We start from the raw sequence: 72,089 nt of genomic DNA on the forward strand, positions 1-72,089 counted from the left end.
TAGAAAAAGCGATAGCAAAGATTCCAGCCTGCGAAAACAGCAAGTTTATTCTTGTTGAGAGTAGCAAAGAAATGCTGGTACGAGCGAGTGTCTGGATTCCGGGTCCTTCCTGTAATTCAGCAGAACTCCTCACACGCATCCGTGTTCAGAATAAGGATCTTGACACGACTCTCTGGAGAGTATACTCGTGCATCAGGCAGAAATCCGCTACCACTTCGGAGGCGGGTTCCCACCTGGTACTGGGTATCGATCTTGAGTCCTTCAAGGTTCTTAAGTCGAAGTACGGGTGCCGTCCTCACCTAATATACATCTGGGGCGGATCCACTTCCGTGTCCAGGATAAGGTGGAGGACAAAGCGTAAATATACTCAGTTTCATGACTGAAGTAATATTTACACAGATAAATCTGCAGCATAGCAAAGCGTCTACGGCTCTCTTGTGCCGTACGGGTGCCGTCCTCACCTACATCTGGGGCGAATCCACTTCCGTGTTCAGGATAAGGTGGAGGACAAAGTGTAAATATACTCAGTCCCATGACTGAAGTAATATTTACACAGATAAATCTGCAGCATAGCAAAGCGTCTACGGCTCTCTTGTGTCGTAGGCATGCAAAACTGCAAACAAACCCACACATAATACTTATACAAGAACCATGGGTATGTCACAAGCGTATCTGTGGTCTAGGTGCTATGTCGTGGGGACAAATACTTCATTGTAAAGGGAATGTGAGACCGCGAGCATGTATTATCATGCCGAGGTTGATCGAACACACGATGTTAAAAGAGCTATGCTCCGGCGATATCATTGCTGCAAAAATAAAGTACTTGAAAAGTGGGAACAGTGTCGAAGCTATCATAGTTTCGGCCTACCTACCCTACGACTCTTTACATCCACCTCCTTCGAGGGAGCAAGTATGCAGAATCCAATAATCTGGGGCTTATAGCGGGCTGTGATGCAAATTCACAGAACATTGTGTGGGGAAGCAGCAAATGCAACCCCAGAGGACTCAAGTTACTGGATTTTATCCTGTCATCCGATTTGGTCATTCAAAACACTGGTAACAAACCAACTTTTGTGACCAGAAGGAGACAAGAGGTGATTGATTTAACACTTACCAATAGGTCAGTTGGAAATCAAATCAACCGATCGCGAGTTTTGGAAGAGGACTCTCTTTCTGATCATCGTCTTATCGAATTCCGACTGGGAATTGACACAATATCAATACCTTCCGGTAGGAATCCTCGAAATGTGGACTGGGACAGGTATGGTGAGCTTGTAACAGAGCGATTACCAAACCTGAAAAAACTCAAATCAGCAGAAATGATTGAAGATGCTACTAAGAAATTAGAAGGTACTTTAATCAATTGCTTTGAGGAACTGTGCCCACTCAGGCAAAGCAGACAGGAGTAAGCGGTTCCTTGGTGCAACCCTGAACTGTCGAAGCTTCGTGTACGGTCCAGGAAACTTCTTAATAAGGCCTTGAAGACCAAAACAGAAGAGGACTGGGCTAATCATCGACTTACACAGAGAGAATATAAGAAAAAAGTACGGCAAGCCAAACTTGAATCCTATAGAAGTTTCTGCAGTAACGTCGAAGAAATGAGGGAAACAGCGAGACTTTATAAGGTCCTTTATTTAGACCGCTCAGTAAGGCTGGATTCTATTCGAAAACCTGATGGTTCATACACCATTTCTAAATCGGAAACCTTTAATGCTCTACTCAAAACCCATTTTCCGGGTAGTAGAACTCTCTCTGAAGTTAAGAGTGGCATGAACAATAACGGTAGCAACGGTGGAACCTCTAGGTACAGCTGGTATATTGCTAGTCGGATAGTGACAAGGGAATCGATAAGGTTTTCCTTATCTTCCTTCGAGAACTTTAAGCCCCCTGGACCTGACGGAATATATCCAGCAATGCTTAAAAAAGGAGGAGACAGGCTGATTGAGGCCCTGAAAAGGATCTTCACAGCCTGTCTTGCATTTGGTTATATACCATCCCAATGGCGACGCGTAAGAGTAGTATTTATTCCAAAACCAGGAAAAGATGACTATTCCCTAGCAAAAAGTTTTAGACCAATCAGTTTGACATCGTTCATGTTGAAAAGTCTGGAATGAGTGGTGGAGAAACATATTCGAGTGGGGTTATTGCCGAGAAATCCACTTAGTAGAAATCAACACGCTTACCAGAGTGGAAAATCATGTGAATCAGCCGATCACGATCTTGTTAGCAAGATTGAACCCGGGCTGGAAGCTGACGAATACACAATGGGCGTGCTCGTGGACATTGAGGGGGCTTTTGATAATGCCACTTTCGGCTTGATATGTTCTTCTGCCAAACGACACGGAGTTAATCAAACCATTATAAAATGGATATATTCCATGCTCTCTGAGAGGCTGTTAACCGCTGGTGGGAGCAGTGACGAACAAATCACAGTCAGGGCTAAGCAAGGATGTCCCCAAGAGGGTGTTCTTTCTCCGCTGCTGTGGTGCTTTGTCGTAGACTCTCTATTAGTGGAGATGCAGGAACTCGGTTTTCATGTCCAAGCATATGCGGACGACGTCTGTGTGCTAACATCAGATAAATCCTTAAGGAGGCTTTGCACGAAAGTGCAGAGGATCCTTGACAAAATCGATGACTGGTGCATGAGACAAGGTCTTTCCGTTAACCCGAACAAAACAACCATAGTCTTGTTTACAAGAAAACGGAAATTGGATGGACTCAGTCTTCCAACACTGAATGGTGTGACACTTGGTCTTTCCAATGAAGTTAAATATCTAGGAGTAATCTTGGATAAGAAGCTGACTTGGGAGATACACGTTTCACTGAAGGTGAATCGTGCCTTGAAGATTTTTCAGCAATGCCGTAGAGCCTTTGGCAAAACTTGGGGTCTGAAGCCTGCTGTGGTCCTATGGATATACACAGGACTTATCAGACCAATCATCACTTACGCTTCTGTGGTCTGGTGGCGACGGAGCATGGTTAAGTCCACAATCCGGGAACTATACAGGCTGCAAAGAAGTGTATGTTTATGCATCACGGGTGCCATGAGTACAACCTCTGGTGATGCCCTAAATGGTACGTTTGATTTGCTCCCCCTGGATCTTAAGATACAACAGGAAGCAATAAAAGCAATGTGTAGACTCCATAAATATGGTTTCTGGCACGAAGATGGAACTTCGGAACACAGAGAAATCTTTAAGTTGCTGTCGGAGCAGTATCCACTGTTTTTGGCACCTAAAGATGACCTGATACCCAGTTTCATTTGGGAGGAAATTTGATGTCAGATTTCCATTGCGTGAGCAATGGAGCAATCCAGAATGCATGCAGGGAGGTTTGACGGATATTTTCTTTACCAATGGGTCCAAGACTGAAATAGGGTCTGGAGCCGGATGGTACTTAAACGATAGTAATAAGTATCACTATGCTATGGGGGGAATGGCAACTATTTTCCAAACAGAAGTTTTTGCCATCCTAAAAGTAGCCGAATGGATAATCGAGAGGAGATGGAGCGGGAAACAGATTGGAGTCTTCAGTGACAGTCAGGCTGCATTGAAGGCCCTGGAGAACGCGAAGCAAACCTCGAAGATTGTTCAAGAATGTAAGAAGAAGCTTAATTCTGTCGCAAGACAAAACAGGCTTGTACTTATATGGGTTCCGGGACACTCCGGTGTTCAAGGAAACGAAATTGCCGACGAATTGGCCAACCATGGATCAGCGGCGCCCCCACAGGGGCCAGAGTCAATAATAGGAATCAGTCCCGCAGGAATCAAGAATTGGATCAACGATTATGTAGGCAATCTACATAAAGAGCGATGGTCCGGTCTAGAACGCTGCAGAACTGCAAAGTGTTTTGTGACAGGTCCGAACAGAAAACTGTCAAACTTTCTACTAAAACTTAGAAGGAAAGACATTCGGTTGATGGTCGGCATCATTACAGGACACAACCCATGGGGTAAGCATATGACCACCATTGGAATCATCGAGGACCCGGTATGCCTGTCATGCTTGGAGGAGGCGGATAGCACTGAGCAATATTCGTTCTCTAAAACTGGAGGATATTTACAGATTTGCCAAAGAATCTGGAAAATTCTCACAGGACTAACTATCTCTATCTCTGTCGCTATTCTTTCCTATCTCTTTCTCTGATACTTTTCTCCCTCCCTCCTTGACTATCTACCCCCTTTCCAGAGCTTTAAATACAATGGGCTCCTTAGCCTGAGTGTTTTAGGAGCCACCAAATCTCCTGGTGCTCCTTGGCTCGACCTTTTCAAATTCAATTCAGCACCAATGCATTATTGAAAGAGGTAGACCCCATTTAAATCCCAGTATTCTTTGTTAGTAGTTTGCTATCCAAAATTATTCCAAGGTACTTTGCGTGGTCTTTAAGAGTCAGTTCTACGCCGTTTAGCTTCGGGGGGTGGCAATTCGGGATCTTGTATCTTCTAGTAAAAAATGTCATATCCATTTTATTGGCGTTTATCCCCAAGCCTGTTTGAGCCCATTGATGCACTGTTGCTAGTGTATTATTCATTATGTCGCTCACGGTATTTAGGTATTTGCCTGTTACTACTATGGCTATATCATCTGCATATGTTATGAGTTTAGATGTCGTGCCTTCAAATTTTTTAAATAGCTCATTAGCTACGATCAACCAAAGAAGTGCCGATAGAACGCCACCTTGTGGCTTCCCTCGACATATTATGGCTCCACTAATGTCTAGAAATACTCCTAAAGTGTATTCCGTGTACTCTGAAGCTTTCTTTATAACCAACACTAGTAAGTGTAACGCAGTCTCTGTGGATCTCCCTTTAGTATATGCATGTTGTGCCTTACGCATAGAGTCTGACATCCTATTTTCTCTAATGTGGGCGTCGAGGATTTTCTCAAGCGTTTCCAGAAGGAATGAGGTCAAACTGAGTGGCCTATATTCCTGTGAGAGTATGGGATTGCCTTTGCCTGCTTTCGGTATAAACACAACCCTTGCTCCTCAGAGCACTGACACATAATTATACCTCAGATATCCTACGTATATCGCTTTTAGCCATGGTACCAACAGATTGCCCATCCTTTGGGACATAGCTGAACAAATTCCATCTAAACCTAGTGATTTAAATGGGTCAAAAGTGCTTCTATTTTTGCGTTGTAATAATGTCTTTCGAGATGTTTACTACGCCATTTCTTACAGGCTCCTGACCTAAGTAGTCTATGCATCCTGGAAAATGCGTAGGTAGGTAGGTAGGTGAAATAGTTGAAGTACACCTGACACTCCTAAAGTAGTACTAAAACGCCATTTTGATACCATTATGAGACCTCCGACAGGCTGATATCTACAGCCAACCAGAGCTGTTGATATAATGGAAAAGATTGATTGGATTTAGGTTGGCGCACTGCCCCAGGCTGTCGAAGAAAGGAGCCCCCAGTGACTTTAGTCTTCTAGCTGCCAAACCCGGACATTTACAAAGAAAATGCTCTAAAGTCTCCTTCTCTGAAAGGTTCCCACAGCTTCTGCAATGGGGGTTAAATGGTAACATTTTTTTAGCTTTTCCGCGAGTATGCCGATTGTTAAATGACCGGTAAACACAGCTACGAGTTTGGAAATTGAATGGCGAGGAGTCCAAAGAACTTTCTGAGTCCTTCGTATATCGTATTGGGGCCAAAGGGTTTTCGAAATAGCACATGAAGAAATGGAACTCCATCTTTTCTACGCTTTCCTGAGAAATAATTTGTGTTCCCCTTTAACAACTGTCAAGGGGATGCCGATGACCGGGTAGGAGGCCTCTGAGGCCAATTCAGTCCCCTTCCTGGCAAGCTTATCAGCAATTTCATTTCCCTCTTCACTATGGCTTGAATGTTAATGTCTCCCTTGATCCCGCGTTTCTTAAGCATTTTGCATGCCTGCAAAATCGGAAAGACTTCTGCTTGAAAAACACTAGCAGTGTTCGGCAGCTTAAACGAGATAGATAAATTGACTAATTTTGAGAAAACCCCTGCTCCGACTCCCGATTCCATCTTGGAACTGTCAGTGAAGATAGAAGTGCAAGCTTCGGTGCAATCGTGCCTATTTGGAAAGATTGAAGTTCGAAGAAATACGGTGTTAACTACCCGAAAATGATACCATGTCTCTTGAGAGATTGTTTCCAGGGGCCAATCTCCTTTAGATTTTTTTTATTTTTATTATTTCCCTTTTTAAATTACAATCTGTTAAATTTAAACAATAAGTAATTATTTTTAAAGTAGTATTGGAATTCTTTGTTCTCTAACCTATGCTAGATAAACATTCAAGTTTGCTACATTATATTATTTTCTAAGTGATGATTATTATTTTTTGTTTTTTCTTTTTTTGTTTTGTTATATTGTGAGTTCTGTTGGAGTTAATCGTTTTAATCTTCGTTTTCCCAATTTCCCCGATTGTGGTAGTTTGCGTATTTGTTCATTTTGATGATTTGTTAGTCGTTGTATATGCTTGATGCTGTATTTTCTAATTGTTTCATCTATTGTGTCGATGTTGAGGTCGCTGTGGATCACGTCGTTTGATATATACCAGCCTGCTTTTGTTATTGTTCGAAGTATTTTAGATTGCGTCCTTTGAATTATTTTGATATTGGTTTTTTTTGCTGTGCCGCAGATTTCAATGCCATATTTCTAAATGGGTGAGATTATAGATTTATATATCACTACTTTGTTGTTAAGGCTTAGTTTTGAATTTTTAGCCAACAGCCAGTATAGTTGTCTGAACTTGTTTTTGATTTCATTTCGTTTGTTTTGTATATGTCGTTTCCAATTTAGTTATTCATCTATAGTTATGCCAAGGTACTTTGCTCTAGGAAGGATTTTTATTTCATTGCTTTTTATTGTTAATTTGTGTTTCTTAGGCTTTCTGTTTGTATAAAATTCTTGTACAGTTTTATCTTTGTTGACTTCTATTTCCCAATTATCGAGCCATGATACAGTGTCATTTATTGTTTGTTGAAGAATGTCAGTCGCGTTTTTTTCTATTTTATCCGATGCCATTAAAACCGTGTCATCCGCGAATGTGGCTATCATGCAATTTTTCGTTGTTGGGATCGGTATATCTGCTGTAAATATCAGGTGCAATAGAGGCCCTAGGACCTTGGGGTACACCTGCTGTCATTTGCATCATGCTTGAGCATTCGTTTCGAACTTTATAAAAAAATGTCGGTTTTCCATATAACTTTTGAGAATGGTGAAGTAATTCCGTGGTAATATTTGGCTGAGCTTATGCAGAAGTCCTTTATGCCACACCCTGTCAAAAGCTTTTACAATATCCAGGTAGACAGCTATGCAGAACCTTTTATTTTCCATATCATTTAATATTTTGTTTATAACTCTGTGGACTTGTTGCACAGTTGAATGCTGTCGTCTAAATCCAAATTGATGGCTTGGTATTATATTTTTTTCTATCAGAATTTTGTTTAATCTGGCAAAGAGTATTTTTTCAAGCACTTTTGAAATAATGGGCAAGAGACTGATAGGGCGATATGACGTCATTTCTGATGCACATTTACCTGGTTTGGGGATTGCCGTTATTTGAGCACCTTTCCATAGGCGTGGGAAGCATTGTGTCCTTAATATGCTGTTTGTCGTATATATGTAATTGCTACATCAGGTAGTATTTTACCATTTATTAGATCGTAGCTCATTTTCATTCTCTTTTCTGGGTTATTCGTATTTACATTTTGTTCAATGTGCTGATTGTCTTTTTCGTTTGAGAATATTGTTTTAAAGTGTTCAGCTAGTGTGTTTGCCTTGTCTTTATTGGTCTTTGTCCAAGTTCCGTGTTGTGTTTTGATGGGAGGTTTATGTGGAACTGCTTTGACTAAGTTTTTAGTTGCTTTCCATAGAGAATAATTGTTAACTGCCGTGGGCCCCAAGTTATGTACGTAATTCTCAAGCTTTTTATCTTGGTGTTGTTTTAATAATGATTTTAATTCAGTTGTTGATTTATTAAGTTTTGCCTTATCTTCGGGATGTTTAGTAGTTTGCCACTTTTTGTTGAATTTTTGTTTGATATGTATTGCAATATACTATTTTTATTGAATTTTTATATTTGGAGTCGAAAGAGTGAGGGCTTTGATGATGGAATCGTTGAAAAAAGCTATTGCTGAGTCAATGAGACAATATACTGTTGATATTGTTATTGGTCCATTTGAGCTATTTATTGAAACTGTCGTTGCTTGTATGTTATTTTTTCTATAACCATCAAGTTCGTGGTATTTAATTGTTTTTTTGATGGTTATTGCAGTTCCTCCGTGAGCCTTGTTATCTGGGTGTAGTGTATATTGTAATTGGGTATATTTACAAAAGTTTTATGAGTTGCATGAGTCTCGGATATTAGCATAATATCATTTGCTTTGTCTAGAATAAAAGCCTTGAGTTCTAGTTCGTGGCGCGTAAGTCCGTTTGCGTTGCAAATTGCTACTTTTATTTTACTTAGTGCGACCATCTAGCTTCGATACTAGTATGGTTACAATGTTCATCATGGTGGCCAATTGTGTTATCAATTGTTTCATCATAGTTTTAAGTTCAGTTAAATCATCGCTACTTGATGTGGTACTATCACTGTTGTTAAATTCTTTTCTTATTAGTGCCGAGATTTTCCTGGTGATGTTCATTATTGTTCTTGTTTTTGTGCAGCGTGAATTTCTTTTTTGCGTAGTGTCGGATATCTTTGTATTTGGAGTTTTTTGTAGATTTCGCAGCCTCTATAATTAGCTGTATGGTTTTCGCCACAATGAACACATTTAATTTGTTCGCTTTGTTCTTAATTTTACACATGTTTGTCTTGTGCTTGCCAGCACATTTAACGCAGACTGGATCTACCATACAGTGATATTTTGTAAGTCCGAATCTCTGACAGTTTGTATGTACATTGAGGAATTGTTCTTTTTGGACGCGGTGGCTCAAAACTAATTTTACAGTGAAGTAGATGAGTTATACTGTATATGTCTTTATTGTTTCCTGAAGCGTTTTCAATTTGTACGTTATGAACATTTGTTGTTTCATGACCTAGTTCAAAAATTTCATTTTTTATGTCTTCGATAGTAGTCGAGTGATGCATCTGTCGTAAAAATACTCTAAACCGTTGCTGCTCTTTTGCTCTAAATGTATAAAATTTTTTTTTTTTTTAGTAAGTCTATTATTTTTGTATAATGTGTTGTTTCTTTCGGTTGGATTTTAATTTCGTTTCGGCTAAGAACTTTTATTTCAAATTTAGTATTTGGCAGGGAATTCAATGCATTTGTTAGGGTGCACACATTTTCTACATTATGCACATATATTGGTGGCGGTTTTCGCGCACGCTGAGTTCCTGAATATTTTTCTACTGGGTTACTTTCTGGCTCATTAATATTTGGCTCGTTATCTCCATCCAAGACAAGAATGATAGAAAGAAGATTGCGCCCATCAGAGCGTACGTGACGTCACGTTTGCTGAGTTGTGCAGTATTGCCACCCATTTGCTCTTCGCAATAAATTTAGTGCTTTTTTATACCGAAATTGCGAAAATTTTGAAGTTTCGTGCTTGTTTCTTTTTTTAATTTAAAGCTACCGAAACTTTAGGTTAAAAAACAAACTATATTATTAAACATAAAAAGGTTAAAAAAGGTCACTCTGAGAAGATTTTAGTGCTAATGAAAATTTTTTTACTCTTATAAAATTTGATAATTTGAAGTGCAAATTTAATTTTGACTCCATTTAAGGTTATGTAAAAATATTAAATGCCCCTCTCTCAACTCTTCTTAAGATTGAAAACCTTTTTACACATTTTAAAAAGCCTTTGAATTTATTGAATGCGAATTAAAACCATAGAGGTGTAATCGTTTCTTCCGGTCATCAATCCTTAGTGAGACATAGGGCAATAAGAGTTATATTCATTGTAAAAATAAACAAGAAAATACCAGAAAATACTAAAGAAACCATACTAACATTTTTACAAAAAGAGTACCTTGGATGCATGATGGACAGAATAATGAGATGGCGCCTATCGTGGTCCCGTTACTTTGCGCTCAGCGAATTTGACAACTAGTTACGTGATTTTAGCTCCAGTATGGCCAGATTACCATTTTCGTAACTTGATTTATCATTTTTTTTTTGTTATTTAGTCTCGGAGTTTTAGTTCTTTCTTCATGACATTTTTCTAGCTGTTCTAATTAAAATATCATGTTTATAATTTTGTAAAATATACATTTTTTAATAATTATTTAAATAATTCACTCAGTTTTATTTAGCTTTACTTTTTTTTAACATCTGTTGGCATTGCCCGCGATTGCAGGTGTTGTTGGTGTTCTTCTGCTTTCGGCAGTCAAATCTCTCTCTCGCTACTGTAGTGTTGCCTAGCTTTGGATATAAAAACGCACTAAAACGCCCATTCAAAGAAAATAACCCAACATTTTTTTATTGAATCACTTAAAGAACTTTGTATGCGTGACAAATTATCTTTAAAATGTGCGTTTTTTTTAATAAGTGTGTTATGCTTATGTACAATTTAATTTATGAGGTTTTTTTGTCAAGCGAGACTCTTGTGTTAAGGGAACGACTTTTTTGCTATATTTGAAGTTATGTAACTAGATAAGGTACTCTTTTTGTAAAAATGTCAGTATGGTTTCTTTAGTATTTTCTGGTATTTTCTTGTTTATTTTTACAATGAATATAACTCTTAATGCCCTATGTCTCATTAAGGATTGATGACCGGAAGAAACGATTACACCTCTATGGTTTTAATTCGCATTCAATAAATTCAAAGGCTTTTTAAAATGTGTAAAAAGGTTTTCAATCTTAAGAAGAGTTGAGAGGGCATTTAATATTTTTGCATAACCTTAAATGGAGCCAAAAATTAAATTTGCACTTTCAAATTATCAAATTTTATAAGAGTAAAAAAATTTTCATTAGCACTAAAATCTTCTCAGAGTGACCTTTTTTAACCTTTTTTTGTTTAATAATATAGTTTGTTTTTTAACCTAAAGTTTCGGTAGCTTTAAATTAAAAAAAAGAAACCAACACGAAACTTCAAAATTTTCGCATTTTCGGTATAAAAAAGCACTAAATTTATTGCGAAGAGCAAATGGTTGGCAATACTGCACAACTCAGCAAACGTGACGTCACGTACGCTCTGATGGGCGCAATCTTCTTTCTATCACTCTTGAGCGGAATTGCTGATTCTCTTATTTTTGCCATAGTTTCTCTTGTTTCTATTTCTGTTTTATCAGAGTAAGTTGAGCACTGATTTGGATTTGTTGTTTGCGCGGCAGATAGCGGTATACTCCGTTCACGCGGTGAAGTGCGCTCTACAGGCATTCTAATTTTGTTTATATCGTTGTTTTTATATTTTTTTATATTGTTTATTTTACTGATGTTGTTTTGTTTTTTTTTCTTTTAATAACAATATTAAGTTGCGCTTAGCACGTTAAAGCGTCTATTTCGCGAATTAAAAATTTTTTAAATTAAAAATTTACCACTTTAAGGAGGTTGCACTCGAGAGCGAGGGGTTAAAACGTCCGAACATGATAAATATTGATATTCCTTGGATGGAAATGACGGAAAAGTCGATGGGAAGTAGGTACAAAAGGACATTCAGAGCAGCACTGGGGCAAGTTTACATGCCCCGGTGATGGCAATGCATGCAGTCATTTGCACGCTGGTTCGAATCTCGGCGAAAACACCAAAATTAAGAAAAATATTTTTCTAATAGCGGTCGCCCCCTCCGAGTGTATTTCTGCCATGAAAAAGCTCCACACAAAAATATCTGCTTTTCGGAGTCGGCTTGAAACTGTAGGTACCTCCATTTGTGGAACAACATCAAGACGCTCACCACAAATAGGAGGAGGAGCTCGGCCAAACACTCAAAATGGGTGTACGCGCCAATTATATGTATAGCATATCGGCTACGGCTCTTTTATGCCACAGTCAAGCGAAACTGCACACAAATCCTCACATAATATTAATTCAAGAGCCGTGGGTGTCTAAAGTACAAATACAACGCTTGGGAGATATAAAGTGGGGGTCTATCCTGTATAAAGAGGGAGAGGTCCGTCCGCGTACGTGTTTTATTATGCCGAAAGCGGTTGATTGCACTTTGTTAAGAAAATTCTGTTGTCAAGACTTAGTTGCGGTCAAAATAAAGTATCAATTATAGGGGAAAGAAGTAGACATAATTGTCGTCTCGGCCTATTTTCCTTGCGACTCCATTCGCCCTCCCTCTACGAAGGAGGTTACGGAAGTTGTAAGATATGCTGAATCCATGGGATTAGGTCTAATTGTGGGATGTGACGCAAATTCACAGAACACACTCTGGGGCAGCACAAAATGTGACTTCAGGGGGCATAAACTCTTGGACTTCATTCTGTCATCTCGCTTGGTTATACAGAACGTTGCCACCAGTCCGACTTTTATGACCAGCAGAAGGCAGGAAGTGATTGATATGACATTATCTAACGATAAAATATCAGATCATATCACTGGTTGGATCACACTCCCTGTCGGACCATCGTTATGTAGAGTTCAGGCTTGCGGCCGAGACAACCTCGACCCTAGCAGGCCGGAATCCTCGAAAAGCGGATTGGACCTGATATGACGATCTCACTAAAGAGGAGATTCTTGATGTTCCCAAACTCCGGACAATAACTGCGATTGTAGAAGCCACAAACTCATTGGGGCGAACTTTGATCGAGTGTTACAACGATGAGTGCCCGAAACGTAGGAGAAGAGAGGGTAAGACAGTCCCTTGGTGGAACGTCGAACTCTCGAAACTCCGGAAAGCTTCCAGAAAACTTCTTAACAGAGCTCTTAAAACTCAGTTCGAAGAAGATCGGAGTGCCTACCAAAAGCTCCGGAGGGAATATAAAAAGAAAATTAGATCATCTAAATTGGACTCTAATAGAACCTTCTGCAGTGAACTGGAGGAACGGAAGAGTTCAGCGAGGTTATGCAAAGCCCTCCAAAGAGACCGGATGGCTAGGCTAGACTCACTGCTCAAACCAGATTGTACTTATACGGACTCAAAATCAGAAGTGTACGATGACACATTTCCCTGGCTCTAGGAATGTTGTTGGTCAAAGCTCTATCGATCGATCTGAGCATGTCAATATAATTACCAGCAGACGTGCTTGGTTTATTGCATCCAGGATAGTTAACGATGAAACGATAAGGTTCGCCTTCTCGTCATTCGAAAACTTTAAGTCCCCAGGACCCGATGGCATTTACCCAATCATGCTCAAGCGAGGCGGGGTATTAATCTCAGGACGATCACTTGAAGTTATATGGAATAAATGCAGGTAGCTCTAAACAAGTATTGGTGCGAAGTGCATGGTCTTTCGTTGCCGGTAGACAATCGGGTGCCAGTCGTTAGCTTCGGTAGGAAGTTTGACGTTTTGATCCCCGATAGAGATCAATGGTTACGTCCAGAGAACCTACTAACGGGATATCAGCACACTTTTTACACCGACGGATCCAAAACCAGTGATGGAAGCGGATTTGGATGGTAGTTAGACGAAGCCACTAAGTACCCCTATGCCACGGTATTCCTTACGGCAGTCTGTGCCATTTTGAATGTGGCTAACTGAGAAAAAGTGGCGGGGCAATAGTATTGGAATTTGTAGTGACAGTCAAGCTGCACTGAAAGCCCTTGCTAACTCACGCTGCTCTTTGAAGTTAGTCGGTGAATGTAAGACAAAACTGAACAGTGTTGCAAAACACAACAAAGTTAGTCTTATATGGGTGCCTGGACATTGTGGTATTGCAAGGAACGAGTTAGCTGATAAATTGACAAATGAAGGCTCTGCATGTATGCCACTAGGCTCTGAACCTTTTCTAGGTGTCAATTCCGCACCGATTCAACTATGGATTGAGGACTTCATGAGGTCTACCCACAGAGGTCGTTGGTCTGAGTTGAACTCGTGCAGAGTAGCCAGGTGCTTTGTGAAAGAACCAAACAGGAAAACAGCGACCTTTCCCCAAAATTCAGCGGGAAGGACCTGAGAGTACTGGTGGGTGTAATCACAGGGCACAACGTATGTGGTCAGCATATGGCTACCATGGCGGTCGTAGACAGCCCGATGTGCAGAAGATTTTCTCTGTAGCTGTCCTGCATATTCCAGAATCCGTCTTGGGATATTGGGTTGCGATACAATGAGTATGGACAAAGATCATACTCGTCCTCTTCCGGGTCTCTTAAAATTCATCAATGAATCCAAGAGATTTGTGGAAGAGTGACCTCAAACTAATTTATCCGTTTTTACCATCCACCTTTTATCTTTCCTATCTCTATTCTTTCTACTGATATCAATCCGGGTGTAGTATAATGGCCTACTGACTGAGTGCTTGGACTTATGCAGCCCCAAACAAATCTAATATAACCCTCCCCAGATTAGTGATATTATAGCCCTTCCGAAGAGCTTCCCACCAAACCAGGCATCCATTGGCAGAACCACTGCGTTGTACATCCACCGCACGACCTGTGGCTTGAGTTCCAATTTTTTACCGAGCATAGATTTGTAGGAGTAGAAGGCTATACTGGCCTTCTTTACCCGATTTTCAATGTGTAGCTTCCAATGGAGTTTGGAGTCAAGTATCACTCCAAGATACCTAACTTCCGATGAGAGCGGGAGAACGTGGGTATTTAATTTGGGAAGTCGAAAGGGTGGAGGTTTATAATTTCTGGTAAATAGCACCAGCTCCGTTTTGTCAGAGTTGACTCGGAGGCCACAAGTGGCAGCCCAGCGACTGAGTGACCTTTCCAAAATCTAAGCCATGACTGCGGGAAACGGCCCCGATACCATCAGGACCAAGTCATTGAAGTATGTTACTACCTTAACCCCACCCTTATTTAGCATTATCAGAACTTCGTCAATTAAAACTAGCCAAAGTAGGGGCAAAAGGACACCTCCCTGCGGCGTCCCCCTGTGAACGAATCTCGTGACTCTAGCCCCTCTTGCTGCCGCATTAATTTCCCTGCAGCCAAGCAGGGACGAGATCCAGAGACAAATAGGTCTTTTCACCTCTAGTCTATCTAACGCAGTGATAATTGACTCCGCCCTGATGTTAATAAAAGCACCTTCTGTATCTATATTCGGCCACCGTAGCCGAATGGGTTGGTGCGTGACTACCATTCGGAATTCACAGAGAGAACGTAGGTTCGAATCTCGGTGAAACACCAAAATTAAGAAAAACATTTTTCTAATAGCGGTCGCCCCTCGGCAGGCAATGGCAAACCTCCAAGTGTATTTCTGCCATGAAAAAGTTCCTCATAAAAATATCTAGCGCTCGGAATCGTCTTAAAACTGTAGGTCCCTCCATTTGTGGAACAACATCAAGACGCACACCACTAATAAGAGGAGGAGCTCGGCCAAGCCCCCAAAAAGGGTGTACGCGCCAATTATATTTACATATATATATATCTATGAAGGCCGCCAAAGTGAATTTTTTGCCCTCTAGAGATTTTTCCACAGTCCCTACGACCTCATGTAAGGCTGATTCCGTGGACTTCCCTTTCAGGTAAGCGTGTTGCCCTGGAGATAATTTGGATTCGATGTGCGGTCGGATATGATAATCAATCAATTTTCCAAGTACTTTTAGGATAAATTAGGTAAGACTTATAGGCCTAAAGTCCTTGGCCGAGTCGTGACCCCTCCTACCTGCCTTGGGTATGAAAACAATTTCTGGCAGGACAGGAACCACCGAGGTACTTGTTTTCTGAACCATCACAGGCAAGATATCGTCGGAACCAGGAGATTTAAAAGCAGATTCTTTGATTCTGTCAACTAACAGAATAGATTCCAGGGAAACATCGAGTAGTCCTACCTGTCGACTCGTGTCTCTCGAAAGGATCTTGCTTAGCCTGGCAGAATCCTTCGTGGATTCAATTCATTGGACTCGCAGTACGCCCTCCAGGAGTTGCGTTTCGCATATTTAATGGCTTTTTCGTATTCATTCAAAATTACACGGTAATTTTCAAAGTTCTTAGTTTGGTAGCATACGTTAAAAACCCCCCTTACCTACTTTTTCAAGTCAGTCTGCGTCTTGCTTCACCAGGGAGGAAAGTCTTTCTTGCTAAAAGATACTGGACAAGCCACTTTGAAGGCCGTCTGATAGGATCGCTGCAAGTATTCCATGGATGAGTAGGAAAAAGTTCGCCTATTCAATTTATGATTGAAAACCCTATTGAACCGAGTCAGCTCCTGCAGGGAGATATGATTTCCCGTGCGAAATTGATTTCGAAAAGGATCAACCAGTGATCCGAAAAGGAATTTTTCTGAGAAACCTTCCCATTATCCACCCGAATGGCGAATTAATGGAGAGAGTGATATCAAGAACCTCCCCCCAACCGTTTGATGTTTCCGATGCTGGAAATATAAACGTGAGGTGTTGCCCTTGTTCCAAATAAGGAGATTCCGACTTATAATGAAATCAAAAAGAGACTCACTTCGATCAATTACCTCGCTACTTCCCCAAATGGTATGTCTCGCATTGGCGTCGCAGCCGATGAGGATGGCCTCTTTATTTAATGAAGGTGGACCCACCAAACCCCCACTTCCTCAGGAGGTGCTGCATTTTCGTGGGCCATGTATGAAGAAACCAAATAGTAGCAGCGGCCACTAGATGCTTCTACACGGACTACTGTCACGTCTGGTGAGCTGAAACGAGGAGTGAGAAAGGCACTAATATTGGGCCTTATGCATAATAAGTGAGCATTTCCTCGAGTAGAGTCTGGTGAGATCTATCTCAAGTAGGTGAGTTCGAGCAAATCGACCGAGCTCGTGCTCAATTTGGTATGCATAAAAATGAGCAAATACCTTGAGCTCGAGTTAGCTGAGATCAAACCGCTTGTTTGATTAGTTGCAAAAATGAGTTCTGATAGTGAAAGTGTAAGTGAAAATTTACATTTTGATGCTAATGAGAATTTATCAATTTTCATAGTTGGATACTTAAAAAAATATAAGACTTTATTAGAAAAAAGCCAAGTCCCCGGTGTAAAAAATTAAAAAAAAATAAATAATTAGAAAATTTTGTGGCGAATATAAAGAAAAAGCTGGTGTGGAAATAAGCGAAAAAAATGTTATGAAGAAAATTGCTAATATGAAGTGCCGAGTAAAGTCAAAAAGTGACAAAAATAAAACGGGAAACAAAAAAATTTATTTAAAAAAATGGGAACATGAATTATTTGGATTACTTTCTGCTGAATCGAATCCAGCTATCGGAAAAGTTACCAGTAAGCGTGCCGTTATAATGCGTGGCTTTATTTGGTGATAATAAATTGTTTTTGTTTTTTTATTTTACTTTTTCCACTGGAGGCAATTTTTCGGTAGGCGTTAATGCTAATGAGAGTTCCAGCAGCAACTTAGAGAGTGCAGTGGGCATTAATAATGACAGCTCCACCAGCAGCGCGGTTGAGCCGTTTTTGTTGTATTATTTCTTGATTAGCAAAAACAAAGTATAAGTACAAAAACTATTTGTTACATAAAGCTTTTAAATAAAACCCTAGGTATAGGAGTAAAAATAAGTTAGAATTGAGAGTACTCTTAAAATAAAAACCAACTTTATTATTATAGAACTGCATTAAGACGTAGGATTAACACCGCTAATATGATTGCTTAAATCTGATAACTTAATGTAATTACAGGCCAAACGAATCTTCGATGAGTATGAGTCAGAGGACACGAAAAGTTTAAGCTTTCAACAATTGCAAAGAATTGTTTTGTTGAAGCAAAATAAAGTTCTTTCATTGAAATTAAAAGTTTTAGAAGATCGGGTTGCAGAAAAGGAGCTTAATTTGAACGAATATAAAACATAAAATTCATTAAACTTGTTTTTACTGAATATCTGTTTTTTTTAACTAACACTAAAACTTAAAAGTAACATAACAACTACGATCTCGAAAATAAAAAACTAAGTTATTTATTAATTTTTTTCTTGTTTTCACAGAGTTTATAGTTATAGCTTTTATATTTTATGGTGAATTAAAACAACTGTTTTGCAGAATTGCGATGCGGGGTTTTGCACTTTTGCCATATGAGATATTTTTTCCAAAAAGTTAAATAAAATGAAATCAAATTCTTTAGTTTTAGATTAATAATAATAATATAATAATAATTTGGCGCTTACACTTTTTCTAAGTGCTTGGCCGAGCTCCTCCTCCAATTTGTGGTGTGCGTCTTGATGTTCTTCCACAAATGGAGGGACCTACAGTTTCAAGCCGACTCCGAACGGCTAATGTATTTTGACGAGGAACTTTTTCATGGCAGGAATACCCTCGGAGGTTTGCCATTGCCTGCCGAGGGGTAACCGCTGCTTAGAAAAAACCTTTTTTCAACAATTTACTTTTAGATGTTGCTGGAGCTAGGGCCCGAACCCAGGCGCTGCTGAATGTAGTGCGCACGTCTAACCACTCAGCCACAGCGGCCAGTTTTACATGTTTACAACTGTTAAAAATAAAAGGAATAACAAATACATGTATGTATGTATGTACATCTGTAAAAATTTAGTTTAATAAATTCGAAATTAACTGTCTTTTTCTTTTTCCCGCATCCAAAAATCTAGAATTGGTTCGCACAGATTCGTCCCTTTCCGAATGCGGGGAGTCATTTGGGGTATAACTTTCATCAAAAATAAAATCATCTTTTAAAAACTTTGCAATATTATGCAAAACAAAACAGCTCGCTATGACCATTGGCACCAATTCTGTTGCTACTCGCACCTTGTACTGCAAAACTGCAAACCGCTGTTTTACCTGACCGAAACACCGCTTGATGAAGCATCTTTCTTTCTTAAATATTCTATTATATTGTAGTTTAGTTATGCTTCTGCTTGTGGGTTTCGAAAAGGAGTCATTAGCCAAGGAGAGAGAGCATAACCCTCATCTCCAAGGAGTAAGGCATTACTTTGAGCATTCCCTACGATCGTGTATATGCTGCTATTACTTAGCACCCGAGAGTCATGAACCGAACCTGGCCAGGATACATCCAAGCTGGTGAACCATTCATTACCATAGCATGTTGCTTGCACATTTATCGAATGGAAGCCCTTTCTACATATGTACTCATCACTTTGCGAGGACGGTTTTTCTATTCTAATGTGCGTGCAGTCAATGACGCCAATCGCAAACGGAAAACGATTTTTTGCTTCCCATTGGTTTTGCGCAGCTCTGATTTCTTCATCTGTGGATGGAAATTGAGTCCATTCATGAACCTTCCCTGATATAATCTGTGCCATTTCGCCAATTACTCTTGACACGGTGGTTTGGTGAACTCCTACATCTTCCCCAATTCCATTTTAGAAACCCGGATCGGCACAAAACCTTAGAAATATACACATTTTTCCCTGTTGGGAATCGCGCCACCCTTTCTTTCACTACTTTCACCAAGGAAATAGTTTGTCAGCCAGTCTACGTTCTCGTAATCAAACCGGTACTTTTTTTCTATTCACTTTGAATAGCGGTTTTTCTTGATTTATAAGTTTTTTTTTGTCTAGTTTTGTCTTTATACTTGTAAACACGCGAATCAACTAAAAGGCAGTCTCACCTTTTTGTGAGATCGATCTCAAAAAAATGAGCAAGTTCATGCTGTTATGCATACCAAAGTGAGCTCTAACTCACGAACATTTCATGACTTGAGTTCAAACTCGACATGTGAGATCTATCTCACGCACCGAGTAAAAGCAAGTGAGTTCAACAATTTTTATGCATACCAAACCTACCTTTTACTCCAAAACACGAGTCTGAGCAAATGCTCGCTTATTATGCATAAGGCCCATTATTCCTAACGAGAATACCAGCCATAGGCTTACCTTCCGACTGGACATAAAAAATATCAGAGTGTCTGCTCTGGAGGCCCATGATCTTAGACTGCCGAACCCAGGGTTCCTGGATGGCAAATATCTATGCCTGAGGATGACACAGAGGTTATCGGTGTGTAAACTAGAGGAGCGAAGGTTAATTTGAGCTACCCTTAACATTTCTTTGTTAAAAGATGCTCACCTGAGCCTGTTTTATGGCCGACCTCTGGGGATGTCATGGAGCTCTTGGCTTCGGGTACCGCATCCGTCGCAGATGACCGAAGTTCGCTGAGCTGATTTCCTACCTCTTCTATTCTCTTCGCCAGCTGGAGCACCAGATGCGAGGAAGATCTTAAGTTTGGCCGTCCTGAGGCCAAAACGCAGTTTGTGCTTACTTTCCTCGAGTACCTTCAGGAACTCTACAGAAATTAGCATCAGTAACGTGGAGCTATTTTTCTGAGGTTCCTTCAACTTTATCATATACCAGTTGTCCATGGGAACCTCAAGGTTTTGAAGCTTGAGGCCTTGGGGGATCTTCGGACCCTCCAAATTGACCTTCGATCGCCAAGTGCGGGCTCTGGGTCGTTTTGGGATCTCCTAAGCTGCGATGAGCTTAAGCGAGAGCCCCTCCCAGGCATTGCTGTCGAAAGAGTCGAAAAGAGGTACTTGTCCTCGGCTTGCCACGAGGTATTCGACGATTATTTCTGACAGTCGCCCGTCAATGGCACCCCAATTGGCCAGCACCTCCATACCACTATAGGATTTTGCATCTACGAGGACTCGCAGGCGCAACCACCGCTTTTGTTATAGGGCCCTCAACTCCCTGAGTCGAGCAATTTTTAATATTCTTGGCAGCTTGCCCGCTCACATCTTGTGATCGATTACGCTTAGCCGCTGGTTGCTTCTGAGGATTTTTATGTGATTGAAGTTCGGAAGTTTTCCTAGTTGCCATGGTTTCGTACTCCGAAACTACGGCCTCATATCTGACCTTGTCATCTGCGTCGCGATCATGTGGTCTACCGGCTAAATCATTCCTAGCTATCTTAGCCAGAATGAGTTTGGCTCTCAGGTAGCGCGCTTTGGGCAGCGACCCAGAGGATTTTTTATTTTTCTTTTTGGCATCCCTACCAGAAGACGCCGGAGAAGCGGATTGCGTTTGTTGGTTTATTGGCCGTAGACGACTGGATGTCAGCAGTAGAGTGCTATGGTGAGCATTCGACGTGCTGGGTCCGACCATTGTGTCCTGGCTACAAGCCAGCAGCTCGTCTTCCGAGAGTGTGCCCAGCATACGTACTGACTAGATCTTGTAGTGATTCTTCACAACTATCAGTCCAGTCCCCGTTGGATTTACGTATTAAATTGGGCATAGTCGGGTGTTTTGATAACAATTTCCTGAACCTCGCCGCTTTATGTGTGCTTTCTGTACCGCTACAGAAGTGTTTCCATGACTCTCTCTTGGCACTACGCACCTCTTTCTTGTATGTTCGTCGTAGATCATTATACTCTTCCCAGCAGGATTCATTATCGGCCACTCGAGCCAGTTTATATAACTCTGTTGCTTTATGTCGATTTGGCAACTCTGCAATCCAAACGCATATTAAATTCTCTCTCTTCAGCCATTCTCATCTTTTTACCTATACAACGACTTGACATAATAAATGGTAGAACTAAGCGTTTACTTGAATAAATTCTGTAACTGAAGCCGGTTGTCTTTTTCGTTTTGTGCGCGCTTGGTCATAAGTATTCGTGGGACTTTGTAAGAAATTCTATGACGCTGCGCCTTTTTGACCTCAATTCCGTGTTCCACCAAGGTGGCTTTGATCTGCGTTTTAAGTATAGGGGAGTGCATTCTGCGTGATATGCTTTATTAAGTGGCACTATTACCGTTCTAACACTCTCTTTCAGTTCAACACGGGAGCTGAACCTGAAAGGTCTCAATGACTTTTGCAATAGCACTTTCCTTAACAGATTCCAGTTAGTGTTCCTAGAATTTCTGAAGCTTGGCCGGAATGTTATTTTGAATTTTAGGTATTTGTGGTCGGTGAAAGATGGCGTTTTTGACATGCTCCAATCTTCCATAATTGTAAAGTTATTTGTAAAGAGAGTTAAGTCTAGAACAATTTTGGAGGTGGGTCCAATAAATGTTGGTTCTTCACCCGGTTTGCTATTTCTAGGCGAGTGTGTAAAATAAAGCTAAGTACGTATTCACCTCTATGGCTTATGTCGGTGCTCCCCCAGAGAGTGTGATGAGAGATAGCATGGGATCCAATAACTAGAGCTATCTTCCTTTCTCGGCTTCCTTAACCAGCCTACGAAACTCATCCGGTGGTGCTTCCATCAGTATGACATATAGCAGGACCCAAAAAATAGTTTTCATTCCTGCAGCCCTAAATAGTCTCCACTGTCAGGCTGTCTGTGGAGACATTGGTATTAAAGTACGAACATACACTTTTTGACGTGACAACGTCTTATGGAGCCGGCTGCATGCACCAAAAAATGCGGCGTTACCTTGCTCATGCGGCGTTACCTTGCTTTGAGGCGTTCCATTTAAGGCTTGAACTGCAAGGGAGAGCGCGGAACGAACGACAAAGAGGCACAATCGGCCTCCGCGTTCGGCAACGTTCGACATCTGGCTCCCTCCTACTTGAGTAAGCGATACGTCCGGACAGCTCCTATAATACAAGACTAATTCAAATATATATATATATATATATATATAATTGGCGCGTACACCCTTCTTGGGCGTTTGGCCGAGCTTCTCCTCCTATTTGTGGTGTGCATCTTGATGTTGTTCCACAAATGGAGGGACCTACAGTTTCAAGTCGACTTCGAACGGCAGATTTTTTATGAGCAGCTTTTTCATGGCAGAAATACACTCGGAGGCATGCCATTGCCTGCCGAGGGGCGACCGCTATTAGAAAAAGGTTTTTCTTAATTTTGGTGTTTCACCGAGATTCGAATCGATGTTCTCTCGGTGAATTCCGAATGGTAGTCACGCACCAACCCCTTCGGCTACGGCGGCCGCCGATAATACTTAACTACACATCAAAAATTGACCCTATAGAGATAACACCCCAAATATTTACAAAGAGGACTGACTGGGATGAGTATCGAAAACACATCTCCCAACAACTCATTCTAAGTACACCTTTGGAAACACAACTTGACATTGAGCGTAGCATCAAACGTTTTAATGACATAGTTATTGACGCAGGATTCAGATTCACACCGCAGCAAAATATAGCGCACAAAACACTTTAAATGGCATTTCTATTAAGAAGCAAATCAAGGAAAAAAGAAAATTGAGAAAAAGATGGCAAACAACTAGATCTCCTGCAGACAAACAGAGGTTAAACTTAGCTACAAAAAATTTGAAGGCTTGTTTATGTGACATAAAAAATAAGGAAATTGACACAAATTATTCCTTGTGGAAATGTACAAAAAAACTTAAAAATCAAATAAAGCATCAACCCCCACTAAGAAAAGAAGACAACACATGGGCTTTTACAAATGATGAAAAAGCAGCGACATTGATAAATTATTTTGAAAATGTCCTATCGAACTATGAACATAAACCAATTGACACGATTAGTAATGTTAATACTGATACCATCACAAAAATAAGAAAAACAAGCACACAAGAAGTGATATTATGCACCAAAACTCGAATTAAACATAAAAAGGCACCCAGTTATGATATGCTGGCAGGCAAAGCACTTACGGAGCTACCAATTGAGGCTTATCTATTCCTTAGAAACGTATTTAATGTAATATTGTAAAATACCGAAAAATTAAATGGCCAAAATAAATTTCGACCCTCTTAAGTATTTAGGGACTCTTCCCGAACCTCCGGACGTTTTTAAGTTTGATAGACAAAATCCACCCGTACTCCAACAATATGACGAACTGTCACAATCCTTTTTTTCGGATCTAATAAAAAGCAAACTGAAAGGAAAAGCTAGAGAAGTTGTCGAAATCAATTGCCAAGCCATTTCGTGGAACGATATAAGGGATGTACTACAAAATAATTTCGGCGATAGGTTAAGCTGCGACGATTTATTTGATCTACTCAAGGCAACAGTCTTCAAAAGTACTAGCGTAGAATTTTATGAAGAAATAAAAAATAAATTAAGACGGTTAAATAACAAAACGCTTTCGGTTCTCTAGCAAGAACAAGGAGGACTAAACTTAGCAGTCCAAAATAATTGTAGAGCCGCGTTAAATGTATTTAAATCTAAAATACCTGAACCGATGAAGACAATATTAGCTTGTAGAAACCCAAACAGTTTGGAAGAAGCGATGAACATCTTATTCGAAACAGGATATGCCCACCAGAGGATAGAAAATCTCCCTTATTTCAATAAAACGAGGTTAGAACAGAACCCTCATATACAAAGGTCCAATCCTACCAGTAGGCAAAATTACAACCAACCAGATAGAAGACAGCACTATCAAAACAGGAGAAATTTTCAACCACAAAATAGTGGACAATTTAGATCGAATTTCTACCCACAAAATAGTGAAAATGGCCGTCTACAAAATAACGGACAATTTAGACCAAATTTCTACCAACAGAATAATGGGCAATATAATGGAAATTCCCAACCAAATAACGGACATCTGAGACAAAATAATTATTATGGGCATAACGAACAAAGAAATAACTTTACTCAACCAAACCAGAACAGTAGGATCAATAACCAAAATCCTTTCCAAACGAATAACAGTTACAATAAACAACCGCCACCCGAACCGATGGATGTTAATAGTTATGAATTTAGTATCAAACCAGGTGAACGGACTATCCAAAATTTTCAGGAATCATCCTCCGAGAAATACCATATTTAAAGATAAAAACAAAATTATGGCACATAAAGTGTATCATAGATAAAGGTGCGAGCCATTTCATATTAATTCCAGGTATATGTAATCCGTCATGGATACATCAAATCCAACCCATATCCATAAAAACTCTACAACATAAAATATTTACTGATAAAAAAGCCAGAATACCAACTTTTAAAGAGTTTGGAAACACCTTGGAATACTTAGATCTTTACATCATCCAATTTCACGATTTCTATAATGGGCTTATTGGAAATGATATTTTAAGACCGTTAAACGCTTCTATCGACTATCGAACAAACACCATAACTATTGGTGAATCAACATTCCAAATGTATTTCCAAAATAAAAATAATAACAAGTATAACCAAGTATAACAAGTAACACCTAAAACAGAACTCATATATTTTAGAGAAGAAAATGACAATATTGGAATTGTCAACGAAGGAATATTAGAGGTCGAAAATGATGAAGTAGAAATAAATCTTACTTCCGCTCAAAATAATATATTCACGCAGAAGGTAGATCACGAAAATTTTGGCATAATCGAAAATAAAGAATTTAAACCATTGAACGACCAAATTAGAATAGGACACTTGAACTCTGAAGAAAGATCACAACTATTACAAATAATAAATAGATATCATTATATTTTTTATCAAGAAAATGATAGACTTTCATTTACTTCCGCAATAAAACATAGAATTAGGACTACAAACAATATACCCATATTCTCTAAGTCATATAGATACCCGTACGTACATAAAAAGTAAGTTGCAGATCAAATCCAAGAGATGTTGGAAAATAAGATAATTAGGAATAGCAGTTCTCCCTATTCAGCCCCAATTTGGATCGTGCCAAAGAAGGCCGATGCCAGTGGAAAACCAAAGTGGAGACTTGTAATCGATTATCGTAAACTGAACGAAGTAACGATCGATGACAAGTTCCCAATCCCGAACATAGACGAGATACTTGAAAAACTGGGAAGAAGCCACTATTTCACTACACTCGATCTGGCAAAAGGTTTTCACCAAAACGAGATAGAGGAAGAAGATATCCACAAAACCGCTTTTAGTGTCGAAGGAGAACACTACGAATTTTACCCAGCATAAATACACTAGAATGTGATAATGTTACAATAAAAAGTACTACTTCTTCAATTAATATGTTTAAAAACCAAGTAGTTATAATGAAAACAACTTCTGGATCATTAAGAATAAAAAATAAATCTGTTTTTAAGAATAAAAGAAAATTAATTTCTATGAGCGTAACGCTATTCTTATTCAAGATGAATTTTTATACAAAGTTTAGAAATGTTTATGAAGAACTATTTTCGAATAACACAAATTTTAAGGTACTTAGATGTACACTCATGACAGAAGACATAGAAGATGGAAATCGGTTAACCGAAATTATTAAGAATGAACACCTTAATAAAAACCATAGAGGAATTCAGGCGATTTATGAGGAATTAATTACGCGAATTTACAATCCGAAATTGAATCAAAGAATAACTCAGTTTATAAATAATTGTGAAATTTGCAACTTAGAAAAATATGACACGAAACCTCCAAAGATCCCTTATAAAATTACGGAAACCCCACATAAACCTCTCGAAATATTACACATAGACGTATCTTATACCTTAGATAAGAAACTCTTTATGACAGCAATCGACAAATTTTCAAAATTCGCTTTTGCATTTCAAATAAACGGTAGAAGTTGGACGGAACGAACAAAGAAATAACTTTACTCAACCAAACCAGAACAGTAGGATCAATAACCAAAATCCTTTCCAAACGAATAACAGTTACAATAAACAACCGCCACCCGAACCGATGGATGTTAATAGTTATGAATTTAGTATCAAACCAGGTGAACGGACTATCCAAAATTTTCAGGAATCAGCCTCGGAGAAACACCATATTTAAAGATAAAAACAAAATTATGGCACATAAAGTGTATCATAGATACAGGTGCGAGCCATTTCATATTAATTCCAGGTATATGTAATCCGTCATGGATACATCAAATCCAACCCATATCCATAAAAACTCTACAACATAAAATATTTACTGATAAAAAAGCCAGAATACCAACTTTTAAAGAGTTTGGAAACTCCTTGGAATACTTAGATCTTTACATCATCCAATTTCACGATTTCTATAATGGGCCTATTGGCTTAAACGCTTCTATCGACTATCGAACAAACACCATATGTATTGGTGAATCAACATTCCAAATGTATTTCCAAAATAAAAATAATAACAAGTATAACCAAGTATAACAAGTAACACCTAAAACTGAACTGGAATTGTCAACGAAGGAATATTAGAGGTCGAAAATGATGAAGTAGAAATAAATCTTACTTCCACTCAAAATAATATATTTTAGTGTCGAAGGAGGACACTACGAATTTTACCCAGCATAAATACACTAGAATGTGATAATGTTACAATAAAAAGTACTACTTCTTCAATTAATATGTTTAAAAACCAAGTAGTTATAATGAAAACAACTTCTGGATCATTAAGAATAAAAAATAAATCTGTTTTTAAGAATAAAAGAAAATGAATTTCTATGAGCTTAACGCTATTCTTATTCAAGATGAATTTTATACAAAGTTTAAAAATGTTTATGAAGAACTATTTTCAAATAACACAAATTTTAAGGTACTTAGATGTACACTCATGACAGAAGACATAGAAGATGGAAATCGGTTTACCGAAATTATTAAGAATGACCACCTTAATAAAAACCATAGAGGAATTCAAGCGATTTATGAGGAATTAATTACGCGAATTTACAATCCGAAATTGAATCAAAGAATAACTCAGTTCATAAATAATTGTGAAATTTGCAACTTAGAAAAATATGACAGGAAACCTCCAAAGATCCCTTATAAAATTACGGAAACCCCACATAAACCTCTCGAAATATTACACATAGACGTATCTTATACCTTAGATAAGAAACTCTTTATGACAGGAATCGACAAATTTTCAAAATTCGCTTTTGCATTTCAAATAAACGGTAGAAGTTGGACGGAATTCAAAACAAAACTATTGCTGATAATCAATACCTATGGGAAAATAAATAAAATTATCGTGGACAACGAATTAGGATTTAAGGCTATACCAATGCAGGAATTTTTGAAAAAAGAGAACATAGATATTCACTATACCTCAAATAGTAATCATACGTCCAACGCTGACATAGAAAGACTTCATAACACAATCAAGGAACACATACGTTTGCTAAGACATGATAGACAAAACAAAGACGAAAGTATGGAAGATAAAATGATTAGAATAATAGGTTTTTATAACAATACCATACATAGCACGACCGGCATCAAGCCGATTGATTTTGTAAATGGCAAAGTTCATCAGAGTAGATATATAGAAATTCGTGATCTTATAAACGCAAAAAAAGAAAAATATACTCAGAAGTTAAATGAAAACCGGAAAGATTTTGAACTGGAAAGCGGACCAATTTATATTAAAGAGATAAGAGGTGGAAAAAACCACAGAAAATATAGGAAAGTTAATGTAGAAAAAATAGACGACGACCACATACAGGCGACAGAAACTGGGCATAAATACTATAAAACTCACGTTAGACCTACGAAGAAATACTAAGACAAATATAATCCAAAAATCAAGGCAACAATTAAATAAATATATTTTTGTTTTAGATGAGCAATAAGTCCATAAAGCTTAACCATTCTGATGTTCTCATAGATTTAGAAAACAATATTTATAGTACATATGTTAAGGATAATGTTGGGAACCGCTGTAATGAATAGAACCTAGCACTTTGACTTTGCAATTTCTTTCGTTTTTTTGTCATTTACAGTCATTTACACTCAATGCATACTTATATTACATACATACACACATACCAATTAAGCGCTCTTATTTTAATCATTTTGCCTATTACTTATATTCGTTTCTAATTTACTGTAACATCTTGTACATACATTTTTGCTATATAAGGTCCTACTCAACTTATGTATATTACCATTAGAAAAAATACACTAGCGAAATAAAGTGAATTCGAAGTCAAGACAAATCAGTCTTCCGACTCTTAACATTGGTGACCCCGACGTGATCATACATTTGATACGTCGTACAAACAAAACAAAAACAAAAAACAAAAAACTAATAAGCAAACGTTGTTGCTCATCTTAAGTACCGTGTGCTTAAGTACATTCACCTGCATAACCGTTGCATACACGGTCAGCTACCTTGGCCTACCGGACTTGCATTTACTTTTGCAGCTGTAAACTCACGCCATCCTACCGCTAACTTAGTACTGTATACCGCATACAGTTGGGAATTTTTGTAATCGCTATCAAAGGCACTGTGAAAATGTCAAGGAATGAAGACTCTCTATCCGCACGACCAGGATGGTTCCTGAAAAGGAAAAGTGAAGCTATTTTTAGGCAAATGGAATCCATGCATCGTCTCGCAACAACCGAAGCCCTACGCTCACTGGATCATGTAGATCTCACGTTGAAATTGGAACTAGTAGACAACATACGGAGTAATTTTGAGCTCACACAAAACCGCCTGGAAGAAGAAGATCCTGACGAATTAGACACTGATGCTCGACAGCAGTTCTTGAACATATTTATTTCAGTCAAAGGCGCCATCACTCGCGAGCTGCAGTCCAACCGCTTAGATAGCCATTTACATTCAACCACACGCAATTTTTCGCCTCAGGACTCGCAATCTGTGGTTGTTCTTAAGCAACCAAAATCTTGTTTACCGGAACTGAAGTTGCCAACGTTTAGAGGCAACTACTCAGATTGGCCACAATTTTTCTCCATGTTTCGCACCATAATTGACCGAGAAGCTGAATTAACTAAAGTGGAAAAACTCCAACATCTCCGCTCTTGCCTTGCAGATGCCGCGTTGGACACCATAAAGTCCTTAGAAATTCGCGAATCTAACTATGATAAAGCTCTTGAATTACTAAATAACCGATTTGATAACAAGCGTTTAATTTTTCAGGCACATATCCGTGAGTTATTTGGACTAGAAAGTGTCGAAGGAAAGGTGGCAACAAATCTCCGGCGGTTAACGGATAAATTTTTGTCACATATTCGTGCATTACAGACTTTAGGCAGCATAGAACAATTGGCCGACAGCTTGCTGATACACATCGTTATGCAGAAACTTGACTCCACTACTCAAAACATGTGGGAGGAAAAAGTGTCATCCAATGAGCTACCCACTTGGGAAGGCATGGCGTTGTTCCTAGAAAAAAGGTGTCAAACTCTGGAGAATGTTGCGTTTGCTACGCTCGGTAAGACTCCGACCAAACAGGTGAGCAAATATGTGAATCGCAACAAGTCTTTTGTGGTCTCGAAGCCTGCGCAAAGGTCATGTGTGTTTTGCAAGCACCTTGATCACCTCATTTATACTTGCCCGTCATTTGCGAAACTCTCCCCAAGCGAGCGCTGGAAAGAGGCAAAAATTGCTGAACTTTGCCTGAACTGTCTTAAGCTTGGACATCGATTACAACAATGCAAATCCACTCACTGTTTTCGTTGTAAAGGTGCTCATCACACCCTTTTACATAAGGATATTCCAGAGCAACCCATCCAAAATGCCTCATCGGCAGAAAAGTTTCCTCAACCAGGATCAGCAGCATCTTTGGTTTCCATGGCGCCTCCATGCATATCAAACGAGCACTTAAGCATTAAACCAAACGAATCCGTACTACTAGCTACCGCAACGGTGTTTGTAAAAAACAGTGTTGGATGTTTTATCCCCTGTCGTGCTATTTTAGACTCAGCTTCGCAACTAAATTTCGTTACGAGCAGGTTATCCAACCAACTACAGTTGAAGAAATCGAAGTTCCCAGTAGCAGTTTCGGGAATTGGAGACTCAGATACAACAGTTGAGTACACAATCAATATTATTTTTAAATCTATTCACAGCGATTACACAAACACTATTACGGCGTCAATAATTCCCACCATTACTGAGCAGCAACCAACCACCACTTTCAGCATATCGCAATGGGTCATACCTAAGAACATAAAATTGGTCGATCCATTATTTAATACTTCTCGTAGGATTGACCTCTTAATTGGAGCCGGCATATTTTTTGACTTGTTGTGTGTCGGCCAAATACGTCTTAAGGAACCAACACACATTTTGCAAAAGACACGTCTCGGCTGGATCGTCTCTGGCGGTAAACAACGCTCCAACATCAGCTCTTCGTGCGCGGTGTCATCCAAACTCGTCGAAAGCAACGAACCACATGGATCACTTGATCAAATGGTCCGCAGTTTTTGGGAAACAGAAAATTGTATCGAAGGAACCACGAAGGTAACAAAAGAATAACTAGATTGTGAAATACATTTCCAAACAAACCATTGCCGTTTGGGTACTGGCGAGTACTCAGTCCGCCTTCCTGTCAAACTGAGTCCAAATATGCTTGGTGACTCATATCAATATGCCTTACGCCGATTAATCTCTCTAGAACGACGTTTGCAGCGAAACGACAACGTAAGGTTACAGTATTCAGCGTTCATGCGAGAATATCTCGATTTAAAGCACATGACTCTTGTGGATGCTCTCCCCAATGTACCAACATATTATCTTCCTCATCACTGCGTTTTTAAAGAAGATAGCACAACAACGAAATTACGGGTAGTATTCGATGGTTCAGCTTCTACAACAAGTAACTACTCTCTGAATGAAATTCTTATGACAGGTCCAACAATTCAACCAAAACTTGCAGAAACTTTAATACGTTTTAGGTCAAGGCCCATCGCATTAACAGGTGACATATGCAAAATGTACCGCTGCGTACGCATCACCTCACCAGATGACTATATTCAGTGCATACTTTGGAGGGAAAACCCGATGGAAGATGTTAAGACCTACAAATTAGAGACTGTCACTTATGGAACACGACCAGCATCATTCTTAGCTATTAGAGCTATGCACCAGCTGGCTAACGATGAAGCCGCATCGTACCCCCTTGGTGCTCAGATAGTACTGCGGGATTTTTATGTTGATGACATGATCACTGGATCCGATACTGCCGAGGAGGCAATTGAAATAATGGGGCAAACTTCGCAACTACTTGCAAAGGGTAACTTCAAAATACGAAAGTGGTGCTCCAATGATCAAGCTGTAATAGCGCAGATTCCTCTAGCTGATAGGGAAAAACTTCTAAGGTTTGACGACGGCAGCAACATAACAAAGGCACTAGGGTTGCAATGGAACACAGATCATGATTTATTTTTCTTTGCATTTACCCCATTTCAGAAACCAACAAAAATAACGAAACGCTCTGCACTTTCCATCATTGCCCGTTTGTATGATCCGCTCGGCTTAGTCGGCCCATTTGTGTTAAAGGCAAAAATATTTCTTCAGCGTCTATGGATGGAAAAACTAGACTGGGACGAAAGTTTACCGATGTCTCATAAAACAAGTTGGGAGAACCTATGCAGCCAATTCAACGATGTCAAACATTTGGCATTTCCCCGCTTCATCGCTAAAAGGAATGCATCGTTGGAACTTCATGCCTTTTGTGACGCCAGTTTGTCTGCATATGGTACGTGTGTTTACATACGTGCTAGCAATGGTAAGAGCGTATGTATAAATCTGCTTTGCTCAAAGTCGCGAGTTGCTCCGATTAAATCTCTCACTGTGCCGAAGCTCGAGCTGTGTGCTGCCTATTTGCTTGCTCAGTTAGTGCACTCCATCGCTCAACTTAATATCGTCAGCTGAATGTTTTATTGTTGGTCAGACTCCAGTATTGTGCTCTCATGGTTAAAGGAGGACTCATCCCGGTTCAACGTATTCGTAGCTAATCGCATTAACAGTATTCAAAATCTCACAGATGGTATGGAGTGGCGTTATGTCCCAACAGCTGTAAACCCTGCTGATATACTATCACGCGGAGCCACACCAACAGAATTACTAAATTCTTCGTTGTGGAAACATGGACCGCCGTTTTTGTCTAATCCGCACAATGAGTGGCCTAAATGCTGCGTTCGAACTCAAGAGCTTCCCGAAATGCGCAAAACCCTTTTGCTAACTACGCGCTCTGCTTCTGATATGTCAATAAACTGCAAATACGTAAATTATTTTGCATCTATGCAACGCATCTACGGTTACGTTTACAAGTTTGTGAAGAAGGATATCTCAGGTTATTTAACACCTAGTCACATTCAGAATGGAACATACTTCTTAATTCGCATGATACAAATGGTACACTTTTCAGCTGAGTATACGTCACTTCAAAGAAAAGAAACAATTTTCTCTAAAAGTGCATTGTTTTCTTTATCACCTTTTCTGGACCCGGTTGGACTTCTGAGAGTTGGTGGCCGTCTCAAGAACACAAACTTAGATTTTGATTCGCGACATCCTATTATAATGCCAAAACATCATCCTCTTACAACATCTATGATTAGTTATTTTCATTTCAAATATCTACATGTAGGTCCTCAGGCATTGCTTGCAACGATTCGTTTACAATATTGGCCAATAGGTGGCCGGAAAACGGTGGCACAGGTTATCAACAAATGCATCATTTGTTTTCGTGCGAAACCAAAATTAATGGAACAAATCATGGCAGATTTACCGGTGGAACGAGTAAAAGCGGCCAGATCATTTTTTACTACAGGAATATATTTTTGTGGCCCGTTCTATTATCAGTCGGAAATTCGGAACAGGCAACCAATGAAGTGCTACATCGCCTTGTTCATATGCTTTGCCACGAAGGCAGTTCATCTTGAACTCGTCAAGGATTTGTCGACACCCGCGTTTCTAGCTGCGTTGCAAAGATTCATCAGCACTCGAGGTAAACCTAAAACAATTTGGACGGATAACGCAACAAACTTTGTTGGAGCGAAAAACGAGCTGCTGGAACTAAGGCGATTATTTCTGAGTAGCGAACATCAACGTGAAGTGGCTAAACATTGTGTCGAAGATGGAATCGAATGGAAGTTTATACCGCCAAGATCTCCTCATTTTAGTGGACTTTGGGAAGCTGCTGTTAAGTTAGCGAAATTTCACTTCTACAGAGTCGTTTGTTCTTCGAGGTTGTCCTTCGAAGAGCTCCGCACACTTGTTTGCCAAATCTCAGCAGTAATTAATTCACGGCCTCTTATTCCTCTTACAGAGCATCCTGATGATCTTGCAGTTCTTACGCCGGGACATTTTTTGATTGGCGGCCCTTTCACAGCTACAGTAGAACCAGACATCACTGATCTGAATATTAACAGGCTCAGTCGTTGGCAGCGAATTTCTCACATGCAACAAATATTTTGGAAGAAGTGGAGTACAGAATATCTTACCCAATTACAACAACGATCCAAATGGCGAACCCATAGGGAAGGACTTAAAAAAGGTGCTCTAGCACTCATAAAAGACGAAAATCTGCCGCCGCTTCGTTGGCCTCTGGCACGAGTTATTGACATAATTCCTGGACCAGATAGTGTAGTACGCATAGCAAGCCTAAAAACAACTTCAGGAATCACCAAAAAAGCTATAACTAAATTGTGCTTGTTGCCATTAGACGATCATCTTGAAAGCTTAAACTTTCAACGGGCGGAGGATGTTGGGTACCGCTGTAATGAATAGAACCCAGCACTTTGACTTTGCAATTTCTTTCGTTTTTTTGTCATTTACAGTCATTTACACTCAATGCATACTTATATTACATACATACACACATACCAATTAAGCGCTCTTATTTTAATCATTTTGCCTATTACTTATATTCGTTTCTAATTTACTGTAACATCTTGTACATACATTTTTGCTATATAAGGTCCTACTCAACTTATGTATATTACCATTAGAAAAAATACACTAGCGAAATAAAGTGAATTCGAAGTCAAGACAAATCAGTCTTCCGACTCTTAACAGATAATTTAAAAAGAAATCTTGTAAAAATTAATGATAATTGTTTAAATAATATACTAAACTTTGAAGAAGCTAACTGTAAAACGCAAACATTAAATACACAAGAAATAATCGAAATAATTCCCGGAATATTGATACTTAAGCACTTTAACAATACAATATCCCATAATTGCAATAAAGCTAAATTGGAAACTACGAGAAATTGTTTAATCAAATTTGAAAATTGTGAAATAAACATATTGAATAAAACTTTTACCAATGTAAAAATAAAATTGTACGATAAAATTATCTTACCTAATCTTATAACAAAAATTAAAGACACTAGTAATACAACACTAGCAGACATATAAATTGAATCCTTATATCTAAAACAAATAGAATACGAAAAACACTACAACAAGCACTACATACAGATACACATTCAAGAATAATTAGTTATAGTATAGATATCTTAACTATCATAGCAATATGTATCTTAGTTACTTTTATATACCTCTTTTAGGACAGACAAACAACATATATCCCAAACCTGCAGCTAAAAAATTAAACCATTATAAACCACCCTATAAAAATAATATAATTTCGTCGGAGCCTCAAACAAACGGTGGGGGTGCTATAGTGCATATATATTTATAACTTTATTAATTGTAATATTTTCCCACAATACGCATATTTGTCCAAATGCATTTCCGCTAACGAAAATGCAACAGAAAGCAAAATAATAATATTAAATTTCTTAACTTTATTTAATTGTATTTTTTTCCCAAAATATGTATATTTGTCCAAATGCATTTCCGCTAACGAAAATGCAACAGAAAGCAAAATAATTGTATTAAATTTTATAACTTTATTAATTGTATTCTTTTCCCACAATATGTGTCAATATGTAAATTTATTTGTCCAAGTGCATTTCCGCTAACGAAAATGCAACGGTAAGCAAAGAAAGTGTAAAATAAAGAAAGACAGCTCATTATTGACTCAACTTTAAACCCGTGTGTTTTATTTTTTTTCGTTGTTCCCCGCTCCGGGAATAAAACTATACAACTCCGTTTGAGCGATGGTTTGGAAGGAAGCCTTCGGTGTTTCCTCTCCGTGTGTTTGGGTGCGACGCGATTATGTAAACAAAAATATGAGCAGCGGAAAATTTTACCCAAAGGGGTCGGCAAACTTGTTAGCTACGAGACATTAAGAAAGGGATATAGACTCAACGATTCGGCAAAACGTCAAATAATTATAGCAAGAGACGTCACTTTCTTCGAAAAATCGTTAGATAAACTTGATAAGAAACAATCTGAATCGTTCTGTGTTGCAATTCCATACCCAGATAATGCGACTGACGTGATTAATAACGATGACGTAGAGGGACAGTTTAAAGTGGCAAGCAGCGAATCGGATGCTGGAAACAGAAGAGGGGAGCAATTCGAAACGGAAATAAGTGAATCAGATGCTGAATGCAGAAAGGATTCGGAAGTAATGGAAATTGAGGCTGAAACTGTAAGGCGTCAAACACGAAATCGTGCAAAGCAGCAAAAATTAAGTTTGTACACGGGAAATCCACAAACCGTGGAAGAGGCATTGCAATCTGAAGATGCAGAAAACTGGAAGAAAGTTATGGATGCGGATACAATTCTTTGATCAAAAAGAAAACGTGGTCACTCGTGAGTAATCCCGAAAACAAAAATATTATAGGATCAAGATGGATATTTACGATTAAAAAGAAACCAGGTGGATAAATTTAAAGCAAGATTGTTGCACAGAGGTGCTCTCAAAAGTATAACGTTGATTAGTCAGAAACGTTTGCCTCCGCGGTGCGTTATTCGACCATTCCCTTATTACTCGCACTGTCAGCAAAACTTCAGCTCTTAGCTAACCATGTGGACATCGTATGGGCGTATCTGAATCGGAATTTGATCCAAGAACTATATATGTGGCAACCGCCTGGATATGTTGACGTCAATAATCGCGATAAAGTTTGTAAACTCGAAAAAGCTCTGTATTGTCTAAAACAAGCAGGCCGAGAGTGGAACAGAAGTTCTCGAAATAATGGGTTTTAGCAGATATCGCTCTGATGTGGCTACTCCGACGAAAATTTTGTGTGACAATCAAAGCGCGTTATCAATGGTCAAAAATGAGCAGATCCAGTCTAGAAGCAAGCATATTGACATCAAGTACCACTACATTCGAGACAAATTCATCGAATTGGAGCCGAATATGTGAGCTCAGAAGAAAATGCGGCTGACATTTTTACGAAGATTTTGTGTAAAGAGAAGCGGATAAAGCGCATTGAATTGAATTTGTTGAAGTTTTGAAATGTGAAGTTTTTTTATTGAAATAAATGTGAATGCATTTGGATTGAACTGAAATATGTTGCATAATGTCGATTTGGCAACTCTGTAATCAAAACGCATATTTAGTTCTCTCTCTTTTGCCATTCTCTCCTTTTTACCTTTACAAAAACTTGACATAATAAATGTTAGAACTAAGCCTTCACTTCAATAAATTCTGTAACTGAAGCCGGTTGTCTTTATCGTTTTGTGCGCGCTTGGTCATAAGTATTCGTGGGACTTTGTAAGAAATTCTATGACGCTGCGCCTTTTTGACCTCAGCTCCGTGTTCCACCAAGGTGGTTTTGATCTGCGTTTTAAGTATAGGGGAGTGCATTCTGCGTGATATGTTTTATTAAGTGGCACTATTACCGTTCTAACACTCTCTTTCAGTTCAACACAGGAGCTGAGCCTGAAAGGTCTCAATGACTTTTGCAATAGCACTTTCCTTAACAGATCCCAGTTAGTGTTCCTAGAATTTCTGAAGAAATTGCTCTTTAGCTTGGACGGAATGTTATTTTGAATTTTAGGTATTTGTGGTCGGAGAAAGATGGCGTTTTTGACATGCTCCAATCTTCCATAATCGTAAAGTTATTTGTAAAGAGAGTTAAGTCTAGAACATTTTTGGAGGTGGGTCCAATAAATGTTGGTTCTTCACCCGGTTTGCTATTTCTAGGCGAGTGTGTAAAATAAAGCTAAGTACGTATTCACCTCTATGGCTTATGTCGGTGCTCCTCCAGAGAGTGTGATGAGAGATAGCATGGGAGCCAATAACTAGAGCTATCTTCCTTTCTCGGCTTCCTTAACCAGCCTACGAAACTCATCCGGTGGTGCTTCCATCAGTGTGACATATAGCAGGACCCAAAAAATAGTTTTCATTCCTGCAGCCCTAAATAGTCACCACTGTCAGGCTGTCTGTGGAGACATTGGTATTAAAGTACGAACATACACTTTTTGACGTGACAACGTCTTATGGAGCCGGCTGCATGCACCAAAAAATGCGGCGTTACCTTGCTCATGCGGCGTTACCTTGCTTTGAGGCGTTCCATTTAAGGCTTGAACTGCAAGGGAGAGCGCGGAAAGAACGACAAAGAGGCACAATCGGCCTCCGCGTTCGGCAACGTTCGACATCTGGCTCCCTCCTACTTGAGTAAGCGATACGTCCGGACAGCTCCTATAATACAAGACTAATTCAAATATATATATATATATATATATAATTGGCGCGTACACCCTTCTTGGGCGTTTGGGCGAGCTTCTCCTCCTATTTGTGGTGTGCGTCTTGATGTTGTTCCACAAATGGAGGGACCTACAGTTTCAAGTCGACTCCGAACGGCAGATTTTTTATGAGGAGCTTTTTCATGGCAGAAATACACTCGGAGGCATGCCATTGCCTGCCGAGGGGCGACCGCTATTAGAAAAAGGTTTTTCTTAATTTTGGTGTTTCACCGAGATTCGAACCGATGTTCTCTCGGTGAATTCCGAATGGTAGTCACGCACCAACCCCTCCGGCTACGGCGGCCGCCGATAATACTTAACTACACATCAAAAATTGACCCTATAGAGATAACACCCCAAATATTTACAAAGAGGACTGACTGGGATGAGTATCGAAAACACATCTCCCAACAACTCATTCTAAGTACACCTTTGGAAACACAACTTGACATTGAGCGTAGCATCATACGTTTTAATGACATAGTTATTGACGCAGGATTCAGATTCACACCGCAGCAAAATATAGCGCACAAAACACTTTAAATGGTATTTCTATTAAGAAGCAAATCAAGGAAAAAAGAGAATGGAGAAAATGATGGCAAACAACCAGATCTCCTGCAGACAAACAGAGGTTAAACTTAGCTACAAAAAATTTGAAGGCTTGTTTATGTGACATAAAAAATAAGGAAATTGACACAAATTATTCCTTGTGGAAATGTACAAAAAAACTTAAAAATCAAATAAAGCATCAACCCCCACTAAGAAAAGAAGACAACACATGGGCTTTTACAAATGATGAAAAAGCAGCGACATTGGGAAATTATTTTGAAAATGTCCTATCGAACTATGAACATAAACCAATTGACACGATTAGTAATGTTAATACTGATACCATCACAAAAATAAGAAAAACAAGGACACAAGAAGTGATATTATGCATCAAAACTCGAATTAAACATAAAAAAGCACCCAGTTATGATATGCTGACAGGCAAAGCACTTACGGAGCTACCAATTGAGGCTTATCTATCCCTTAGAAACGTATTTAATGTAATATTGTAAAATACCGAAAAATTAAATGGCCCAAATAAATTTCGACCCTCTTAAGTATTTAGGGACTCTTCCCGAACCTCCGGACGTTTTTAAGTTTGATAGACAAAATCCACCCGTACTCCAACAATATGACGAACTGTCACAATCCTTTTTTTCGGATCTAATAAAAAGCAAACTGAAAGGAAAAGCTAGAGAAGTTGTCGAAATCAATTGCCAAGCCATTTCGTGGAACGATATAAGGGATGTACTACAAAATAATTTCGGCGATAGGTTAAGCTGCGACGATTTATTTGATCTACTCAAGGCAACAGTCTTCAAAAGTACTAGCGTAGAATTTTATGAAGAAATAAAAAATAAATTAAGACGGTTAACAAATAACAAAACGCTTTCGGTTCTCGGGCAAGAACAAGGAGGACTAAACTTAGCAGTCCAAAATAATTGTAGAGCCGCGTTAAATGTATTTAAATCTAAAATACCTGAACCGATGAAGACAATATTAGCTTGTAGAAACCCAAACAGTTTGGAAGAAGCGATGAACATCTTATTCGAGGATAGAAAATCTCCCTTATTTCAATAAAACGAGGTTAGAACAGAACCCTCATATACAAAGGTCCAATCCTACCAGTAGGCAAAATTACAACCAACCAGATAGAAGACAGCACTATCAAAACAGGAGAAATTTTCAACCACAAAATAGTGGACAATTTAGATCGAATTTCTACCCACAAAATAGTGAAAATGGCCGTCTACAAAATAACGGACAATTTAGACCAAATTTCTACCAACAGAATAATGGGCAATATAATGGAAATTCCCTACCAAATAACGGACATCTGAGACAAAATAATTATTATGGGCATAACGAACAAAGAAATAACTTTACTCAACCAAACCAGAACAGTAGGATCAATAACCAAAATCCTTTCCAAACGAATAACAGTTACAATAAACAACCGCCACCCGAACCGATGGATGTTAATAGTTATGAATTTAGTATCAAACCAGGTGAACGGACTATCCAAAATTTTCAGGAATCAGCCTCGGAGAAACACCATATTTAAAGATAAAAACAAAATTATGGCACATAAAGTGTATCATAGATACAGGTGCGAGCCATTTCATATTAATTCCAGGTATATGTAATCCGTCATGGATACATCAAATCCAACCCATATCCATAAAAACTCTACAACATAAAATATTTACTGATAAAAAAGCCAGAATACCAACTTTTAAAGAGTTTGGAAACTCCTTGGAATACTTAGATCTTTACATCATCCAATTTCACGATTTCTATAATGGGCCTATTGGCTTAAACGCTTCTATCGACTATCGAACAAACACCATATGTATTGGTGAATCAACATTCCAAATGTATTTCCAAAATAAAAATAATAACAAGTATAACCAAGTATAACAAGTAACACCTAAAACTGAACTGGAATTGTCAACGAAGGAATATTAGAGGTCGAAAATGATGAAGTAGAAATAAATCTTACTTCCACTCAAAATAATATATTTTAGTGTCGAAGGAGGACACTACGAATTTTACCCAGCATAAATACACTAGAATGTGATAATGTTACAATAAAAAGTACTACTTCTTCAATTAATATGTTTAAAAACCAAGTAGTTATAATGAAAACAACTTCTGGATCATTAAGAATAAAAAATAAATCTGTTTTTAAGAATAAAAGAAAATTAATTTCTATGAGCTTAACGCTATTCTTATTCAAGATGAATTTTATACAAAGTTTAAAAATGTTTATGAAGAACTATTTTCAAATAACACAAATTTTAAGGTACTTAGATGTACACTCATGACAGAAGACATAGAAGATGGAAATCGGTTTACCGAAATTATTAAGAATGAACACCTTAATAAAAACCATAGAGGAATTCAAGCGATTTATGAGGAATTAATTACGCGAATTTACAATCCGAAATTGAATCAAAGAATAACTCAGTTCATAAATAATTGTGAAATTTGCAACTTAGAAAAATATGACAGGAAACCTCCAAAGATCCCTTATAAAATTACGGAAACCCCACATAAACCTCTCGAAATATTACACATAGACGTATCTTATACCTTAGATAAGAAACTCTTTATGACAGCAATCGACAAATTTTCAAAATTCGCTTTTGCATTTCAAATAAACGGTAGAAGTTGGACGGAATTCAAAACAAAACTATTGCTGATAATCAATACCTATGGGAAAATAAATAAAATTATCGCGGACAACGAATTAGGATTTAAGGCTATACCAATGCAGGAATTTTTGAAAAAAGAGAACATAGATATTCACTATACCTCAAATAGTAATCATACGTCCAACGCTGACATAGAAAGACTTCATAACACAATCAAGGAACACATACGTTTGCTAAGACATGATAGACAAAACAAAGACGAAAGTATGGAAGATAAAATGATTAGAATAATAGGTTTTTATAACAATACCATACATAGCACGACCGGCATCAAGCCGATTGATTTTGTAAATGGCAAAGTTCATCAGAGTAGATATATAGAAATTCGTGATCTTATAAACGCAAAAAAAGAAAAATATACTCAGAAGTTAAATGAAAACCGGAAAGATTTTGAACTGGAAAGCGGACCAATTTATATTAAAGAGGTAAGAGGTGGAAAAAACCACAGAAAATATAGGAAAGTTAATGTAGAAAAAATAGACGACGACCACATACAGACGACAGAAACTGGGCATAAATACTATAAAACTCACGTTAGACCTACGAAGAAATACCAAGACAAATATAATCCAAAAATCAAGGCAACAATTAAATAAATATATTTTTGTTTTAGATGAGCAATAAGTCCATAAAGCTTAACCATTCTGATGTTCTCATAGATTTAGAAAACAATATTTATAGTACATATGTTAAGGATAATGTTGGGAACCGCTGTAATGAATAGAACCTAGCACTTTGACTTTGCAATTTCTTTCGTTTTTTTGTCATTTACAGTCATTTACACTCAATGCATACTTATATTACATACATACACACATACCAATTAAGCGCTCTTATTTTAATCATTTTGCCTATTACTTATATTCGTTTCTAATTTACTGTAACATCTTGTACATACATTTTTGCTATATAAGGTCCTACTCAACTTATGTATATTACCATTAGAAAAAATACACTAGCGAAATAAAGTGAATTCGAAGTCAAGACAAATCAGTCTTCCGACTCTTAACATTGGTGACCCCGACGTGATCATACATTTGATACGTCGTACAAACAAAACAAAAACAAAAAACAAAAAACTAATAAGCAAACGTTGTTGCTCATCTTAAGTACCGTGTGCTTAAGTACATTCACCTGCATAACCGTTGCATACACGGTCAGCTACCTTGGCCTACCGGACTTGCATTTACTTTTGCAGCTGTAAACTCACGCCATCCTACCGCTAACTTAGTACTGTATACCGCATACAGTTGGGAATTTTTGTAATCGCTATCAAAGGCACTGTGAAAATGTCAAGGAATGAAGACTCTCTATCCGCACGACCAGGATGGTTCCTGAAAAGGAAAAGTGAAGCTATTTTTAGGCAAATGGAATCCATGCATCGTCTCGCAACAACCGAAGCCCTACGCTCACTGGATCATGTAGATCTCACGTTGAAATTGGAACTAGTAGACAACATACGGAGTAATTTTGAGCTCACACAAAACCGCCTGGAAGAAGAAGATCCTGACGAATTAGACACTGATGCTCGACAGCAGTTCTTGAACATATTTATTTCAGTCAAAGGCGCCATCACTCGCGAGCTGCAGTCCAACCGCTTAGATAGCCATTTACATTCAACCACACGCAATTTTTCGCCTCAGGACTCGCAATCTGTGGTTGTTCTTAAGCAACCAAAATCTTGTTTACCGGAACTGAAGTTGCCAACGTTTAGAGGCAACTACTCAGATTGGCCACAATTTTTCTCCATGTTTCGCACCATAATTGACCGAGAAGCTGAATTAACTAAAGTGGAAAAACTCCAACATCTCCGCTCTTGCCTTGCAGATGCCGCGTTGGACACCATAAAGTCCTTAGAAATTCGCGAATCTAACTATGATAAAGCTCTTGAATTACTAAATAACCGATTTGATAACAAGCGTTTAATTTTTCAGGCACATATCCGTGAGTTATTTGGACTAGAAAGTGTCGAAGGAAAGGTGGCAACAAATCTCCGGCGGTTAACGGATAAATTTTTGTCACATATTCGTGCATTACAGACTTTAGGCAGCATAGAACAATTGGCCGACAGCTTGCTGATACACATCGTTATGCAGAAACTTGACTCCACTACTCAAAACATGTGGGAGGAAAAAGTGTCATCCAATGAGCTACCCACTTGGGAAGGCATGGCGTTGTTCCTAGAAAAAAGGTGTCAAACTCTGGAGAATGTTGCGTTTGCTACGCTCGGTAAGACTCCGACCAAACAGGTGAGCAAATATGTGAATCGCAACAAGTCTTTTGTGGTCTCGAAGCCTGCGCAAAGGTCATGTGTGTTTTGCAAGCACCTTGATCACCTCATTTATACTTGCCCGTCATTTGCGAAACTCTCCCCAAGCGAGCGCTGGAAAGAGGCAAAAATTGCTGAACTTTGCCTGAACTGTCTTAAGCTTGGACATCGATTACAACAATGCAAATCCACTCACTGTTTTCGTTGTAAAGGTGCTCATCACACCCTTTTACATAAGGATATTCCAGAGCAACCCATCCAAAATGCCTCATCGGCAGAAAAGTTTCCTCAACCAGGATCAGCAGCATCTTTGGTTTCCATGGCGCCTCCATGCATATCAAACGAGCACTTAAGCATTAAACCAAACGAATCCGTACTACTAGCTACCGCAACGGTGTTTGTAAAAAACAGTGTTGGATGTTTTATCCCCTGTCGTGCTATTTTAGACTCAGCTTCGCAACTAAATTTCGTTACGAGCAGGTTATCCAACCAACTACAGTTGAAGAAATCGAAGTTCCCAGTAGCAGTTTCGGGAATTGGAGACTCAGATACAACAGTTGAGTACACAATCAATATTATTTTTAAATCTATTCACAGCGATTACACAAACACTATTACGGCGTCAATAATTCCCACCATTACTGAGCAGCAACCAACCACCACTTTCAGCATATCGCAATGGGTCATACCTAAGAACATAAAATTGGTCGATCCATTATTTAATACTTCTCGTAGGATTGACCTCTTAATTGGAGCCGGCATATTTTTTGACTTGTTGTGTGTCGGCCAAATACGTCTTAAGGAACCAACACACATTTTGCAAAAGACACGTCTCGGCTGGATCGTCTCTGGCGGTAAACAACGCTCCAACATCAGCTCTTCGTGCGCGGTGTCATCCAAACTCGTCGAAAGCAACGAACCACATGGATCACTTGATCAAATGGTCCGCAGTTTTTGGGAAACAGAAAATTGTATCGAAGGAACCACGAAGGTAACAAAAGAATAACTAGATTGTGAAATACATTTCCAAACAAACCATTGCCGTTTGGGTACTGGCGAGTACTCAGTCCGCCTTCCTGTCAAACTGAGTCCAAATATGCTTGGTGACTCATATCAATATGCCTTACGCCGATTAATCTCTCTAGAACGACGTTTGCAGCGAAACGACAACGTAAGGTTACAGTATTCAGCGTTCATGCGAGAATATCTCGATTTAAAGCACATGACTCTTGTGGATGCTCTCCCCAATGTACCAACATATTATCTTCCTCATCACTGCGTTTTTAAAGAAGATAGCACAACAACGAAATTACGGGTAGTATTCGATGGTTCAGCTTCTACAACAAGTAACTACTCTCTGAATGAAATTCTTATGACAGGTCCAACAATTCAACCAAAACTTGCAGAAACTTTAATACGTTTTAGGTCAAGGCCCATCGCATTAACAGGTGACATATGCAAAATGTACCGCTGCGTACGCATCACCTCACCAGATGACTATATTCAGTGCATACTTTGGAGGGAAAACCCGATGGAAGATGTTAAGACCTACAAATTAGAGACTGTCACTTATGGAACACGACCAGCATCATTCTTAGCTATTAGAGCTATGCACCAGCTGGCTAACGATGAAGCCGCATCGTACCCCCTTGGTGCTCAGATAGTACTGCGGAATTTTTATGTTGATGACATGATCACTGGATCCGATACTGCCGAGGAGGCAATTGAAATAATGGGGCAAACTTCGCAACTACTTGCAAAGGGTAACTTCAAAATACGAAAGTGGTGCTCCAATGATCAAGCTGTAATAGCGCAGATTCCTCTAGCTGATAGGGAAAAACTTCTAAGGTTTGACGACGGCAGCAACATAACAAAGGCACTAGGGTTGCAATGGAACACAGATCATGATTTATTTTTCTTTGCATTTACCCCATTTCAGAAACCAACAAAAATAACGAAACGCTCTGCACTTTCCATCATTGCCCGTTTGTATGATCCGCTCGGCTTAGTCGGCCCATTTGTGTTAAAGGCAAAAATATTTCTTCAGCGTCTATGGATGGAAAAACTAGACTGGGACGAAAGTTTACCGATGTCTCATAAAACAAGTTGGGAGAACCTATGCAGCCAATTCAACGATGTCAAACATTTGACATTTCCCCGCTTCATCGCTAAAAGGAATGCATCGTTGGAACTTCATGCCTTTTGTGACGCCAGTTTGTCTGCATATGGTACGTGTGTTTACATACGTGCTAGCAATGGTAAGAGCGTATGTATAAATCTGCTTTGCTCAAAGTCGCGAGTTGCTCCGATTAAATCTCTCACTGTGCCGAAGCTCGAGCTGTGTGCTGCCTATTTGCTTGCTCAGTTAGTGCACTCCATCGCTCAACTTAATATCGTCAGCTGAATGTTTTATTGTTGGTCAGACTCCAGTATTGTGCTCTCATGGTTAAAGGAGGACTCATCCCGGTTCAACGTATTCGTAGCTAATCGCATTAACAGTATTCAAAATCTCACAGATGGTATGGAGTGGCGTTATGTCCCAACAGCTGTAAACCCTGCTGATATACTATCACGCGGAGCCACACCAACAGAATTACTAAATTCTTCGTTGTGGAAACATGGACCGCCGTTTTTGTCTAATCCGCACAATGAGTGGCCTAAATGCTGCGTTCGAACTCAAGAGCTTCCCGAAATGCGCAAAACCCTTTTGCTAACTACGCGCTCTGCTTCTGATATGTCAATAAACTGCAAATACGTAAATTATTTTGCATCTATGCAACGCATCTACGGTTACGTTTACAAGTTTGTGAAGAAGGATATCTCAGGTTATTTAACACCTAGTCACATTCAGAATGGAACATACTTCTTAATTCGCATGATACAAATGGTACACTTTTCAGCTGAGTATACGTCACTTCAAAGAAAAGAAACAATTTTCTCTAAAAGTGCATTGTTTTCTTTATCACCTTTTCTGGACCCGGTTGGACTTCTGAGAGTTGGTGGCCGTCTCAAGAACACAAACTTAGATTTTGATTCGCGACATCCTATTATAATGCCAAAACATCATCCTCTTACAACATCTATGATTAGTTATTTTCATTTCAAATATCTACATGTAGGTCCTCAGGCATTGCTTGCAACGATTCGTTTACAATATTGGCCAATAGGTGGCCGGAAAACGGTGGCACAGGTTATCAACAAATGCATCATTTGTTTTCGTGCGAAACCAAAATTAATGGAACAAATCATGGCAGATTTACCGGTGGAACGAGTAAAAGCGGCCAGATCATTTTTTACTACAGGAATATATTTTTGTGGCCCGTTCTATTATCAGTCGGAAATTCGGAACAGGCAACCAATGAAGTGCTACATCGCCTTGTTCATATGCTTTGCCACGAAGGCAGTTCATCTTGAACTCGTCAAGGATTTGTCGACACCCGCGTTTCTAGCTGCGTTGCAAAGATTCATCAGCACTCGAGGTAAACCTAAAACAATTTGGACGGATAACGCAACAAACTTTGTTGGAGCGAAAAACGAGCTGCTGGAACTAAGGCGATTATTTCTGAGTAGCGAACATCAACGTGAAGTGGCTAAACATTGTGTCGAAGATGGAATCGAATGGAAGTTTATACCGCCAAGATCTCCTCATTTTGGTGGACTTTGGGAAGCTGCTGTTAAGTTAGCGAAATTTCACTTCTACAGAGTCGTTTGTTCTTCGAGGTTGTCCTTCGAAGAGCTCCGCACACTTGTTTGCCAAATCTCAGCAGTAATTAATTCACGGCCTCTTATTCCTCTTACAGAGCATCCTGATGATCTTGCAGTTCTTACGCCGGGACATTTTTTGATTGGCGGCCCTTTCACAGCTACAGTAGAACCAGACATCACTGATCTGAATATTAACAGGCTCAGTCGTTGGCAGCGAATTTCTCACATGCAACAAATATTTTGGAAGAAGTGGAGTACAGAATATCTTACCCAATTACAACAACGATCCAAATGGCGAACCCATAGGGAAGGACTTAAAAAAGGTGCTCTAGCACTCATAAAAGACGAAAATCTGCCGCCGCTTCGTTGGCCTCTGGCACGAGTTATTGACATAATTCCTGGACCAGATAGTGTAGTACGCATAGCAAGCCTAAAAACAACTTCAGGAATCACCAAAAAAGCTATAACTAAATTGTGCTTGTTGCCATTAGACGATCATCTTGAAAGCTTAAACTTTCAACGGGCGGAGGATGTTGGGTACCGCTGTAATGAATAGAACCCAGCACTTTGACTTTGCAATTTCTTTCGTTTTTTTGTCATTTACAGTCATTTACACTCAATGCATACTTATATTACATACATACACACATACCAATTAAGCGCTCTTATTTTAATCATTTTGCCTATTACTTATATTCGTTTCTAATTTACTGTAACATCTTGTACATACATTTTTGCTATATAAGGTCCTACTCAACTTATGTATATTACCATTAGAAAAAATACACTAGCGAAATAAAGTGAATTCGAAGTCAAGACAAATCAGTCTTCCGACTCTTAACAGATAATTTAAAAAGAAATCTTGTAAAAATTAATGATAATTGTTTAAATAATATACTAAACTTTGAAGAAGCTAACTGTAAAACGCAAACATTAAATACACAAGAAATAATCGAAATAATTCCCGGAATATTGATACTTAAGCACTTTAACAATACAATATCCCATAATTGCAATAAAGCTAAATTGGAAACTACGAGAAATTGTTTAATCAAATTTGAAAATTGTGAAATAAACATATTGAATAAAACTTTTACCAATGTAAAAATAAAATTGTACGATAAAATTATCTTACCTAATCTTATAACAAAAATTAAAGACACTAGTAATACAACACTAGCAGACATATAAATTGAATCCTTATATCTAAAACAAATAGAATACGAAAAACACTACAACAAGCACTACATACAGATACACATTCAAGAATAATTAGTTATAGTATAGATATCTTAACTATCATAGCAATATGTATCTTAGTTACTTTTATATACCTCTTTTAGGACAGACAAACAACATATATCCCAAACCTGCAGCTAAAAAATTAAACCATTATAAACCACCCTATAAAAATAATATAATTTCGTCGGAGCCTCAAACAAACGGTGGGGGTGCTATAGTGCATATATATTTATAACTTTATTAATTGTAATATTTTCCCACAATACGCATATTTGTCCAAATGCATTTCCGCTAACGAAAATGCAACAGAAAGCAAAATAATAATATTAAATTTCTTAACTTTATTTAATTGTATTTTTTTCCCAAAATATGTATATTTGTCCAAATGCATTTCCGCTAACGAAAATGCAACAGAAAGCAAAATAATTGTATTAAATTTTATAACTTTATTAATTGTATTCTTTTCCCACAATATGTGTCAATATGTAAATTTATTTGTCCAAGTGCATTTCCGCTAACGAAAATGCAACGGTAAGCAAAGAAAGTGTAAAATAAAGAAAGACAGCTCATTATTGACTCAACTTTAAACCCGTGTGTTTTATTTTTTTTCGTTGTTCCCCGCTCCGGGAATAAAACTATACAACTCCGTTTGAGCGATGGTTTGGAAGGAAGCCTTCGGTGTTTCCTCTCCGTGTGTTTGGGTGCGACGCGATTATGTAAACAAAAATATGAGCAGCGGAAAATTTTACCCAAAGGGGTCGGCAAACTTGTTAGCTACGAGACATTAAGAAAGGGATATAGACTCAACGATTCGGCAAAACGTCAAATAATTATAGCAAGAGACGTCACTTTCTTCGAAAAATCGTTAGATAAACTTGATAAGAAACAATCTGAATCGTTCTGTGTTGCAATTCCATACCCAGATAATGCGACTGACGTGATTAATAACGATGACGTAGAGGGACAGTTTAAAGTGGCAAGCAGCGAATCGGATGCTGGAAACAGAAGAGGGGAGCAATTCGAAACGGAAATAAGTGAATCAGATGCTGAATGCAGAAAGGATTCGGAAGTAATGGAAATTGAGGCTGAAACTGTAAGGCGTCAAACACGAAATCGTGCAAAGCAGCAAAAATTAAGTTTGTACACGGGAAATCCACAAACCGTGGAAGAGGCATTGCAATCTGAAGATGCAGAAAACTGGAAGAAAGTTATGGATGCGGATACAATTCTTTGATCAAAAAGAAAACGTGGTCACTCGTGAGTAATCCCGAAAACAAAAATATTATAGGATCAAGATGGATATTTACGATTAAAAAGAAACCAGATGGATCAGTGGAAAAATTTAAAGCAAGATTGTTGCACAGAGGTGCTCTCAAAAGTATAACGTTGATTAGTCAGAAACGTTTGCCTCCGCGGTGCGTTATTCGACCATTCCCTTATTACTCGCACTGTCAGCAAAACTTCAGCTCTTAGCTAACCATGTGGACATCGTATGGGCGTATCTGAATCGGAATTTGATCCAAGAACTATATATGTGGCAACCACCTGGATATGTTGACGTCAATAATCGCGATAAAGTTTGTAAACTCGAAAAAGCTCTGTATTGTCTAAAACAAGCAGGCCGAGAGTGGAACAGAAGTTCTCGAAATAATGGGTTTTAGCAGATATCGCTCTGATGTGGCTACTCCGACGAAAATTTTGTGTGACAATCAAAGCGCGTTATCAATGGTCAAAAATGAGCAGATCCAGTCTAGAAGCAAGCATATTGACATCAAGTACCACTACATTCGAGACAAATTCATCGAATTGGAGCCGAATATGTGAGCTCAGAAGAAAATGCGGCTGACATTTTTACGAAGATTTTGTGTAAAGAGAAGCGGATAAAGCGCATTGAATTGAATTTGTTGAAGTTTTGAAATGTGAAGTTTTTTTATTGAAATAAATGTGAATGCATTTGGATTGAACTGAAATATGTTGCATAATGTCGATTTGGCAACTCTGTAATCAAAACGCATATTTAGTTCTCTCTCTTTTGCCATTCTCTCCTTTTTACCTTTACAAAAACTTGACATAATAAATGTTAGAACTAAGCCTTCACTTCAATAAATTCTGTAACTGAAGCCGGTTGTCTTTATCGTTTTGTGCGCGCTTGGTCATAAGTATTCGTGGGACTTTGTAAGAAATTCTATGACGCTGCGCCTTTTTGACCTCAGCTCCGTGTTCCACCAAGGTGGTTTTGATCTGCGTTTTAAGTATAGGGGAGTGCATTCTGCGTGATATGTTTTATTAAGTGGCACTATTACCGTTCTAACACTCTCTTTCAGTTCAACACAGGAGCTGAGCCTGAAAGGTCTCAATGACTTTTGCAATAGCACTTTCCTTAACAGATCCCAGTTAGTGTTCCTAGAATTTCTGAAGAAATTGCTCTTTAGCTTGGACGGAATGTTATTTTGAATTTTAGGTATTTGTGGTCGGAGAAAGATGGCGTTTTTGACATGCTCCAATCTTCCATAATCGTAAAGTTATTTGTAAAGAGAGTTAAGTCTAGAACATTTTTGGAGGTGGGTCCAATAAATGTTGGTTCTTCACCCGGTTTGCTATTTCTAGGCGAGTGTGTAAAATAAAGCTAAGTACGTATTCACCTCTATGGCTTATGTCGGTGCTCCTCCAGAGAGTGTGATGAGAGATAGCATGGGAGCCAATAACTAGAGCTATCTTCCTTTCTCGGCTTCCTTAACCAGCCTACGAAACTCATCCGGTGGTGCTTCCATCAGTGTGACATATAGCAGGACCCAAAAAATAGTTTTCATTCCTGCAGCCCTAAATAGTCACCACTGTCAGGCTGTCTGTGGAGACATTGGTATTAAAGTACGAACATACACTTTTTGACGTGACAACGTCTTATGGAGCCGGCTGCATGCACCAAAAAATGCGGCGTTACCTTGCTCATGCGGCGTTACCTTGCTTTGAGGCGTTCCATTTAAGGCTTGAACTGCAAGGGAGAGCGCGGAACGAACGACAAAGAGGCACAATCGGCCTCCGCGTTCGGCAACGTTCGACATCTGGCTCCCTCCTACTTGAGTAAGCGATACGTCCGGACAGCTCCTATAATACAAGACTAATTCAAATATATATATATATATATATATAATTGGCGCGTACACCCTTCTTGGGCGTTTGGGCGAGCTTCTCCTCCTATTTGTGGTGTGCGTCTTGATGTTGTTCCACAAATGGAGGGACCTACAGTTTCAAGTCGACTCCGAACGGCAGATTTTTTATGAGGAGCTTTTTCATGGCAGAAATACACTCGGAGGCATGCCATTGCCTGCCGAGGGGCGACCGCTATTAGAAAAAGGTTTTTCTTAATTTTGGTGTTTCACCGAGATTCGAACCGATGTTCTCTCGGTGAATTCCGAATGGTAGTCACGCACCAACCCCTCCGGCTACGGCGGCCGCCGATAATACTTAACTACACATCAAAAATTGACCCTATAGAGATAACACCCCAAATATTTACAAAGAGGACTGACTGGGATGAGTATCGAAAACACATCTCCCAACAACTCATTCTAAGTACACCTTTGGAAACACAACTTGACATTGAGCGTAGCATCATACGTTTTAATGACATAGTTATTGACGCAGGATTCAGATTCACACCGCAGCAAAATATAGCGCACAAAACACTTTAAATGGTATTTCTATTAAGAAGCAAATCAAGGAAAAAAGAGAATGGAGAAAATGATGGCAAACAACCAGATCTCCTGCAGACAAACAGAGGTTAAACTTAGCTACACAAAATTTGAAGGCTTGTTTATGTGACATAAAAAATAAGGAAATTGACACAAATTATTCCTTGTGGAAATGTACAAAAAAACTTAAAAATCAAATAAAGCATCAACCCCCACTAAGAAAAGAAGACAACACATGGGCTTTTACAAATGATGAAAAAGCAGCGACATTGGGAAATTATTTTGAAAATGTCCTATCGAACTATGAACATAAACCAATTGACACGATTAGTAATGTTAATACTGATACCATCACAAAAATAAGAAAAACAAGGACACAAGAAGTGATATTATGCATCAAAACTCGAATTAAACATAAAAAAGCACCCAGTTATGATATGCTGACAGGCAAAGCACTTACGGAGCTACCAATTGAGGCTTATCTATCCCTTAGAAACGTATTTAATGTAATATTGTAAAATACCGAAAAATTAAATGGCCCAAATAAATTTCGACCCTCTTAAGTATTTAGGGACTCTTCCCGAACCTCCGGACGTTTTTAAGTTTGATAGACAAAATCCACCCGTACTCCAACAATATGACGAACTGTCACAATCCTTTTTTTCGGATCTAATAAAAAGCAAACTGAAAGGAAAAGCTAGAGAAGTTGTCGAAATCAATTGCCAAGCCATTTCGTGGAACGATATAAGGGATGTACTACAAAATAATTTCGGCGATAGGTTAAGCTGCGACGATTTATTTGATCTACTCAAGGCAACAGTCTTCAAAAGTACTAGCGTAGAATTTTATGAAGAAATAAAAAATAAATTAAGACGGTTAACAAATAACAAAACGCTTTCGGTTCTCGGGCAAGAACAAGGAGGACTAAACTTAGCAGTCCAAAATAATTGTAGAGCCGCGTTAAATGTATTTAAATCTAAAATACCTGAACCGATGAAGACAATATTAGCTTGTAGAAACCCAAACAGTTTGGAAGAAGCGATGAACATCTTATTCGAGGATAGAAAATCTCCCTTATTTCAATAAAACGAGGTTAGAACAGAACCCTCATATACAAAGGTCCAATCCTACCAGTAGGCAAAATTACAACCAACCAGATAGAAGACAGCACTATCAAAACAGGAGAAATTTTCAACCACAAAATAGTGGACAATTTAGATCGAATTTCTACCCACAAAATAGTGAAAATGGCCGTCTACAAAATAACGGACAATTTAGACCAAATTTCTACCAACAGAATAATGGGCAATATAATGGAAATTCCCTACCAAATAACGGACATCTGAGACAAAATAATTATTATGGGCATAACGAACAAAGAAATAACTTTACTCAACCAAACCAGAACAGTAGGATCAATAACCAAAATCCTTTCCAAACGAATAACAGTTACAATAAACAACCGCCACCCGAACCGATGGATGTTAATAGTTATGAATTTAGTATCAAACCAGGTGAACGGACTATCCAAAATTTTCAGGAATCAGCCTCGGAGAAACACCATATTTAAAGATAAAAACAAAATTATGGCACATAAAGTGTATCATAGATACAGGTGCGAGCCATTTCATATTAATTCCAGGTATATGTAATCCGTCATGGATACATCAAATCCAACCCATATCCATAAAAACTCTACAACATAAAATATTTACTGATAAAAAAGCCAGAATACCAACTTTTAAAGAGTTTGGAAACTCCTTGGAATACTTAGATCTTTACATCATCCAATTTCACGATTTCTATAATGGGCCTATTGGCTTAAACGCTTCTATCGACTATCGAACAAACACCATATGTATTGGTGAATCAACATTCCAAATGTATTTCCAAAATAAAAATAATAACAAGTATAACCAAGTATAACAAGTAACACCTAAACTGAACTGGAATTGTCAACGAAGGAATATTAGAGGTCGAAAATGATGAAGTAGAAATAAATCTTACTTCCACTCAAAATAATATATTTTAGTGTCGAAGGAGGACACTACGAATTTTACCCAGCATAAATACACTAGAATGTGATAATGTTACAATAAAAAGTACTACTTCTTCAATTAATATGTTTAAAAACCAAGTAGTTATAATGAAAACAACTTCTGGATCATTAAGAATAAAAAATAAATCTGTTTTTAAGAATAAAAGAAAATTAATTTCTATGAGCTTAACGCTATTCTTATTCAAGATGAATTTTATACAAAGTTTAAAAATGTTTATGAAGAACTATTTTCAAATAACACAAATTTTAAGGTACTTAGATGTACACTCATGACAGAAGACATAGAAGATGGAAATCGGTTTACCGAAATTATTAAGAATGAACACCTTAATAAAAACCATAGAGGAATTCAAGCGATTTATGAGGAATTAATTACGCGAATTTACAATCCGAAATTGAATCAAAGAATAACTCAGTTCATAAATAATTGTGAAATTTGCAACTTAGAAAAATATGACAGGAAACCTCCAAAGATCCCTTATAAAATTACGGAAACCCCACATAAACCTCTCGAAATATTACACATAGACGTATCTTATACCTTAGATAAGAAACTCTTTATGACAGCAATCGACAAATTTTCAAAATTCGCTTTTGCATTTCAAATAAACGGTAGAAGTTGGACGGAATTCAAAACAAAACTATTGCTGATAATCAATACCTATGGGAAAATAAATAAAATTATCGCGGACAACGAATTAGGATTTAAGGCTATACCAATGCAGGAATTTTTGAAAAAAGAGAACATAGATATTCACTATACCTCAAATAGTAATCATACGTCCAACGCTGACATAGAAAGACTTCATAACACAATCAAGGAACACATACGTTTGCTAAGACATGATAGACAAAACAAAGACGAAAGTATGGAAGATAAAATGATTAGAATAATAGGTTTTTATAACAATACCATACATAGCACGACCGGCATCAAGCCGATTGATTTTGTAAATGGCAAAGTTCATCAGAGTAGATATATAGAAATTCGTGATCTTATAAACGCAAAAAAAGAAAAATATACTCAGAAGTTAAATGAAAACCGGAAAGATTTTGAACTGGAAAGCGGACCAATTTATATTAAAGAGGTAAGAGGTGGAAAAAACCACAGAAAATATAGGAAAGTTAATGTAGAAAAAATAGACGACGACCACATACAGACGACAGAAACTGGGCATAAATACTATAAAACTCACGTTAGACCTACGAAGAAATACCAAGACAAATATAATCCAAAAATCAAGGCAACAATTAAATAAATATATTTTTGTTTTAGATGAGCAATAAGTCCATAAAGCTTAACCATTCTGATGTTCTCATAGATTTAGAAAACAATATTTATAGTACATATGTTAAGGATAATGTTGGGAACCGCTGTAATGAATAGAACCTAGCACTTTGACTTTGCAATTTCTTTCGTTTTTTTGTCATTTACAGTCATTTACACTCAATGCATACTTATATTACATACATACACACATACCAATTAAGCGCTCTTATTTTAATCATTTTGCCTATTACTTATATTCGTTTCTAATTTACTGTAACATCTTGTACATACATTTTTGCTATATAAGGTCCTACTCAACTTATGTATATTACCATTAGAAAAAATACACTAGCGAAATAAAGTGAATTCGAAGTCAAGACAAATCAGTCTTCCGACTCTTAACATTGGTGACCCCGACGTGATCATACATTTGATACGTCGTACAAACAAAACAAAAACAAAAAACAAAAAACTAATAAGCAAACGTTGTTGCTCATCTTAAGTACCGTGTGCTTAAGTACATTCACCTGCATAACCGTTGCATACACGGTCAGCTACCTTGGCCTACCGGACTTGCATTTACTTTTGCAGCTGTAAACTCACGCCATCCTACCGCTAACTTAGTACTGTATACCGCATACAGTTGGGAATTTTTGTAATCGCTATCAAAGGCACTGTGAAAATGTCAAGGAATGAAGACTCTCTATCCGCACGACCAGGATGGTTCCTGAAAAGGAAAAGTGAAGCTATTTTTAGGCAAATGGAATCCATGCATCGTCTCGCAACAACCGAAGCCCTACGCTCACTGGATCATGTAGATCTCACGTTGAAATTGGAACTAGTAGACAACATACGGAGTAATTTTGAGCTCACACAAAACCGCCTGGAAGAAGAAGATCCTGACGAATTAGACACTGATGCTCGACAGCAGTTCTTGAACATATTTATTTCAGTCAAAGGCGCCATCACTCGCGAGCTGCAGTCCAACCGCTTAGATAGCCATTTACATTCAACCACACGCAATTTTTCGCCTCAGGACTCGCAATCTGTGGTTGTTCTTAAGCAACCAAAATCTTGTTTACCGGAACTGAAGTTGCCAACGTTTAGAGGCAACTACTCAGATTGGCCACAATTTTTCTCCATGTTTCGCACCATAATTGACCGAGAAGCTGAATTAACTAAAGTGGAAAAACTCCAACATCTCCGCTCATGCCTTGCAGATGCCGCGTTGGACACCATAAAGTCCTTAGAAATTCGCGAATTTAACTATGATAAAGCTCTTGAATTACTAAATAACCGATTCGATAACAAGCGTTTAATTTTTCAGGCACATATCCGTGAGTTATTTGGACTAGAAAGTGTCGAAGGAAAGGTGGCAACAAATCTCCGGCGGTTAACGGATAAATTTTTGTCACATATTCGTGCATTACAGACTTTAGGCAGCATAGAACAATTGGCCGACAGCTTGCTGATACACATCGTTATGCAGAAACTTGACTCCACTACTCAAAACATGTGGGAGGAAAAAGTGTCATCCAATGAGCTACCCACTTGGGAAGGCATGGCGTTGTTCCTAGAAAAAAGGTGTCAAACTCTGGAGAATGTTGCGTTTGCTACGCTCGGTAAGACTCCAACCAAACAGGTGAGCAAATATGTGAATCGCAACAAGTCTTTTGTGGTCTCGAAGCCTGCGCAAAGGTCATGTGTGTTTTGCAAGCACCTTGATCACCTCATTTATACTTGCCCGTCATTTGCGAAACTCTCCCCAAGCGAGCGCTGGAAAGAGGCAAAAATTGCTGAACTTTGCCTGAACTGTCTTAAGCTTGGACATCGATTACAACAATGCAAATCCACTCACTGTTTTCGTTGTAAAGGTGCTCATCACACCCTTTTACATAAGGATATTCCAGAGCAACCCATCCAAAATGCCTCATCGGCAGAAAAGTTTCTTCAACCAGGATCAGCAGCATCTTTGGTTTCCATGGCGCCTCCATGCATATCAAACGAGCACTCAAGCATTAAACCAAACGAATCCGTACTACTAGCTACCGCAACGGTGTTTGTAAAAAACAGTGTTGGATGTTTTATCCCCTGTCGTGCTATTTTAGACTCAGCTTCGCAACTAAATTTCGTTACGAGCAGGTTATCCAACCAACTACAGTTGAAGAAATCGAAGTTCCCAGTAGCAGTTTCGGGAATTGGAGACTCAGATACAACAGTTGAGTACACAATCAATATTATTTTTAAATCTATTCACAGCGATTACACAAACACTATTACGGCGTCAATAATTCCCACCATTACTGAGCAGCAACCAACCACCACTTTCAGCATATCGCAATGGGTCATACCTAAGAACATAAAATTGGTCGATCCATTATTTAATACTTCTCGTAGGATTGACCTCTTAATTGGAGCCGGCATATTTTTTGACTTGTTGTGTGTCGGCCAAATACGTCTTAAGGAACCAACACACATTTTGCAAAAGACACGTCTCGGCTGGATCGTCTCTGGCGGTAAACAACGCTCCAACATCAGCTCTTCGTGCGCGGTGTCATCCAAACTCGTCGAAAGCAACGAACCACATGGATCACTTGATCAAATGGTCCGCAGTTTTTGGGAAACAGAAAATTGTATCGAAGGAACCACGAAGGTAACAAAAGAATAACTAGATTGTGAAATACATTTCCAAACAAACCATTGCCGTTTGGGTACTGGCGAGTACTCAGTCCGCCTTCCTGTCAAACTGAGTCCAAATATGCTTGGTGACTCATATCAATATGCCTTACGCCGATTAATCTCTCTAGAACGACGTTTGCAGCGAAACGACAACGTAAGGTTACAGTATTCAGCGTTCATGCGAGAATATCTCGATTTAAAGCACATTACTCTTGTGGATGCTCTCCCCAATGTACCAACATATTATCTTCCTCATCACTGCGTTTTTAAAGAAGATAGCACAACAACGAAATTACGGGTAGTATTCGATGGTTCAGCTTCTACAACAAGTAACTACTCTCTGAATGAAATTCTTATGACAGGTCCAACAATTCAACCAAAACTTGCAGAAACTTTAATACGTTTTAGGTCAAGGCCCATCGCATTAACAGGTGACATATGCAAAATGTACCGCTGCGTACGCATCACCTCACCAGATGACTATATTCAGTGCATACTTTGGAGGGAAAACCCGATGGAAGATGTTAAGACCTACAAATTAAAGACTGTCACTTATGGAACACGACCAGCATCATTCTTAGCTATTAGAGCTATGCACCAGCTGGCTAACGATGAAGCCGCATCGTACCCCCTTGGTGCTCAGATAGTACTGCGGGATTTTTATGTTGATGACATGATCACTGGATCCGATACTGCCGAGGAGGCAATTGAAATAATGGGGCAAACTTCGCAACTACTTGCAAAGGGTAACTTCAAAATACGAAAGTGGTGCTCCAATGATCAAGCTGTAATAGCGCAGATTCCTCTAGCTGATAGGGAAAAACTTCTAAGGTTTGACGACGGCAGCAACATAACAAAGGCACTAGGGTTGCAATGGAACACAGATCATGATTTATTTTTCTTTGCATTTACCCCATTTCAGAAACCAACAAAAATAACGAAACGCTCTGCACTTTCCATCATTGCCCGTTTGTATGATCCGCTCGGCTTAGTCGGCCCATTTGTGTTAAAGGCAAAAATATTTCTTCAGCGTCTATGGATGGAAAAACTAGACTGGGACGAAAGTTTACCGATGTCTCATAAAACAAGTTGGGAGAACCTATGCAGCCAATTCAACGATGTCAAACATTTGACATTTCCCCGCTTCATCGCTAAAAGGAATGCATCGTTGGAACTTCATGCCTTTTGTGACGCCAGTTTGTCTGCATATGGTACGTGTGTTTACATACGTGCTAGCAATGGTAAGAGCGTATGTATAAATCTGCTTTGCTCAAAGTCGCGAGTTGCTCCGATTAAATCTCTCACTGTGCCGAAGCTCGAGCTGTGTGCTGCCTATTTGCTTGCTCAGTTAGTGCACTCCATCGCTCAACTTAATATCGTCAGCTGAATGTTTTATTGTTGGTCAGACTCCAGTATTGTGCTCTCATGGTTAAAGGAGGACTCATCCCGGTTCAACGTATTCGTAGCTAATCGCATTAACAGTATTCAAAATCTCACAGATGGTATGGAGTGGCGTTATGTCCCAACAGCTGTAAACCCTGCTGATATACTATCACGCGGAGCCACACCAACAGAATTACTAAATTCTTCGTTGTGGAAACATGGACCGCCGTTTTTGTCTAATCCGCACAATGAGTGGCCTAAATGCTGCGTTCGAACTCAAGAGCTTCCCGAAATGCGCAAAACCCTTTTGCTAACTACGCGCTCTGCTTCTGATATGTCAATAAACTGCAAATACGTAAATTATTTTGCATCTATGCAACGCATCTACGGTTACGTTTACAAGTTTGTGAAGAAGGATTTCTCAGGTTATTTAACACCTAGTCACATTCAGAATGGAACATACTTCTTAATTCGCATGATACAAATGGTACACTTTTCAGCTGAGTATACGTCACTTCAAAGAAAAGAAACAATTTTCTCTAAAAGTGCATTGTTTTCTTTATCACCTTTTCTGGACCCGGTTGGACTTCTGAGAGTTGGTGGCTGTCTCAAGAACACACACTTAGATTTTGATTCGCGACATCCTATTATAATGCCAAAACATCATCCTCTTACAACATCTATGATTAGTTATTTTCATTTCAAATATCTACATGTAGGTCCTCAGGCATTGCTTGCAACGATTCGTTTACAATATTGGCCAATAGGTGGCCGGAAAACGGTGGCACAGGTTATCAACAAATGCATCATTTGTTTTCGTGCGAAACCAAAATTAATGGAACAAATCATGGCAGATTTACCGGTGGAACGAGTAAAAGCGGCCAGATCATTTTTTACTACAGGAATATATTTTTGTGGCCCGTTCTATTATCAGTCGGAAATTCGGAACAGGCAACCAATGAAGTGCTACATCGCCTTGTTCATATGCTTTGCCACGAAGGCAGTTCATCTTGAACTCGTCAGGGATTTGTCGACACCCGCGTTTCTAGCTGCGTTGCAAAGATTCATCAGCACTCGAGGTAAACCTAAAACAATTTGGACGGATAACGCAACAAACTTTGTTGGAGCGAAAAACGAGCTGCTGGAACTAAGGCGATTATTTCTGAGTAGCGAACATCAACGTGAAGTGGCTAAACATTGTGTCGAAGATGGAATCGAATGGAAGTTTATACCGCCAAGATCTCCTCATTTTGGTGGACTTTGGGAAGCTGCTGTTAAGTTAGCGAAATTTCACTTCTACAGAGTCGTTTGTTCTTCGAGGTTGTCCTTCGAAGAGCTCCGCACACTTGTTTGCCAAATCTCAGCAGTAATTAATTCACGGCCTCTTATTCCTCTTACAGAGCATCCTGATGATCTTGCAGTTCTTACGCCGGGACATTTTTTGATTGGCGGCCCTTTCACAGCTACAGTAGAACCAGACATCACTGATCTGAATATTAACAGGCTCAGTCGTTGGCAGCGAATTTCTCACATGCAACAAATATTTTGGAAGAAGTGGAGTACAGAATATCTTACCCAATTACAACAACGATCCAAATGGCGAACCCATAGGGAAGGACTTAAAAAAGGTGCTCTAGCACTCATAAAAGACGAAAATCTGCCGCCGCTTCGTTGGCCTCTGGCACGAGTTATTGACATAATTCCTGGACCAGATAGTGTAGTACGCATAGCAAGCCTAAAAACAACTTCAGGAATCACCAAAAAAGCTATAACTAAATTGTGCTTGTTGCCATTAGACGATCATCTTGAAAGCTTAAACTTTCAACGGGCGGAGGATGTTGGGTACCGCTGTAATGAATAGAACCCAGCACTTTGACTTTGCAATTTCTTTCGTTTTTTTGTCATTTACAGTCATTTACACTCAATGCATACTTATATTACATACATACACACATACCAATTAAGCGCTCTTATTTTAATCATTTTGCCTATTACTTATATTCGTTTCTAATTTACTGTAACATCTTGTACATACATTTTTGCTATATAAGGTCCTACTCAACTTATGTATATTACCATTAGAAAAAATACACTAGCGAAATAAAGTGAATTCGAAGTCAAGACAAATCAGTCTTCCGACTCTTAACAGATAATTTAAAAAGAAATCTTGTAAAAATTAATGATAATTGTTTAAATAATATACTAAACTTTGAAGAAGCTAACTGTAAAACGCAAACATTAAATACACAAGAAATAATCGAAATAATTCCCGGAATATTGATACTTAAGCACTTTAACAATACAATATCCCATAATTGCAATAAAGCTAAATTGGAAACTACGAGAAATTGTTTAATCAAATTTGAAAATTGTGAAATAAACATATTGAATAAAACTTTTACCAATGTAAAAATAAAATTGTACGATAAAATTATCTTACCTAATCTTATAACAAAAATTAAAGACACTAGTAATACAACACTAGCAGACATATAAATTGAATCCTTATATCTAAAACAAATAGAATACGAAAAACACTACAACAAGCACTACATACAGATACACATTCAAGAATAATTAGTTATAGTATAGATATCTTAACTATCATAGCAATATGTATCTTAGTTACTTTTATATACCTCTTTTAGGACAGACAAACAACATATATCCCAAACCTGCAGCTAAAAAATTAAACCATTATAAACCACCCTATAAAAATAATATAATTTCGTCGGAGCCTCAAACAAACGGTGGGGGTGCTATAGTGCATATATATTTATAACTTTATTAATTGTAATATTTTCCCACAATACGCATATTTGTCCAAATGCATTTCCGCTAACGAAAATGCAACAGAAAGCAAAATAATAATATTAAATTTCTTAACTTTATTTAATTGTATTTTTTTCCCAAAATATGTATATTTGTCCAAATGCATTTCCGCTAACGAAAATGCAACAGAAAGCAAAATAATTGTATTAAATTTTATAACTTTATTAATTGTATTCTTTTCCCACAATATGTGTCAATATGTAAATTTATTTGTCCAAGTGCATTTCCGCTAACGAAAATGCAACGGTAAGCAAAGAAAGTGTAAAATAAAGAAAGACAGCTCATTATTGACTCAACTTTAAACCCGTGTGTTTTATTTTTTTTCGTTGTTCCCCGCTCCGGGAATAAAACTATACAACTCCGTTTGAGCGATGGTTTGGAAGGAAGCCTTCGGTGTTTCCTCTCCGTGTGTTTGGGTGCGACGCGATTATGTAAACAAAAATATGAGCAGCGGAAAATTTTACCCAAAGGGGTCGGCAAACTTGTTAGCTACGAGACATTAAGAAAGGGATATAGACTCAACGATTCGGCAAAACGTCAAATAATTATAGCAAGAGACGTCACTTTCTTCGAAAAATCGTTAGATAAACTTGATAAGAAACAATCAGAATCGTTCTGTGTTGCAATTCCATACCCAGATAATGCGACTGACGTGATTAATAACGATGACGTAGAGGGACAGTTTAAAGTGGCAAGCAGCGAATCGGATACTGGAAACAGAAGAGGGGAGCAATTCGAAACGGAAATAAGTGAATCAGATGCTGAATGCAGAAAAGATTCGGAAGTAATGGAAATTGAGGCTGAAACTGTAAGGCGTCAAACACGAAATCGTGCAAAGCAGCAAAAATTAAGTTTGTACACGGGAAATCCACAAACCGTGGAAGAGGCATTGCAATCTGAAGATGCAGAAAACTGGAAGAAAGTTATGGATGCGGATACAATTCTTTGATCAAAAAGAAAACGTGGTCACTCGTGAGTAATCCCGAAAACAAAAATATTATAGGATCAAGATGGATATTTACGATTAAAAAGAAACCAGGTGGATAAATTTAAAGCAAGATTGTTGCACAGAGGTGCTCTCAAAAGTATAACGTTGATTAGTCAGAAACGTTTGCCTCCGCGGTGCGTTATTCGACCATTCCCTTATTACTCGCACTGTCAGCAAAACTTCAGCTCTTAGCTAACCATGTGGACATCGTATGGGCGTATCTGAATCGGAATTTGATCCAAGAACTATATATGTGGCAACCACCTGGATATGTTGACGTCAATAATCGCGATAAAGTTTGTAAACTCGAAAAAGCTCTGTATTGTCTAAAACAAGCAGGCCGAGAGTGGAACAGAAGTTCTCGAAATAATGGGTTTTAGCAGATATCGCTCTGATGTGGCTACTCCGACGAAAATTTTGTGTGACAATCAAAGCGCGTTATCAATGGTCAAAAATGAGCAGATCCAGTCTAGAAGCAAGCATATTGACATCAAGTACCACTACATTCGAGACAAATTCATCGAATTGGAGCCGAATATGTGAGCTCAGAAGAAAATGCGGCTGACATTTTTACGAAGATTTTGTGTAAAGAGAAGCGGATAAAGCGCATTGAATTGAATTTGTTGAAGTTTTGAAATGTGAAGTTTTTTTATTGAAATAAATGTGAATGCATTTGGATTGAACTGAAATATGTTGCATAATGTCGATTTGGCAACTCTGTAATCAAAACGCATATTTAGTTCTCTCTCTTTTGCCATTCTCTCCTTTTTACCTTTACAAAAACTTGACATAATAAATGTTAGAACTAAGCCTTCACTTCAATAAATTCTGTAACTGAAGCCGGTTGTCTTTATCGTTTTGTGCGCGCTTGGTCATAAGTATTCGTGGGACTTTGTAAGAAATTCTATGACGCTGCGCCTTTTTGACCTCAGCTCCGTGTTCCACCAAGGTGGTTTTGATCTGCGTTTTAAGTATAGGGGAGTGCATTCTGCGTGATATGTTTTATTAAGTGGCACTATTACCGTTCTAACACTCTTTTTCAGTTCAACACAGGAGCTGAGCCTGAAAGGTCTCAATGACTTTTGCAATAGCACTTTCCTTAACAGATCCCAGTTAGTGTTCCTAGAATTTCTGAAGAAATTGCTCTTTAGCTTGGACGGAATGTTATTTTGAATTTTAGGTATTTGTGGTCGGAGAAAGATGGCGTTTTTGACATGCTCCAATCTTCCATAATCGTAAAGTTATTTGTAAAGAGAGTTAAGTCTAGAACATTTTTGGAGGTGGGTCCAATAAATGTTGGTTCTTCACCCGGTTTGCTATTTCTAGGCGAGTGTGTAAAATAAAGCTAAGTACGTATTCACCTCTATGGCTTATGTCGGTGCTCCTCCAGAGAGTGTGATGAGAGATAGCATGGGAGCCAATAACTAGAGCTATCTTCCTTTCTCGGCTTCCTTAACCAGCCTACGAAACTCATCCGGTGGTGCTTCCATCAGTGTGACATATAGCAGGACCCAAAAAATAGTTTTCATTCCTGCAGCCCTAAATAGTCACCACTGTCAGGCTGTCTGTGGAGACATTGGTATTAAAGTACGAACATACACTTTTTGACGTGACAACGTCTTATGGAGCCGGCTGCATGCACCAAAAAATGCGGCGTTACCTTGCTCATGCGGCGTTACCTTGCTTTGAGGCGTTCCATTTAAGGCTTGAACTGCAAGGGAGAGCGCGGAACGAACGACAAAGAGGCACAATCGGCCTCCGCGTTCGGCAACGTTCGACATCTGGCTCCCTCCTACTTGAGTAAGCGATACGTCCGGACAGCTCCTATAATACAAGACTAATTCAAATATATATATATATATATATATAATTGGCGCGTACACCCTTCTTGGGCGTTTGGGCGAGCTTCTCCTCCTATTTGTGGTGTGCGTCTTGATGTTGTTCCACAAATGGAGGGACCTACAGTTTCAAGTCGACTCCGAACGGCAGATTTTTTATGAGGAGCTTTTTCATGGCAGAAATACACTCGGAGGCATGCCATTGCCTGCCGAGGGGCGACCGCTATTAGAAAAAGGTTTTTCTTAATTTTGGTGTTTCACCGAGATTCGAACCGATGTTCTCTCGGTGAATTCCGAATGGTAGTCACGCACCAACCCCTCCGGCTACGGCGGCCGCCGATAATACTTAACTACACATCAAAAATTGACCCTATAGAGATAACACCCCAAATATTTACAAAGAGGACTGACTGGGATGAGTATCGAAAACACATCTCCCAACAACTCATTCTAAGTACACCTTTGGAAACACAACTTGACATTGAGCGTAGCATCATACGTTTTAATGACATAGTTATTGACGCAGGATTCAGATTCACACCGCAGCAAAATATAGCGCACAAAACACTTTAAATGGTATTTCTATTAAGAAGCAAATCAAGGAAAAAAGAGAATGGAGAAAATGATGGCAAACAACCAGATCTCCTGCAGACAAACAGAGGTTAAACTTAGCTACAAAAAATTTGAAGACTTGTTTATGTGACATAAAAAATAAGGAAATTGACACAAATTATTCCTTGTGGAAATGTACAAAAAAACTTAAAAATCAAATAAAGCATCAACCCCCACTAAGAAAAGAAGACAACACATGGGCTTTTACAAATGATGAAAAAGCAGCGACATTGGGAAATTATTTTGAAAATGTCCTATCGAACTATGAACATAAACCAATTGACACGATTAGTAATGTTAATACTGATACCATCACAAAAATAAGAAAAACAAGGACACAAGAAGTGATATTATGCATCAAAACTCGAATTAAACATAAAAAAGCACCCAGTTATGATATGCTGACAGGCAAAGCACTTACGGAGCTACCAATTGAGGCTTATCTATCCCTTAGAAACGTATTTAATGTAATATTGTAAAATACCGAAAAATTAAATGGCCCAAATAAATTTCGACCCTCTTAAGTATTTAGGGACTCTTCCCGAACCTCCGGACGTTTTTAAGTTTGATAGACAAAATCCACCCGTACTCCAACAATATGACGAACTGTCACAATCCTTTTTTTCGGATCTAATAAAAAGCAAACTGAAAGGAAAAGCTAGAGAAGTTGTCGAAATCAATTGCCAAGCCATTTCGTGGAACGATATAAGGGATGTACTACAAAATAATTTCGGCGATAGGTTAAGCTGCGACGATTTATTTGATCTACTCAAGGCAACAGTCTTCAAAAGTACTAGCGTAGAATTTTATGAAGAAATAAAAAATAAATTAAGACGGTTAACAAATAACAAAACGCTTTCGGTTCTCGGGCAAGAACAAGGAGGACTAAACTTAGCAGTCCAAAATAATTGTAGAGCCGCGTTAAATGTATTTAAATCTAAAATACCTGAACCGATGAAGACAATATTAGCTTGTAGAAACCCAAACAGTTTGGAAGAAGCGATGAACATCTTATTCGAGGATAGAAAATCTCCCTTATTTCAATAAAACGAGGTTAGAACAGAACCCTCATATACAAAGGTCCAATCCTACCAGTAGGCAAAATTACAACCAACCAGATAGAAGACAGCACTATCAAAACAGGAGAAATTTTCAACCACAAAATAGTGGACAATTTAGATCGAATTTCTACCCACAAAATAGTGAAAATGGCCGTCTACAAAATAACGGACAATTTAGACCAAATTTCTACCAACAGAATAATGGGCAATATAATGGAAATTCCCAACCAAATAACGGACATCTGAGACAAAATAATTATTATGGGCATAACGAACAAAGAAATAACTTTACTCAACCAAACCAGAACAGTAGGATCAATAACCAAAATCCTTTCCAAACGAATAACAGTTACAATAAACAACCGCCACCCGAACCGATGGATGTTAATAGTTATGAATTTAGTATCAAACCAGGTGAACGGACTATCCAAAATTTTCAGGAATCAGCCTCGGAGAAACACCATATTTAAAGATAAAAACAAAATTATGGCACATAAAGTGTATCATAGATACAGGTGCGAGCCATTTCATATTAATTCCAGGTATATGTAATCCGTCATGGATACATCAAATCCAACCCATATCCATAAAAACTCTACAACATAAAATATTTACTGATAAAAAAGCCAGAATACCAACTTTTAAAGAGTTTGGAAACTCCTTGGAATACTTAGATCTTTACATCATCCAATTTCACGATTTCTATAATGGGCCTATTGGCTTAAACGCTTCTATCGACTATCGAACAAACACCATATGTATTGGTGAATCAACATTCCAAATGTATTTCCAAAATAAAAATAATAACAAGTATAACCAAGTATAACAAGTAACACCTAAAACTGAACTCATATATTTTAGAGAAGAAAATGACAATATTGGAATTGTCAACGAAGGAATATTAGAGGTCGAAAATGATGAAGTAGAAATAAATCTTACTTCCACTCAAAATAATATATTTTAGTGTCGAAGGAGGACACTACGAATTTTACCCAGCATAAATACACTAGAATGTGATAATGTTACAATAAAAAGTACTACTTCTTCAATTAATATGTTTAAAAACCAAGTAGTTATAATGAAAACAACTTCTGGATCATTAAGAATAAAAAATAAATCTGTTTTTAAGAATAAAAGAAAATGAATTTCTATGAGCTTAACGCTATTCTTATTCAAGATGAATTTTATACAAAGTTTAAAAATGTTTATGAAGAACTATTTTCAAATAACACAAATTTTAAGGTACTTAGATGTACACTCATGACAGAAGACATAGAAGATGGAAATCGGTTTACCGAAATTATTAAGAATGAACACCTTAATAAAAACCATAGAGGAATTCAAGCGATTTATGAGGAATTAATTACGCGAATTTACAATCCGAAATTGAATCAAAGAATAACTCAGTTCATAAATAATTGTGAAATTTGCAACTTAGAAAAATATGACAGGAAACCTCCAAAGATCCCTTATAAAATTACGGAAACCCCACATAAACCTCTCGAAATATTACACATAGACGTATCTTATACCTTAGATAAGAAACTCTTTATGACAGCAATCGACAAATTTTCAAAATTCGCTTTTGCATTTCAAATAAACGGTAGAAGTTGGACGGAATTCAAAACAAAACTATTGCTGATAATCAATACCTATGGGAAAATAAATAAAATTATCGCGGACAACGAATTAGGATTTAAGGCTATACCAATGCAGGAATTTTTGAAAAAAGAGAACATAGATATTCACTATACCTCAAATAGTAATCATACGTCCAACGCTGACATAGAAAGACTTCATAACACAATCAAGGAACACATACGTTTGCTAAGACATGATAGACAAAACAAAGACGAAAGTATGGAAGATAAAATGATTAGAATAATAGGTTTTTATAACAATACCATACATAGCACGACCGGCATCAAGCCGATTGATTTTGTAAATGGCAAAGTTCATCAGAGTAGATATATAGAAATTCGTGATCTTATAAACGCAAAAAAAGAAAAATATACTCAGAAGTTAAATGAAAACCGGAAAGATTTTGAACTGGAAAGCGGACCAATTTATATTAAAGAGATAAGAGGTGGAAAAAACCACAGAAAATATAGGAAAGTTAATGTAGAAAAAATAGACGACGACCACATACAGACGACAGAAACTGGGCATAAATACTATAAAACTCACGTTAGACCTACGAAGAAATACCAAGACAAATATAATCCAAAAATCAAGGCAACAATTAAATAAATATATTTTTGTTTTAGATGAGCAATAAGTCCATAAAGCTTAACCATTCTGATGTTCTCATAGATTTAGAAAACAATATTTATAGTACATATGTTAAGGATAATGTTGGGAACCGCTGTAATGAATAGAACCTAGCACTTTGACTTTGCAATTTCTTTCGTTTTTTTGTCATTTACAGTCATTTACACTCAATGCATACTTATATTACATACATACACACATACCAATTAAGCGCTCTTATTTTAATCATTTTGCCTATTACTTATATTCGTTTCTAATTTACTGTAACATCTTGTACATACATTTTTGCTATATAAGGTCCTACTCAACTTATGTATATTACCATTAGAAAAAATACACTAGCGAAATAAAGTGAATTCGAAGTCAAGACAAATCAGTCTTCCGACTCTTAACATTGGTGACCCCGACGTGATCATACATTTGATACGTCGTACAAACAAAACAAAAACAAAAAACAAAAAACTAATAAGCAAACGTTGTTGCTCATCTTAAGTACCGTGTGCTTAAGTACATTCACCTGCATAACCGTTGCATACACGGTCAGCTACCTTGGCCTACCGGACTTGCATTTACTTTTGCAGCTGTAAACTCACGCCATCCTACCGCTAACTTAGTACTGTATACCGCATACAGTTGGGAATTTTTGTAATCGCTATCAAAGGCACTGTGAAAATGTCAAGGAATGAAGACTCTCTATCCGCACGACCAGGATGGTTCCTGAAAAGGAAAAGTGAAGCTATTTTTAGGCAAATGGAATCCATGCATCGTCTCGCAACAACCGAAGCCCTACGCTCACTGGATCATGTAGATCTCACGTTGAAATTGGAACTAGTAGACAACATACGGAGTAATTTTGAGCTCACACAAAACCGCCTGGAAGAAGAAGATCCTGACGAATTAGACACTGATGCTCGACAGCAGTTCTTGAACATATTTATTTCAGTCAAAGGCGCCATCACTCGCGAGCTGCAGTCCAACCGCTTAGATAGCCATTTACATTCAACCACACGCAATTTTTCGCCTCAGGACTCGCAATCTGTGGTTGTTCTTAAGCAACCAAAATCTTGTTTACCGGAACTGAAGTTGCCAACGTTTAGAGGCAACTACTCAGATTGGCCACAATTTTTCTCCATGTTTCGCACCATAATTGACCGAGAAGCTGAATTAACTAAAGTGGAAAAACTCCAACATCTCCGCTCATGCCTTGCAGATGCCGCGTTGGACACCATAAAGTCCTTAGAAATTCGCGAATCTAACTATGATAAAGCTCTTGAATTACTAAATAACCGATTTGATAACAAGCGTTTAATTTTTCAGGCACATATCCGTGAGTTATTTGGACTAGAAAGTGTCGAAGGAAAGGTGGCAACAAATCTCCGGCGGTTAACGGATAAATTTTTGTCACATATTCGTGCATTACAGACTTTAGGCAGCATAGAACAATTGGCCGACAGCTTGCTGATACACATCGTTATGCAGAAACTTGACTCCACTACTCAAAACATGTGGGAGGAAAAAGTGTCATCCAATGAGCTACCCACTTGGGAAGGCATGGCGTTGTTCCTAGAAAAAAGGTAACAAACTCTGGAGAATGTTGCGTTTGCTACGCTCGGTAAGACTCCGACCAAACAGGTGAGCAAATATGTGAATCGCAACAAGTCTTTTGTGGTCTCGAAGCCTGCGCAAAGGTCATGTGTGTTTTGCAAGCACCTTGATCACCTCATTTATACTTGCCCGTCATTTGCGAAACTCTCCCCAAGCGAGCGCTGGAAAGAGGCAAAAATTGCTGAACTTTGCCTGAACTGTCTTAAGCTTGGACATCGATTACAACAATGCAAATCCACTCACTGTTTTGGTTGTAAAGGTGCTCATCACACCCTTTTACATAAGGATATTCCAGAGCAACCCATCCAAAATGCCTCATCGGCAGAAAAGTTTCTTCAACCAGGATCAGCAGCATCTTTGGTTTCCATGGCGCCTCCATGCATATCAAACGAGCACTCAAGCATTAAACCAAACGAATCCGTACTACTAGCTACCGCAACGGTGTTTGTAAAAAACAGTGTTGGATGTTTTATCCCCTGTCGTGCTATTTTAGACTCAGCTTCGCAACTAAATTTCGTTACGAGCAGGTTATCCAACCAACTACAGTTGAAGAAATCGAAGTTCCCAGTAGCAGTTTCGGGAATTGGAGACTCAGATACAACAGTTGAGTACACAATCAATATTATTTTTAAATCTATTCACAGCGATTACACAAACACTATTACGGCGTCAATAATTCCCACCATTACTGAGCAGCAACCAACCACCACTTTCAGCATATCGCAATGGGTCATACCTAAGAACATAAAATTGGTCGATCCATTATTTAATACTTCTCGTAGGATTGACCTCTTAATTGGAGCCGGCATATTTTTTGACTTGTTGTGTGTCGGCCAAATACGTCTTAAGGAACCAACACACATTTTGCAAAAGACACGTCTCGGCTGGATCGTCTCTGGCGGTAAACAACGCTCCAACATCAGCTCTTCGTGCGCGGTGTCATCCAAACTCGTCGAAAGCAACGAACCACATGGATCACTTGATCAAATGGTCCGCAGTTTTTGGGAAACAGAAAATTGTATCGAAGGAACCACGAAGGTAACAAAAGAATAACTAGATTGTGAAATACATTTCCAAACAAACCATTGCCGTTTGGGTACTGGCGAGTACTCAGTCCGCCTTCCTGTCAAACTGAGTCCAAATATGCTTGGTGACTCATATCAATATGCCTTACGCCGATTAATCTCTCTAGAACGACGTTTGCAGCGAAACGACAACGTAAGGTTACAGTATTCAGCGTTCATGCGAGA

The 72,089-nt window shown here is 38.5% G+C and overlaps 4 protein-coding genes and 1 pseudogene across 6 annotated transcripts in view; 4 read left to right on the forward strand and 1 right to left on the reverse strand.

Annotated features, from left to right (window-relative positions):
- Positions 1–18,300: 18,300 nt before the first annotated feature.
- LOC128870072 (putative nuclease HARBI1) lies at positions 18,301–21,018 on the reverse strand (annotated as a pseudogene).
- A 7,484-nt stretch (positions 21,019–28,502) lies between these two features.
- On the forward strand, positions 28,503–33,905 carry LOC128869236 (uncharacterized). Of its 2 annotated transcripts, none has more exons than XM_054111770.1 (2): positions 28,503–30,535; positions 33,780–33,905. In XM_054111770.1, exons 1-2 carry the CDS (start codon positions 29,000–29,002, stop codon positions 33,822–33,824), a joined length of 1,581 nt encoding a protein of 526 aa, XP_053967745.1. In that variant the 5' UTR covers positions 28,503–28,999; the 3' UTR covers positions 33,825–33,905. The 2 variants fall into 2 exon arrangements, with proteins under 2 accessions (XP_053967745.1, XP_053967744.1); XM_054111769.1 differs by lacking the exon at positions 33,780–33,905 and having other exon boundaries at positions 28,505–29,593; positions 29,645–32,407.
- Positions 33,906–42,118: 8,213 nt separating this feature from the next.
- On the forward strand, positions 42,119–47,528 carry LOC128869238 (uncharacterized). Of its 2 annotated transcripts, none has more exons than XM_054111772.1 (2): positions 42,119–44,158; positions 47,403–47,528. In XM_054111772.1, exons 1-2 carry the CDS (start codon positions 42,623–42,625, stop codon positions 47,445–47,447), a joined length of 1,581 nt encoding a protein of 526 aa, XP_053967747.1. In that variant the 5' UTR covers positions 42,119–42,622; the 3' UTR covers positions 47,448–47,528. The 2 variants fall into 2 exon arrangements, with proteins under 2 accessions (XP_053967747.1, XP_053967746.1); XM_054111771.1 differs by lacking the exon at positions 47,403–47,528 and having other exon boundaries at positions 42,121–43,216; positions 43,268–45,980.
- Positions 47,529–55,741: 8,213 nt separating this feature from the next.
- Positions 55,742–61,158, forward strand: LOC128869465 (uncharacterized). The gene is made up of 2 exons (XM_054112011.1): positions 55,742–57,788; positions 61,033–61,158. Exons 1-2 carry the CDS (start codon positions 56,253–56,255, stop codon positions 61,075–61,077), a joined length of 1,581 nt encoding a protein of 526 aa, XP_053967986.1. The 5' UTR covers positions 55,742–56,252; the 3' UTR covers positions 61,078–61,158.
- An 8,748-nt stretch (positions 61,159–69,906) lies between these two features.
- Positions 69,907–72,089, forward strand: part of LOC128869229 (uncharacterized) — a 4,906-nt gene continuing 2,723 nt past the window's right edge. Inside the window, exon 1 of the mRNA XM_054111761.1 lies at positions 69,907–71,442. Coding sequence (XP_053967736.1) covers positions 69,907–70,812 — 906 coding nt within the window. The 3' untranslated portion in view covers positions 70,813–71,442. The remainder of the gene's footprint in view (positions 71,443–72,089) is intronic.

Source organism: Anastrepha ludens, chromosome X (genome assembly GCF_028408465.1).
Source record: "Anastrepha ludens isolate Willacy chromosome X, idAnaLude1.1, whole genome shotgun sequence".
Lineage (NCBI taxonomy): Eukaryota > Metazoa > Arthropoda > Insecta > Diptera > Tephritidae > Anastrepha > Anastrepha ludens.

Coding starts and splice junctions, on each gene's coding strand:
- LOC128869236 (XM_054111769.1), top strand. CDS start 29,000: ATGTCAAGGAATGAAGACTCTCTATCCGCACGACCAGGATGGTTCCTG. Junction 29,594..29,644: donor GCGAATCTAACTATGATAAA/GCTCTTGAATTA, acceptor TTAATTTTTCAG/GCACATATCCGTGAGTTATT.
- LOC128869238 (XM_054111771.1), top strand. CDS start 42,623: ATGTCAAGGAATGAAGACTCTCTATCCGCACGACCAGGATGGTTCCTG. Junction 43,217..43,267: donor GCGAATCTAACTATGATAAA/GCTCTTGAATTA, acceptor TTAATTTTTCAG/GCACATATCCGTGAGTTATT.
- LOC128869465 (XM_054112011.1), top strand. CDS start 56,253: ATGTCAAGGAATGAAGACTCTCTATCCGCACGACCAGGATGGTTCCTG. Junction 57,789..61,032: donor TTGGAGACTCAGATACAACA/GTTGAGTACACA, acceptor TTCCTCTTACAG/AGCATCCTGATGATCTTGCA.